We start from the raw sequence: 72,089 nt of genomic DNA on the forward strand, positions 1-72,089 counted from the left end.
GCAAGAGCCCTACGATGAGGAAGAGACCTAAGATGAGCAAGAGCCCTACGATGAGGAAGAGACCTAAGATGAGCAAGAGCCCTACAATGAGGAAGAGACCTTAGATGAGCAAGAACCCTACAATGAGGAAGAGACCTAAGATGAGCAAGAGCCCTACAATGAGGAAGAGACCTTAGATGAGCAAGAGGCCTACAATGAGGAAGAGACCTTAGATGAGCAAGAGGCCTACGATGAGGAAGATACCTACAATGATGAGGAGACCTTAGAGTTCATGGCAACACCTCAACATTTTTTTGAAAAAAAAACAAACAAACAACAAACTAAAAATATGTAGGTTTATTTTCAACTTCAGAGTGTGGTTCATTTCAACAAATTGTATATAAAGTTCAAAACGTAACGTGCATTTATAAAAATGAAGGTGTATACAAATGTTTTACAAAACATGGAGAACTACATAATGACCTGTATAATCGAACTAAAGCATACAACCCATCCCAGGAAGGCAAACTTAGGAAATTCTTTAGGTTTGGACTGATGCTCTTTGTTTTTGTTGTAGAAAAATAATTATCTAGAGGGAGAATCTTGTTTTGTGGGAAAACAACTGAAACAAACTTCTTAATGGAGACAGTAAAACCTGAAAGAGCCTTCCTGGGGTGTGGTGTATGTTTAAATGATATGACTCTTAATTTGGTATAAAATCTATTTCATTAGACAGTATTCTGTTAGCACTAACTAGTTTCACGATCAAGTTTTGACATTGCACATGATTTTTATCAGCATATAAATGTTTTCTACAATACTTAATAAAAACAAAAGTCATAACTTTAATCACACATATTTTTACACATTATCATACATAACTTTTTCTTAATATCATACAGAACTTTGCCTTATTACCATTCACAACTTTGTTTCATTATTATACAAACCCTTGCCTATTTATCATACAAAACTTTGTCACATCATATTCAAATAATGCCGATTTAACCTATCAAGAAAACACTCTACAAATACATCCACACTAAAATGGCTACATGTGTTATAATCATATCAAAAATTGAATAAAAAAGGTGCTAAAAATCACATTTTGGCGTAATATTGTAAATCAACAAAATCAATTAGGTATTTTTTTCTTAAACACTACATGTACCTCATTAATGTTTAATATGTACATTTATATCAGTTATAACAAAAAGGCAACATTCACAGTCATGGTATTTACATAAACTAGCACAACAATTTGTTTCATTAAAAAGTCTCAGACATTGTCTACAGCACATGAATGAGATTTTTGTGCTCACTTACTTAAATGATTTTCTATTTTCACACACTAAAAAACACACACATATTAATACTTTTCTTTTATTTTGACATTGACAAAAAAATATTCACCGTGGCGTCCTGGGACCATATTCCATATTAAATAATCAACTTAGATCCTACTTAAGTTTAAGGGTTGAATTTGAGTGTTTTAGTTGGAATGTAAAACTGGCCGACATACAGAATGGAATCACCGAGGCAAAGCTAATGATAAGGGTAAGAATTAAATTAAATACTGCCTCTGGCGGCATTTCATGAAGAAATCTAGGAATAAGTTCGTACCTAGAAGAGCTTTTCAACAGTGGTACTTGGGATGATATCTTACCTAGGAAGGATTCTCAAACAGCAGTACTGCACTCTTAAAAATCTCTCCTAGATATGAATTCGCTCCTAGAAGTCTTGATAAAAAGAACCCAATCACTATTGAAAATCTCTTCTAGACTTGAGACCATTCTTAAGATTCTAGAAACAACTAGGTGGAAAAGCCTCCTGTTGCTTAAAAAACCCCAGAATACTCTTAAGTCACACAATCATTTTTCAACTTCTGTATAAAAACACTCTTTCATTTTAAGGTAAGCCAGCCTTCATTAGTACAAAAATACTACTAGTAAAATTTCATTTTAAAGGTACAAAATATAAAGTGAAGATATTTTTAAAGTGTTCACAGAGGGATTTTGAAAATATTATGTTATTTAAGATAAAAATTAATAAATTTCTATATAATCATAGTTTTGTTTTCTTACCTCCCTTTAATATATCATATCATTATAGAAACATCATTATGGTTGTATTCATAAATGTAATCAATGCAAAATTAATATAATGGATAATCTATATAAATTAAACATGGAAATAATCTTGATGTTAATATCTAAAATCCTCCAACACATCTTTGCATCCCTACGATGGATGGCTTACCTTAATGCGCTAACACATCTTTGCATCCGAATAATGGATGACTTATCTTAATGCACATATATGCATCCTAAAGATGGATTGCTTACCTAAGTTCCACTCACATAAAGGTCTTACATTTTTTTTTAATTTTCATGTAATTCAATTTAGGCAAACATAAATTTTATCGCTGATTACGTGCTCAGCTGTTTTAACTATTATGCCATTAAGTTAAAGCAGAATTTATAAAAACACAATCAACAGTCTACAAATTGTTAAAAAATGTTAAAATGACTAAAAAATAGACCTGATCTATATAAAAAACATAAATGTAGCTTTATTCAACTGACTTATAATGCTTGCTTAATAAAACATGAGATGTCGTTACAATGTATAAAAGAGTTTATCATTTTAGACTCAAAGTATGTCTCTACAATATCAATTTGTCCAAAATTTATAATGGTGCAAGAAGAGATTTACAAGGTCTATTCTAAAATGTGACTGAAATTGATAACTATGATCTTGTGCCCTTTGGTACATTATAAGTTATTAAAAAACCAAGAGCTGTCACAGAGCAGCACCTTGACTATTCTGCCACTTTTGGCAGTAATATAACTTGATTATTCGAGTAAGTTGGGTTGTTGAGTACCGTTGTATCAAGTTTCAATGCAATACATCAAGTAGTTGCTGAGATATAAATCTATGTCTGCTTAAATGCAAAATCCAGAATTTAAAAAGGAAGTAATTTCGATAGTTTGGAATACATATATCTAAATTTTCAATGCAATACATGATGTTTTTGCTGAGATCAGTGGTCGAAATTAGCACAAGCCCGCAAGCCCTGCACTGGTAAAATGTCTTTCGGGCTTGCTCAAATTCTGAATTTTATATAGCAGGGCTTTTACAAAATTTGATGCCAAGCATTAGTATAAGCATTCAGGCTTGTTCAAAAGTCTAATTTCGATGACTGTGAGATGACTTAAAAGTGCTTACATGCAAAACCTTAAGGTGTAACGCTGACACCAACTCTATTGTGAGTAGAATAGCTCTCATTATTCATTGAATAATCAAGCTAAAAATACATTAGTGCCACCTAAAACTAACTGAATAATAATCTTGTTTATATTGAAATTGACATCACCATCACGAAATAACGTCATTATACATTTTTTATATAAAACTAGTTTTATAATTCTTGACATGATGTCACAAATAAATAGCACTGAAAAATTTGGTTAAAATTCTTTGAGGCCTTAGTAACATTCTGTACCATGGCTTATCAGCCAATACAAGTTTTTCTTAATGCCACACCAACACAGGTGCCTGGAGTCTCGTTCATGACTCTGGTTTGTCGGACACGTCCTCCTGGTTCGATACAGAGTCTATTTCACTATCTCGCCGCGCACTGTCCAACAAAGGAACATCTGCAAAAACACCAACATGTAATGAATACAAACTTTTTAAGGGGCACAATATTGTAAGTTACGGGGTAAGAAGGTGACCTGATATGGGATATACGGGGCAAAGGAAACAATATGGAATGAGAGCTAAGCTCCAACCCGAATATGGCACTTTTTTAATTGGGGAATCAGTAAAATATGTTGCATGCGCTGGTAAAATGTACATAATTTTCTACGTCAATTTTTTCACATTTAAGATATGCAAAAAAAACCCATGTGTTTTAGGTTTGGATCATAAAATATGGCCCTCGGGTATGCTACCAGCTTACGCATGTGTCCTTGGTAATGATTCTCCTCTATAATACTACATTTTCATATATGGAGCTAGTAACATCTATCTGACACCAGTTTCAAAACTTCTCAAGTAGATACTCAAAATATACTTAATATCTGTTAGAATTGATGTACAATGATGGTGAAAATTCATCATGTTTAAGAGACCTTTACTTCCATGTTTGGGATAAAAACTTCCAAAAGTGATGGTGAAGATGGTCAAAATTCCGCTTGCAAATTCTAAATGTTTATTTAATTATCATCAAAATCTCTAACATGAGATTGTTTTCCTCAGTATAATCTTTTTTAGGACGTATTCTTACCTTCAGTGACGAGACTGCCGTTTGATGAGTTTATGCTGCCAGCGTTGGCCCTGCGCGACATATTGGAATGGTGTGATCCTGTGCTATCCATTGTCTCCACGGTAACAGCCGTACTAGCATCACTCATGCTCACATTCACCGTATCAATAGACCCGAACACTTCCCGATCTGATATGCCATCCCTATTCATTGTACTCGTAGTTAATATCGAATGTCTACTTGTCCCCTCCCCATGGGGTAACTGAGTTGATCGGAAAGTATTAGGAATGCTTGGTAAAGGTCGATATTCCCCGACCTGACCCAGATCGTCATTTCCGACACTATGATGATGACCTTGACCTCTATTATTTCGGTTATTTTCTCTTCTCGTTGCCTCTTCATATGACGGTAAAGCAGCTTGAGCATTATCATACCCGATTAGCAACATACGATCATGTTCATCGAGAGGAGCGCTACGAACGCGGGAGTAAGGGGGCGGCACAGCTGACGTGCGACATAACCGAGGTGGGTGGGGTTTGCGACGACGGAAAACCATAATGACCATGACAAGCACAAGGACACCAAGAACACTGCACGCGGTGGCTAGGACGACTGCCAAGGTGCTCATGTGGTATGTGGATCCGGATGAATTCATGCCTTGGTCCCCGTCTATTTCTGGTTCTGTAAAAGATAAAAATCACTGGTTATTGCTAAGGCCTAAAAGTACTTCTTGTTTGGGCAGTCTGACCGAAACCTACTTGTTTGGGTAATGTGACCAAACCTTCCTTATTAAGTAGGTGAACCTGACATTTTTATATTGAATCATTTTTTGCAGATTCATTTTTCTGTGTGTTTTAATATGCCATTTTTGATCCTACATTGCAGGACCGGACCAGTTTTTGCAGGACCAAACATTTTTTGTATACCGTAAATGACTGGGTATAAGACGATAGGGGGTATTAGACGCAGGGAAAAAAATCTGTGAAAAATCCGAGAAAAAAACTTTTAATCTATGTTTTTGGTTAAAAGACGCATAGAAAAAATGTCAAAATCGTCCGGCATTTTCAGCCACCATGTTTGTTGACAGTGACAAAAAAATTTTTTTTCGTGAAAATGGCGATGGTTATCTTTAAAACCATACTGTCGAGAATGAAAAGTTATGTTAAGCAAAAAATATTTTGACAGTGCCCAACTTTGCTTTTTTATATGTACGTTTGATTATTGTTTAATTCAATTTATTATTCAAAATGATATTGAATACCGTAATTCACAAGAGTTCGGACACCATTAATTAATTATTTTTTTCGCTCTCCGAATACATAGAAAATTATCATTTTTACATTTTATTTACATGTTTGTTTAACCTGCCTTTTTTCTTCATGTTTGCTTTTTACCACTTATTAATTTATCCGTAGTAATCAATGGTCATAAACTTATTTATTACGCCTATAAGTGTAAATCCTTCATGAAGTTAATTAAAACACCATTTTATACATGCACTGAACTGAATAAACACATTCTATCGGCTTCAGTTCAAAGAGTCACACTGTGTGACGTCACATAACTTACAGTTATGCCCACGAGGATCTTATTTATTAAAAGTCAGCGCTTCCAACATTGTCTAAAACACAAGAGTAAATGACTCTTGAGATCTGATTTTCAAGAGTCAAAATCAGATCTTCAAGTGTCATTGTCTGTGTTTTTCTAAGTACTTGGTCTTTCTTTATAAATTATAGTTCTCATCTGTCATAAGATGGCAAGGTACATGATTATCTATACTTCCAAATCTTTAATTAAAAAATATTACAATTCCAGTGTTTTATTAGGATCAGCTGTATTAATTCACTTTTTATTCAAGAAAAATCTCAAGAAAGAGAAAAAAAATATCAATATAACTTAATAGTATACCCGTGCTCCAGTCAGTATTTGAAAAGGGTAGGGTGCTAGGCTATTAAAAGGCAATTTTGATGTACATTGAATGACCCTTCATGAAGCATTATTGCAAGGGCCAATGATAAATTCTTATTGTGTATGTGTAGTAACTACTTTCATGCTATGGACACCTTAGCTGTTATCTTTACTTTAATGAGTGTCAAAATTAGGTATATTTTTTATACTTTTAATTTCTGAAATACTGCTCTGTCAAACAAAAGGGCACTGAAGGGTGTGGTAAAAAGGCAGCAGAAGGCTGGAAAAGACCAGCAGGTTACCACACCCTGCTATTTAGGTCTACATGTAGCCTGAGCACTGGACTATACCTTGTTGTCTCATTTCCTGCTCTTAGGTGGTTAAAAAAAATCCCAGGGTCAAAACTTGGACATTTATGTTTTGACTTGTATGAACATATTATTTATTTACTGCATGTTCAGTGAAACAGGAATTATGCATGTACTATTCTTTATGTAACCCTATGCATCCTTGCCAGAATCCTACATGCAACAGCGATTGTTGAGTTGCACCGACATCTCTCATTTCTACTTTCAGTTTCACTTTCATGTTTTTCATTTTCAAGTAAACAAAAACATTCAACGTTCCTATTGTCAATATTGCAACACTGGTTTTATTTTTTCATAAATGGCATAACAATTAAACTATTATATTATATAACAATACTCTACACTGGCAACGTTTTACGCAGTAATCTCCTTTCACTTTCATTAAAATTGACAGAAGGTAAGCGCGCACCTGTTTCCCGCGCTTTTTAGACCATGTGCTACGAAAAATGTTTATCTTTATCTGTTACACATTAAAATCTAATACAAATATATTTTTAAATTGATATAGACATGGTATAAAAAACTTAAACAAAATATATTTAAGCATTGTTGTTTTTTAAACCATCGTACTAAGCGAAGAAGCTGAAGGTATCCGTTATTTTGCATAATGGGCGGAGTTATCACGTCATTGAGTTAAAGTGCTGCTAATTGACATGGAAACCGTAGTTTCCAGATCGATAATAAGTTGTCACTTTGGGTGTTAATTGCTCTTGACTTTAATTGATTAAAAAGGCATTTAGAGCATGCCTTGCGGCTCCTTTAAAATGATAATAATACAAATTTACAATAATATTACAAATTTATTATGCATCATTTTCGGGTCATTTACTATTTCTATTCGTCAAAACCCGAGGAGCTCGGGTCGATAAATGCCCTGATTAAGTTGGTTTGATCAAGTAAACATAGGTTAGTTAATAAAATTAACAAGTTATACGTTTGACACATATTTATTAAATCATTTTGCCCCAAAAATTATTGCCGGACATGCGGGCCTACAATATAGCTGTGATTATTGGACCTCGCCATTTATTATCGGCGGGAGCCAAGGTCTGGCGAACTTTCATACAGACTGCAAACATGCTATTTTATAGGGCTGAAAAAAAATACCTACTCTACCTGTTCAACACTAAACAGCAATTATTTCTAAGTGATATCTTTTCTACAGCTGATGCTTATATATCAGGGGTGAGAATGGCTTCAAACAAACATCCCTGAATTTCTCGCCAGGGGTCCAGGGTGTCGAGTTACGTCCCATGGCAGGACAAGTGCAGTCCCTTATAGCTCCTGGGCTTGAAGCATTTTGAGAGCCTAAGACTGCATTTAAACATATCTGCACTACCATACAATTTTGAAACTTAAAATATTGATTAACGTTTTTTTTGTTCTTTTCTGTTTATTCTGATCAATTTTCCACTGCCTATATAACTAAAATCCTCGATAGATGTGAGTAGCGTCCCAAGTGTTTAAAGTGAAATATAAACAAACACCTTTTGTTCAATTTAATTCTCTATTATGCAAATTTATGCCAGAAATGGACTTTGAAAAAAACACGCCAAAAGCCTACTACTAAAGATAAAACCCAGACATCTTTTTGGAGTGAATTTGGGGGAAAAAGAGCTTCCAATACACAGTGATTTACAGAGTTGTTAACTGAAAAATAAGGAGACTAAAATTCAGGTCTGCAAATTCCGAAAGATTCTCAACTCTGATAAAATCATTGAAGTGTATGCAAATGAAGTAAAATCTATCTAAGCAAAGAAAATAATCGAAAGTTCATAATATCATTTTGGGATACATTTTTTATACAAAGAATGATAATTATCATTTCAATGGTTTCACATGGAGTCAGGTAGTGTGATATAGTTACGCTTTTTGGAACAGTCACTAAATTTCAATCAACTTGTTCTGTCTTTGAAAACTAAATAAATGAACAACAACAACAAATCACTTACATCATAATTGCACATCAGATGCAAAATAATGCACACCGCATCAAGTGCATATATAAGTTTACAAGTTATTACCGGAAGTAACATTAGTGACATCGACATCCACTATCAATGGCCAACATTACAATGACAGCGACTATTTATCGCGTGTACTCAATAATCGTTTTATCACTACTTCTTACAAGAGTATTTAAATGCAAAATTCCAGCAAAAAATAACTTAACAAATATATGGTAGCATGTCAAATAACTTTACCTCTGATACAGCTAGGCATTTCATAGTCCCAATGCCCATTAGCGCTGCATGTGACAATGGACTGTCCCAGCATGCTGAATCCGTGGTCACACACACACTCTATGTGCAGGCCCTGGTAGAACGGCTCGCAAAACTGCAGGTTTGATTTCGACTCACAATAACACCGACCGTTACTTACAGTGGTGACTGTTGGGCAGTAATGTGCTGACTCTGCAAAACATTATATACTTGATAATTTGAGGTTGTCCGGTTAGCGCAGTGGTTAGCACACTCGCTTCTCACCAAGGCGACCCGGGTTCGATTCCAGGCCCGGGCGCATGTGAGTTTGGTTAGTGGTCACCAAGCGGGGCAAGTTGGTTTTCTCTGGGTTCTCCGTTTTCCCCAACAACACAAGACCTCACTCTCGCGCAACATCGTGCCAACGAGAGTGACTTAGTATAAGCTATCATAGCTTACTTCACAATCGTTGTAAAATATATAATGGTTAAAGTAATATACTTGATTTCGAGCCATGATGTAAAAAGTGAGATTTTATTATGATTACTAGCATTCTCAATACGAGTCACTCAAAAAGATCAAAGTGTCAAAAAGGCAATCTTTAATATATATGTACATTGTAGTTCCTCATCACTAAATCGTTTTTTAAAATCTTATAAGTTTACCAAATTTTAATTGTCCATTTTTATTTAAATTTTAACATTTTCAAACTTTATGCACCAATTTTAATCATTAATTTTATTTAAATCTTAGCATAGATGACAGAGTTTCACATTTATCAACCGCTGGAATTGTACATGTGGTCATTCTGGTTCATGTATAAATCTTCACGATGATGTTCAATTGGATAATTGAGACCATATAACCATGAAATGGATGATCTTAAAGTTTGAAAGTCCGGGCGCTCTTCAAATGGATCCCCCCCCCCCAAAAAAACACACTAAAAGTTTAGACACTACTTCATCGGACACTGTCACATGCATAATTATTTCAGAAATAATTAAAAATTAATGTTGCTTCCTTATTTTCATACATCCAATGGTTCATTAATATTTGTGGAAATCCAAGATTTCAGCCATGATTTGAAGGTTCTCAGATCACATTAATTGATTATCAATTTCCGATTGTATGCTTATATATATGCATGAATATTTTACATATATGTATACAAACCATCTTTCGGAATGCACTGTGGTGGGTTATGCGACCATTTGGAATTCTGCTCACAAAACAGAGTGGCGTCCCCTATCAACTTGTAGCCCGGGTAGCAGTAATACTTCACGTGGGAACCTATGCTGAACTCATTCCTGCTTTTCGGCGCTGTTTCAGGGTTTGAGTAGTGACCGTTGGGGACGTCCCTGGGGAGACCACACTTCTGTATGACCACTGGAATGGGAATGGTCAGTCGTCATGTATATAACAGCGTAAACAAGAGCTGTCACAGAGACAGCGTGCTCGAGGATTGAAAAGTTTTGGCAAAACATGCATGGATCACTGTTAGATTAGATTTCAATGCAATACATGATGTGCTGAGATATTAATATAAATGTATTTACATGGAACATTTTAACCAGAATTTTTAGTGTAATAATAAAGGGCCATTTGATTATTTGCAAAATACAGTTATCTAACTTGGTTTTTAAATTACGTTGGGTGGTTGAGTACCATTGTATAAAGTCTCAATGCAATACATCAAGTAATTGCTGAGATATTATCCTATGTATGCTAACATGCAAGACCTTAACAAGAATTAAGTCGCATAATAAAGGGGCAAAAATTTATAAAAAATAAAAGATAGAGTTATCTTACTTGATTAAAGAAGAAGGTTAAATGGTTGGGAGCATGTGTAAAAAGTTTCAATGCAATACATGATGTATTCGCTGAGGTATTGACTTAAAAGTGGTAACAAGCAAAACCTTAACCAGAATTACTATGTCTAAGAAGGGGCCATTTTTTTAATATAATGCAAACTAGATTTATCTTAACTGCTTAATTAAATAGGTTGGATGGTTGAGTACCATTGTATAAATGCTCAATGCAATACCTCAAGTAGTTGCTGAGATATTAATATATGTGTGCTTGCATGCAAAACATTAATCAAGGTGTGACGCCAACGCCTACGCCGACGCCGACGCTTGGGTGAGTAGTATAGCTCTCCATATTCTTCGAATAGTCGAGCAAAAAGGGACAAGTAATAATAAACAAGTATTGACATGACGATAACCCCCTCTAATTGAATATTCATAACTGTTACTCAAATGACGAAAGAGGAAACCATTAAACTCTTGGCGGTCCATCAGACAAACGTAAGAACAAACCGGAGCTAATTGTACAGGTAAGCGCCATAATGGGATTCAATAATGGATTTTAGTCTTACTTAAATTTTCTTAAATCTGAAAAAAGAATGAAAGAATTTATTTGTTCTCGTCTGCTGATGCTAACCGTACCCAACATTCCACTGCCAATATGTAACTAAATCCATCAATCGATGTGAATAACACCCCTTTGAAGTGTAATGTAAACTAACACCTTCCATGTGTTCAGTAAACGTATTTGCAGCGAACGTTTGCTGTTTGGTTCCCCGCTTGCAGTGTATGCGCTGCGTTGAAACAGGGATACCAAACAAAATGTTTTTTAGCGTTTTGGAAATGCTCCCCTTACTGAACACACTGCTTTTATTGCATTTAATTCTCTATATTAAAGTAATTAATTACGTGGGTAAAAAGTGCGTCCTATGTATATATACACACATTAATGTATGACATGTTGATTAGAATTAAACAAAATATTAGAACACATACGACAAGCCGGCAAACTGCCAGTCCACTCTCCGTTACGACATGTGAGGTTGTTGGTGCTGGGGTCGACCAGCATGTAGCCCTCAATACACGTGTAGAACGCAACCTCCCCATCCATGAGGGTGGGAGAGAGCTCACTCAGATCTATATGGCTGTATGGCACCTCTGGCGGAGGCCCACACAGAGTGACTGAGGAAAAGAAAGATATTAAGTATATGAGGATGTTTATAAGTTAAAAGAATGCATATATACTGGTATCTATTCCAATACATAAAAGAAATGGTATTGCAAAAACAGGGCCAGGGCTTTTTGAAATGTGAATAAAGCAACAAAATGCCTTATTGTTAATAAACAGTGCTTCCGTTAAAGAAATTTTGTAGAATATTATAATGACTTTAAATAAAAAATTACTCTTCAAAAAAGAAAGTTCAAAATCAACTTGGCAAGGAAGTTCATACATCTTATTTCAAATTCTTAATGCAAGCTCTTACTTAACCATGGTATATTTCAAACACAGGATAATATATATTATATATAATATTATTTTTAGTCCACTGCTAGGTAACTCTGAGGGCTTTAACAGTTGTTTGTTAAAGAGTAAAATAAAAAATAATTTACTTTTTTGGATTGTGGAATGAGGCATTTAAATCTTTGCAGGCAGGATGGTATAATTTCTTGTCTCCATGACAAGAGGGCAGAATGGTGCATCCTAAAAAGGACAGGGTGCAGCATCCTCCCTTAAACCCTCTAGCTAAAATCCCAATCCATACTGTATGCCGATCTATTCAGGAATGTGATTGACCTGGCAGCTGGAGGGCTGAAACCATTTCGGCCATGAATTCTTGGGGCACTTTTAGGGTCAAAAGCACACTGCCGTAGAAGAAAAACTGGCTTTTTAGTAGCTCTTTTGAAGGTTCTTCTGACTTTAAATTGGAAGCAAACTGGGATATCAACTCTAACAACCAAAAGCACAACAGCATCTTTTTTAATCAGCTAAAAAAAAATATTTTTTTATTTTTGGTGGTTGGGGGGGTGGGGGGGTCCCTGGGGCCATTAGATCCGCGGAATTCCGCGAATCCACGGAAAAATCACATCCCTGTCTATTAGTATTTACCTGTAACCCACAAAGCTACATCAAAAAGACAATTTATATTATATGATTTACAAATACACAATTTTAGCAGTACTTACTGGAGCAGTCGGGTTTCACCTTGAATCCATCAACAGTGATCCAGCTACCATCCTGACCACACACAAGCTGCAGCTCCTGGATGATTGTGTCGCTCACCTGTAGGGCGTGGTTATCGCTACACTTCACAGTTATCATGTCTCCCACCAGGAACTCCGAACCAGCCATATATTCCAGGTGTCCCTGACGGAGGTAGGGCCTGTCACACTTCACTGAATCTGAAAACAGAAATCAAGATGTGGGACTGTTTTGATCTCTACATAGGAATGAAGTGTGGCATGCCTCATAAAGTATAAAAGACTATTGTTTGCTTCAGTGGAAGATCATAATATATTTCACTCTATGAATATCAAAAGCTGTATTTCATGAGTGGCGTAGTCAGGAGTGATATATTCACTTTTGGTATACAAAAAGGAGAAATATATTGTGATCTTACACTCAAATGACATCATTGAAATTTGGTCCCATTTCCAGCGCGATAAAAGTTTGGTTTCAATTATGTGGGCTAAATTTCCATAAGAGTGGAAAAAAACAAAATTTTATTTTACTGTCATTGAAGTTGGGTGCCAGTCCCAACACAATAAAATTTTATTTCAACAATGTGGGCTAAAATGTCATAAGAGTGAAAAATATCAAACTTTTATTACACAAGGAAAGGTTCTGGATTACATTTTGACTATCAAAGTACCAGTATGTCAGAAAGAATCTTACAAATTGTCATAAAAGGTACTTTTTAGTGCCATCCAACAACAAATTGTCACACTAGGTACTTTTTAGTGCCATCATGGGGAAAGTGCGTACATCGTACACAGCACGAGAAAAGCTAGCTGTTATCAGCTATGCTGAAGAGCACGGCAATCGTGCAGCGGGTCGCCAGTACACCATGAATGAGGTCAACGTACGCAAATGGCGAAAACAGAAGCACGAATTAATGGCCATGACGAAAACGAGAAAAGCCAACCGGGGCATGGGGGCGCTCTATCCCGCTATTGAGACGGCTATTCTACAATACGTCAAAGAGCGAAGAGAGGGGGGTGTTGCCGTATCAACGATTGATATCCATCTCGAGGCTATGAAGTTGGCAAAGACACATCAAGTTCAATCAACCTTCAAGGCATCAACAACATGGGTCCGCGCCTTCATGAAACGTCAACAGCTGTCCATCCGAAGACGTACTCACATCAGCCAGAAGCTACCAGATGATTTTGAGACTAAAATCACAGACTTTCAGCGATTTATTATCCGCCAAAGAAAAGCCACCGACTTCCCACTTAGCCAAATAGGCAATGCTGACCAGACTCCACTGACATACGACATGCCTGTGTCAACAACGTTGAATGCTCTTGGTTCTAAGTCTGTAACCATACATACAACAGGAAACGAGAAAAACAGATTCACCGTGATGTTGGCTTGTACAGCTGACGGAGGCAAGCTCCCGCCATACGTTATATTTAAGAGAAAAACTATGCCGAAGAATATCGAATGGCCAGCAGGGATCCACGTTCGTGTGCAGGAAAAGGGCTGGATGGACCAGGCTCTTTGCTACGACTGGGTTAAAACCGTGTGGAACGAACGACCAGGAGCAGACCTGCATCGCTCTCTACTCGTCCTGGATGCTTTCAGGGCTCACACAACCCCCGGAATGAAAGAGTTGATGAAAGAATCAAGGACAACTCCAGCTGTCATTCCCGGAGGGATGACATCCATTCTACAGCCTCTAGACGTCTCCATTAACAAACCGATGAAAGTGGCACTGAGAAATAAATGGAATAATTGGATGGCCGGTGAAACGCACTCTTACACAAAGACTGGGCGAAGAAGGAAGCCAGAACTTGATCAAATCTGCGCTTGGATCGTAGACGCATGGAAAGAGCTAGATCCGAAGATCATTGTTTATGCGTTCAAGAAGTGCTCCATATCAAACGCTATGGACGGGACCGAAGATGACACCATATGGGAGGAGTTTGTCAAAAACCCAGGGCACAAACAGACAGATGAGGCAGCCGACGAAGAAGAAGACGATGATGGATGCGGTTACTACACGGACAAGACGACCAAACACATGACGGAGGATGAAATGGAGCGTTTCTTCGAGAGTGACGACGATGACGAGGAATTTGAGGGCTTTGAGGAAAGCGATTTAAGGATTAGTGAATGACAATTTGTGTGTTTCTTTGTGCAATATGTGCTGGTTGAATGTATTTATTTGAAATAATCTGTTATGTTTTATATCACATGAAACGAATAAAAATGAAACCTATTTTGCTTTGTGTTATCATTGTATGGTTTTAAAGATAACCATTGCCATTTTCACGAAAAAATTTTTTTTGTCACTGTCAACAAACACGGTGGCCGAAAATGCCCGACGATTTTGACATTTTTTCTATGCGTCTTTTAACCCAAAACATAAATTAAAAGTTTTTTTCCCGGATTTGGCACATATTTTTTTCCCTGCGTCTAATACCCCCTATCGTCTTATAACCAGTCATTTACGGTATGTATCCTGTGTGCATCTTACCAAATTTCTGTATAATTCCGCCATTTTCATTTGCCTTCCTCTCAGACATCGATAATGCATCTACACAAACGGGCAGGCCCGGGGGATTCCAACCGCCATCCTCGCCACATATCTGAACCGTTGGTCCCACCAGTATAAAGCCCAGGTGACAGGTGTATTCTATCTTGTAAGGGCTACCAACACTCTCTATATATTGGCCGTTGTCAAAGCTTTTTGGTGGTTCACAATTTTTTACTTCTGAAATGGATAAACACAATAGTTTTTATACATTTTCAATAATTTAAAGAGTCCTCACACAGCCTTATATATAAACGCGGCTGCTGAAATATTGAAAAATCAAATAATATCGCTGAAAGTCAATTTATATTACTGAAATAATGAGAGTCCAGTAACATTACTGTATTTAATCCTTCAGTTCAATTGTTTGTTAGTGTAGAAAAAACAATTTAGCTGCAATTATGTTTAAGTTTCAACTTTTTTGCCTTTCATGTCTTTGAATCATGCTTATCAAATTAAATAATTTTAATTGTTGCTTAAAAATTTAAGCAAAAGCCAAAGATTGTACCTGGTATATATATTTTTTTATAAAAAGGGACATTATTGGCTTACTATCTTTAAGCCAGAGTTATTAACCTTGCTTTATAAGTGCATATTGTTGCTAGCAACATGTATACCAAGTTACATTTGCATAAATTTGAACAGTTCTTCACCTATTGCTTTGGTTAATGTTTTTACACAATGATGCCACCCTTAAAGCTGCACTCTCACAGATTGAACGTTTTTACAACTTTTTTATTTTTTGTCTTGGAACGAGCCATTTTTTTGCGAGTAATCCATGGAAACCAGTAAAATAAGACTGCTTACAAAAAATTAGATCGCTTATTTTTATATTTTAGTTTAAATATGATGTTTTATGCATTTTTCTTAAATTGTTAGTAACGGTTTAAGCCATAAAACATTTATTTTTTAACAGAAATGTGAAAATCTACGATCTGATTTTTGGTCAGCGAACTTATATCATTGATTTGCAGATATTTATGCAAAAATTAGCTCTTTCCAAGACAAAAAATAAAAAAGTTGTAAAAATGGTATATCTGTGAGAGTGCAGCTTTAACGACACCTAGGCCACCACTATACCTAGATGTTTATTCTTTGAAAGACAGGCAGAATGCATTTGAAGATTAAAACTTTCATGATAATCTTCCAATCTTGCTCTGAACAGATCCAGATGTTATTAAAATTAATTTGTTTCTATAGCTATTGTTCCCATGGCAGTACAAAGCTTGGCTTAAAAATTTAAATGTGAATTCCTTACTGATGATTATAGGGCTTTCATTAAAGGAAGTTTGGAAATATATTACTCCCTAGAAATGTGTTAAAACTTTTTACACTTTAACATGTACATTAAAAATTTGATTCCTCGGAAGTACAAAAACTTTCATAATTTTGAGGAAAACTTCATAAGTCGAAAGCTTGGAAGTTTACAATATCAAAACCTTTTCTCAATATTTCTTTTATGGTAACAATTGTAATCAGTCTTTAAGTAAAATGAATTATTATGATAGAAGTCTTGAATTTTGCAAGTTAAAGTTGCAAAAAACTTGATTTTAAACATACTAGTTGACAAATAGTGGAGAAAAAAATATTGTAATCAGGAGACTAAAACTTCCACATTTCAGTGAAAAACTTCCAAAATTGATGGACAGGACGTTCATACTTTAAGTTTCAAATTCTTAATGGAAGACCTGTGAATAGGCTGATGACATGAAAAATAGTAAAATTTAAGTAATCCAGAAAAAAAATGAATGACCAGTACCTTCAGTATCATTGGATGCTGGGGTGGTGAGAACTGCGGCTTCTGTGTAGAATACAGCTACCAGGCTCAGCAGTAAGACCCCAGACCATCCATATTGACCCATAATCCTTGCATCTGTCTGAACTGAAAAAAGGATTGACATTAGTACAATAGTGATGTTTTTCAATGTAACCATACGGAGCGAATAGTATCTGTGCCTTTACGAAAGCATATATAAGGAAGCCAATTATTGGTGGATTTTGAGCTCTATAACTGATATAATTGAAGTGTTGACAGCAGCTAGTTGAATCAGTCTGATACAGATCCACAACCACTTATCACTTATCAGGGGGTAATCGGTTTAGATGTCCTGATACCGTTAATTGCACTTGTGTATTGATATTTTAATTGAATAAAGCTATTATTATCAAAACAATCAAGTGTTTAAGGTCCAATATGATGCCAGACTGTTCATCCCATTTCCCAATGCTTTAAGATGCACTCTTAATCCCACATAAGATTTACCACAATTAAAACAATTGTTTTAATTGACCAAAAAGGATTAATGAATGTCGTAAACAATGGTTCTTATGAAGAATACCGAGTTTAATTTGAAAGAAAACACGGTATTTCTGACTTATGACACAATAGAAGATCACAGTGCATTTTTTAGCATTGACCAATCATTTAATATTTTTACGTTTTCAGCAATTAAATTTACGGTTACAATTGTGTTATCACAGGGCTTTTTTTCTAAAAGAGGGGACGGGGCCTGGGGCCTTTGAGAAGGGGGAAAATTTGCAGCGTTTTAGTACAAAAGGGGAAAATGTGCATGTTAATTTTTTATTTTTATTTTACTATCATACCCCTTATAATATTTGATTGTTAGATTACAAGTCCATAGTCATAGATCTCTTTTTTTCCTGTTCTTAAACTCCTCCACTAAATTAGCCTCAGCACTACTTATAGTTTTTTTTTATTTGGTGGGGAGATTACATACATGTAATCAGGCTCGCTATTACGTCGTGAAAATGCCAAAATTTTACAGCTAAAAGAAAAGACTGTCTAGTCTCCTGCGAATTAGGAAATGATTTAATATAAGTTTATTTTCACAAAAAATATCAATCCTTTGGGTGGAAATATCTATTGCAATAATTCATGACAAATAACATTTCATACACTATTCTCTGAATGTGATAAAAATCAATGATTTCTGAGTTCAATCATCAAAGAAACTTTACATCACATTAATTATTAGGATGTCGAAAATGAACCTGTACAGGTAAAAAGATTTTCTAAAAAAAAAAAAAAAAAAAAAAATTTTTTTTTATTTTATTTTATCGGAGGGGAATTTTCATTTTTAGGGGAAATTAGGCTTATTTTCCGAGGGGAAGGGGCCGTTACGGCCCCTTTTATATCAGGTAAAAAAAACCTGTATCAGTAATTAATATTTTCCATAAGACCATAAATGCATTAAATTACTTAGTAAGAAGAGTATGGTTTATCAAAAGTGTACATGTCATTAGTCTCCTTTTTTGCAATGTTACAGTTCTATCCTAAAAAAGACCTAAAATGAAGAAAACTACAAATACAGCTAAACATTTTAAAAAATCAGAGTGGCCTAAATACATGTACTGCCAAAGGCTACCACTCATGATTTTGGACCAACGATTAGTTTTCCCGATAATCATTATAATTAAATGCATGTGAAAACATTTATTTCATCATCATTTTTCTCCTTGATAACGAAATTGCAGCAAAAATGCAATAACAGTATGAAAAAAGGCTTTTATCAGCATATTCTATGATAGAAGTCTTTAGATAAAACAACCCTCCAAAATGATCACTTAATAAGCGTTCCTAGTTCTTTATTTTCAGCAACAAACAAACTAGAGATTGCTTTTTTGAAAAAGCGCATGTCTCCCCCATTGTGTGGTCGTAGGTGAGAAATAATCAATGATGGACATGAAATTTGTACTTTTGGACTGGAGACGAACAAACATAGGGGTCATCTACTGGTCATGACCAACCTGCATACAAAGTATGAAGTTCCTGGGTCCAAGTATGAAGTTCCTGGGTCCAAGCTTTCATAAGTTATTGAGCCAAAAGAAGTGTGACGTACGTACTGGTGACAAAGAAATTGACCTTGACCTACTGACCTCAAAATCAATAGTGGTCATCTTATAATCAAGACCAACTAGCAAACCAAGTATGAAGTTCCTGGGCCGAAGTTGTGTTTAGTAAATCAGCGGAAACTGTTATTTTACCTCAAGGTCACCTTCACCTTTGACCTACTGACCTGAAAATCAATACGGGTCATCTACTAGTCATGATCAACTGGCATACCAGGTATTAAGTTCAGGGGTGGAAGCATTCTTTAGTTATTGAGCGGAAACCATTTTTTACCTCACAGTATTGTGACCTTCATCTTTGACCTTCTGATCCCAAAATCAATAGGGGCCATCAACTAGTCATGACTAACTGGCATACCAAGTATGAAGTTCCTGGGTGTAAACGTTCTTGAGTTATTGAGCAGAAACCGGTTCTTCACCTCAAGGTCAGTGACCTTGACCTTTGACCAACTGATCGCAAAATCAATTGGACATCATGACCAACCTCACTTCAAAGTTTGGTGAACCTAGATCAAAGCATTCTCCTGATATTGCACGGAAATATTTTTTTACATTAGAGCTCACAGCGACGTTGACCTTTGACCTTGTGACCCCCCAAAATATAGGAGTTTTCTAAACCTCATGATCAACCTCCCTACCAAGTTTGGTGAACCTAGGTCAAACCATTCTCAAGATATTGAGCGGAAATGTTTTTTACATTGGGGGTCGCCGCGACCTTGACCTTTGACCTAGTGACCCCAAAAACAATAGGGATCTTCTACACCTCATGACCAACCTCCCTACCAAGTTTGGTGAACCTAGGTCAAACCGTTCTCAAGATTTTGAGCAGAAATGTTTTTTATATTGGGGGTCGCCGCGACCTTGACCTTTGACCTAGTGACCCCAAAAACAATAGGGATCCTCTACACCTCACGACCAACCTCCCTACCAAGTTTGGTGAACCTAGGTCAAACCGTTCTCAAGATTTTGAGCGGAAATGTTTTTTACATTGGGGGTCGCCGCGACCTTGACCTTTGACCTAGTGACCCCAAAAACAATAGGGATCTTCTACACCTCATGACCAACCTCCCTACCAAGTTTGGTGAACCTAGGTCAAACCGTTCTCAAGATTTTGAGCAGAAATGTTTTTTATATTGGGGGTCGCCGCGACCTTGACCTTTGACCTAGTGACCCCAAAAACAATAGGGATCCTCTACACCTCACGACCAACCTCCCTACCAAGTTTGGTGAACCTAGGTCAAACCGTTCTCAAGATTTTGAGCAGAAATGTTTTTTATATTGGGGGTCGCCGCGACCTTGACCTTTGACCTAGTGACCCCAAAAACAATAGGGATCCTCTACACCTCACGACCAACCTCCCTACCAAGTTTGGTGATCCTAGGTCATGCGGTTTTCCAGTTATCGATCGGAAACGAAGTGTGACGTACGGACGGACTACCGGACTGACGGACAGGGCAAAAACAATATGTCTCCCCCAGAGAGGGGGAGACATAATTAATGGTGCAATCAATTTTCTTTTCACAAGTTTGATTATTGTTTGATTATCGCGCGGCGCAATCATCATTATCGATTATCGAGTTAACACAATATCACAGGTGCAATATTTAACGACGCACCGGCTGTCAAAACAAAGTGACACACGATTCGCGAATTCATAATACACAAAAACATTTTGACATGTTTGGACAAATATACGTCCAGTTTTGGGAAGTAAAATTACGTTGATAACAAACAAATTTTCTCGATTTTTTGTCCGGTATCCGGAATTCCGAGGTTCCGGTTTTGTAGGGATTATTTTACATTGAAAATAGAAGGGGGAAATCGGGACTCTGAAAAAAGTCCGGTATCCCGAGGATTCCGGTTTTGTGGAGATCCGGTTTAGTGAGTTTCCACTGTATATCTAGGGGACATCTGAGAGCGATAACCATCTGCGTTATTTGACTTCAGTGTTCATTACATGAAAGTGATGTCAAATTCGCAGTCTTTTACTCATGAAAACAATTGTCCCACTTTTTCTAGGAAAATCCATTATCATTGTATTACAGTGCTCCAGCCAGGATTTGAAAAGGGCAGGGTGGAGTTTTGAAAAGGCCAAGCTACATGAGTCTCGAAAGGGCGATTGGGGGTGGTTGTGGGAGGGGTCCGCCACTGTCACAAAGGGGTTTTTGGGGGGTCTCCCCCTAGAATTTGTTTTGTGTTCATACTCAATTTAAATCATTTTCCATGATATCCAGACTTGAACAAAATGTGTTTTTTTTTCTCAAAATTTAGAAGGGTGTGTTTGAATTAAAATTTGTCTTTTTGTCTGTGGTTGTATGTTGTACTTGTCTGGAGTCTTCTTAATTGCAATGTCACATATTTCCCCTACAAATCATGTATAATGAAGAAAAAACAATGACAGTTAAACATTTAAAGCAATCAAATAAATAAATACACAAAAAAAAACAAATATGTAGGGGACGAATCTTAGTTTGGTACAATCGGAATTGGGTACGAATGTAACATTCAGCCTGGCTGTTATTTAATTGTCTTTGGTAAAACAATGTTTAATATGCTGATGTTTTAGAATAAATTGACAATAAAAATCACTGCCCTTGCTTAAAAAATCACTTTTAGAACATAGAACATTGATAAAATAACCCTGAAATCTGTTCTGAAAAATGGCGGTTTCGGCGAATTTTGGCATGATCGTAGACATGATAAGTAAACACTACATAAAGCATCAACATACTTTTTTTGGTTATCATCATGAATATTTTACAAATAAACTTTCAAAACATTTACTGAAAAAGTGATGTATTTGACTGTGTTAGCGCCACCTTTCTTATGATTACAAATCGGTGACTGCTGCTTCAAGTCAACAATGTTTAAATTGGCTATTCACGTCTGTACAATACACTTAACAATTATTTAAAAGATTTAATTGTGCTTGACAACATTATTCACCATCCCTTCGCATTTGCTATCGCATTTTACGAACTTTCATCATTGAATGAACGAGTTCTCAATGTATATTCTGATTGGCTGACATTCAATAGTCCCGCCTCCTGGCGATGTTTCTCTATTTGGCGGTTCCTAATTATCAGATAAGAAGATGACCGATTATGAATACACAGGTCGTCTGCTTATCACACAAATACACAATTAGCTGTCATATGACTTGGACAAGGCACATGGGAAGATGAAAGGGCAGTAAGGCATATTTTAAGCAGTCAATGGAGGCATTGTGACACCTAGCGGGAGCACTATTATCATAAGTATTACGTAATTTGTCTCAATTAAGACAGCGGATTAAGAGCTATTCTTTCATTATGATTTCAATATTAAAAAGAGCACTAACGGAATAACTGGCGCTAATAGAGCACTTGTGAAAAGGGCACTACTCAAAAAAGGGGCAGGGCGGTAAGAAAAGGGGCACGGGCGCTGCGCCATTGAAAAACGGGCTAGCTGGAGCACTGTATTATAAATAAAATTGTCATTGTTAATCCATGAAAGTATTAAAATTAAGAACTTAAAAACCTAGCCTTGCCCTAATTCTAAAGGATATCAACAGCGACACGCTTGATTAACTACAGGGTTTGACAGCTGAGAGTGCCGCATACATGTACGCCATTTTGAGAAAATGTAATGAAAAATTTGTTGCTGATATAAAACTTTTAGAAGACCTGATTAAACATATAGATCTGATTTGATTTTCAGATGAATGCTGATCCACTGTAGAAGCATTAATCAAATAAATAACAACACTGTATCAGTGTTTCACTTTTTGTCATACACATGTATGTCTGCTTTCACAGAATTCAATGAGAATCTCATTTAAAATTAATTTTGTATCAATTACTATCTAAATCAGCTGATATGGCTCTAAAGCACAGCTTACGAATTGCCATGTCGCAAAAAAATATTGACAGAATACACATTGCAAAAAAGTGTGACACAATTCTTGGGACATTTCTGTAATCAGACTTTTCCAATAAAACGAAAGTTGACTGACACAGACAACAATTATGCGAAGGGGAACAACTGGATACAATCGTAATAACTTGGCCTCCTCCGACAAAGATTTGAGATGGACCTCGTTATACAATCGAAACAACTCGGCCATGGCGATTTAAAACTGTGCCCTGAAGCCCTTCATGTACAGTACACTCAACGAGTGAAGACCCACTTTCCGTTTCCCTAGGCGGATTTTTGCTACCGCGGCCAACACAATGATTTTATCGACTGTCCGCGTTCCTTGGAGTTTGAATTTAAGGCCCTCGGAGGGGTTAACTCCGCGAAATTCTGCAGACACTAGATAAGAATCTACGCTAAAGTTATATTTATTTTATTAAAATTTTCAACAGATTACGACGGCTCCAGTAAATTGCTATTATTCTTTTTCCTCTGCCCGTTTTGCATGAAGTTAGCTTACCACAAGAATGCAGTCGTATTTCACTAGTTGCACATGCATCTTATAAACGTGTTTTTGCTAATGACTGATGAACACATTTCTTCCGAGAAACTCTAGGTTACACATTTTCGGAAAATCAGGAGGTCAAACACGCGTTCAAAGTTCACAGCGCATGGTTTTGGAGGCCTTCTTGCCTCGTTTTCTGTGGAAAATTCCATGAAACGTCATAGCTAATTTTAACCACCAATAATAAATAGTATATTCTACATGGTATTGATCACGCGCTTGACGTCAGAGGTCATGGTTCAGAAACGTGTAAATAGTCGGCTGCTTTATGATGCAATAACTTAGTGGATATACTTTAATGATTCAATGTTTATAATTCAAGACAATATTCAATTGGCGTTTACGGACATAAATACAAATTAAACATTGGTACATGTAAGTATCTTTTACGCTTAACAATGTGCATAAGCATAAAAATAAATAACTTCTAAACAAGAATGATTTCTTGCTTATCTGATTAGACTCGGAGTTCCGCCACAGGATCATAAAATCGGACAATTCTCAGCGCTATTGTTCATATTAAACTCGGCAGTAAGCCAGCCACTCGGAGAAACTCGGGGGGATTTTAGCGAGGGCAACAGTTTTACCGTCGGAGGAAACCCGCGATCATCGACTTTATCCCTCGGAGTGAGCGAGGAAAGTGGGTCTAACTCGTTGAGTGTACTGTATATTTATCGTTATGTTTTGACGGAATGAAATGAAGAAAAGCCGTCAAACTCATAATTATAAGTTGGAATATTTATTTTTTGTGTACAGAACTAATATAAAATAACATTATCTGGTAATATTTCTTGTTTTTATGATATTTTATAGACGCTATATGCTTTAACCCGGAATCCTGATCAGAACAACTACCCACTTTTGATACTAAACAATTCGTACATGAAGGATTTGCCATATCAAAAATCTAAAAAAAATCCGTCAACGTACAATTATTTGGACTAGGCTGTCAATATGGCAAAATAATGTCATTGTTTCTGCCAATAATGCCGATCGAAAAAACTGACAGAACTAACAGCTGACTGCCAGGATTCAGTATAAATACAATACTAAAAACAATAAGCGGATTGTAGAAATTTCGACAATAGGTATGATAACAGCATAAACCTGTTATCCAGGTCATACAAAGTATTAGTTTTCCAAATTACATCATACATGTATCAAATTTCGTGGATTTTCCAATTATTCTTGAGTGTATATTTTTAGTATATTTCTTTTTAACGAATTCAGATGCTTCAATAACAAATACTCGTTATCAAAAACATTCTATATAAATATGTAGTATTAGATTCTTGAATAATAAATATAGAAGAACTTACAAGTTAATGTTTTGGTTGTTTTTGTTAGTAGGATGTACTGCGCATGTCAAGGCCTTTTTCCGGTTTTAAGACAAAACGTCCTGGTTTTAGAAAAACGGAGAAAAATAACAATACTTCTACCAGGTAACATTTAAGCTTTTAAGTGACATTGAAAGTAAAAAATGTGTATAAATAAAAACTAAAAAAAATCTTACCAAATTACATAGAAACATTCTGCATGTTCAGTAGATTTGGTTCGGCATTTTGATTTTAGCGAGTTAACCCCTTCAGGTAGTTCATTCAAAAGTAAGCGTTTGCTCCTACATATTTTTTTTAAACTAGCACAGCTTACAAAAGAGATAAAAGGTTCAATAGATATGTTTAAGTATTGCATAATAAGGAATATTGAGCTAAAGATTAAAATCGTGTTTTTTTTTAATCGCTACAAAACAGATTGAAATTCAGACACACAAAACCTATTCTAGGCTATTCTAGGCTTGATATACAGTATCGTGAAATGGTATACGAGAGAAAAAGGGGTGCTCATACATTTACTTTCAAACAGATCCTTGCTTTGAAGAAATTGTGAATAAAATGTTTGGTTCCTAATCTGATTTCTAAGTTTCCGGTTTTCCCTCCTTGACTTTTTCATAACATGTTTTGTAATAGGTTTCAAAAATTATATTTATTCCTAAAGTCTTATATGCCTCAATCTTAACCAACCAAACTTTGACACAAGTAAATTTGGCATAGGTAAAGCATCATTTCGTCACCCTAGTGCAATAACTCAATACCTGCATATAGAAACAGAAGCAGATATTGAGTTCTTGCACTAAGGTGATTTATTTTAGGCTAACCTTGAAGTCAGAAATCCTGAAAAACAAGGAACGGTGTGTGGAGTTTACGAGGATAACTATAAATAGATAACTGCAAAATCCTGACGAACAAATGACAAGAATATAATTGTTAAGGCATAGATGACACAACGGTCATAATGAACTGACTGAAAAGTTGAAGAGCGTTTTTAATTTTGGACGTTTTGACTGTTGCTTGCCGTTTTGAAAGTGGACGTTTTGAACAATAAAAAAGATGACAGGTAACCAAACTTTTTATTTCTTTAAAATATGACCTATTTTCAAGTGTTTTCACTTACCTGTAACAGAGTTTATAACTTATTTCAATAACCTACACATGGACAAATTGATTGAATCGGAAAGCTTGTCATGACATCTATCATTTGTCGTAATTATTTAGTCCTTCAATATTGCTAGCTCTAATTTTAAAAATAAGGTACATGTATGCATGTATGTATTTCTTTAGACCTTGGGGTCAAGGATAATGCGTGAAAGTACAAGCACTTATTTCCAATGGGGTCCTTTGTTTTTGCTGAAGGGACAGCACACTGAAGTGACAGTAGTGGGATACAAGGAAGTCCGGGTGCGATACCCTAGCTCTTTTTCGAAGAGACCCCTTGGTTCTTTCACGTGCGCGGTGTAAAGCACCGATACACGGGGTACAACTTTCCTGGGTTAACCAATACTGAGTACACCACTTTTCCAAGCTATGCAAGGGAGCTAATTGTACCAACTTTTAATGTCTTTTGGTATGATGCGGCCAGGGATCAAACCAACCACCACCCGCTCTGTAGGCGGGTGCTTAACCACTAGGCCACGGAGACGGTTAAAATTACTGCCTTAACAATTTATCTTATCGTCATTGGACGGTACTTACTACTACTGGTTGTAATCCCAAATATGACTGTTTCCAAATCCCGAGCACATGTTAAAACACTCCGTTGCTTACCATAAAAGATAATTAATTGCTCTCGGTCAATAAAGATGCTTGCATAGGCAAAGCTTATGAGTTTCCTCTTGTTTTGGTGAGTTGTTTTCTAAAACAACAACATTGTTCTAACCTGCTTAAATGTCAAAATGTAACACACAAGAGAATTTCGTCACAGTGCATATGAGCATCTTTAGGCCCATCTTTTGTGTTAATTAATAACTTTCATATTACTTGTAGATACATCTGGGTTATTATGTTTCATAAATATCTTATTTCCCCTTCCTGCGAATGCCAGTGATTGGTCAGGGCTTTTTCTATCCATTTTTGGAAATAGACCTTCGACAATTTGGGAAAATTTGTGATGTAAATTTTACAGATTTGGTTAGAAATTTCAGGCCTTTTTGTCAACTTGGGACAAAGTACTTACAAAAAGTTGTTTTCAAGTTGTGTAATTATTTGCAATATTGGGAATAAAAATACTCCATAAAATTATCATTTTGGGCAACATTTCTCTGTGAAATTAATGTACTGGGCAGTTGCCTAATTCCGGATCAATTTTTCTTAAAATACTGTCAGAATTACTAAACATAGGTGCATGAAATTTTGACAGAAAAATGTTGGGTCCTAAATTAACCAAAATGGAAAGAGCATTTAAGAAAAAAACAATTAGTTTTTGTATAATTATTAGGAAGAAATGAGGACATAAACAATGTACGAATTCATGCATTTAGTGCCTAAATATTCGGCTTTTTTTAAAGAACAACGTAAACATCATCAAGTCAATATACAAATATTTAAATGCTATTTAACTGAAAAGCATGCATTCAATATTCCGATGTATTCTTATGTGTATTTTTGTATTTTGTGAGTGATGATTTGTCACAAACTTCGTATAGTAGGTCTCTTATTCAAAGATACCTCTACAGAATCTCAATATAAAAACTCGCGCTGTATGACGTCATCCCCCACTTGACTTAATATTGACAATTGGAAAAGCGATATTTAAGAGGTATTTATTTTGTGATTATACTCACATAGTTGCACTTTTATTTTGTTTCTGTTGCTATTGAGGTCAGTTGCGTACACTGTGATCATTCTATACTAATCACGGTCATTGAAACGTTTTTTTTAACGATTTCTGATTTTTCAGGCAAATCTGGAATAAGGCAACTGCCCAGTATAGTACGTTCCATGAATGTTGCCCAAAAGTGCTGATAAATGCATTTATAATTGTAAATGAGCAATTGTTCCGAATGAATTATTCCTGGCTAAATAGCAAAGTGTAAGTCGAGAAATTAGGCTTTTTGTGACAGTGATTTCATCTCATTTGAGATTTTTTTTTCTTAAAATTTTGAAAAAATAAACATATTTGGTATTGGGAATGGGTCAGACATTCTGACCCATGATATGGCCTGTTTGTACAAAAATCCTGTTTTTGACATCTACATCTACTTTGTTTAGTTGACGATAAAATCCATAAATAAGAAAATGTTGATCTTAGTCAGAGCAAAATGTTGAATGAAACCTATTCTCAAAAGCAAGGGAGGTAGCTTTTCATTGTTACTGAACTGATTATGATTAAGTTGCTTCCCTTGTATTGTAAGTTATTTAAAAGATAATTTTAATAATAAATAATTTTAAATCATGTTTTAAGTGTAAGGGGTATGGGTTTTCCGTGGAATAAAACAGAAGGTAGATTTACTGGTCACACAATAACGGTTTTTACCATAAAATTAAAAAGAATGTGAACCAGTACTTTGACAGATGTTTCCTATAAAACTTATAACAACTTCATCAAAATCTCTGTAGTCTATGTCAGACGAAAAACACCTTCGAAAGTGTTTGAATTTGGTATCACAAATTTGTTTGCTGTTGGAACCAATTTAGGGTAGGATCATAGCGGCTTTGAATGAGTAAACTAGACTATATAATATGACAACAATGCCACATTTTCAGATGTAAGAGTTGAAAAGCAGCGCAAAAGGAGGTCTTCAAGTTTTCACAGTTCAAGAAGTGAAGAATATAATGACCGTGGTAATAAACCATTTTGTTTCCTTGTCTTTTTTATGTTTTTGCGACTCAAATAGATTAATGGTGAGGCCCCCCCAAAAAATACATTTGGTTCGGGTTACCCGGCCCTACCTATGGAATAGGCGCGGACCTTACTGTTTTTATTTTCAGTTTGAAAAAAAAAAGAGAAAAAATAAAGCAAAATATTTCTTTTTAGCTCGACTATTCGAAGAATAGATGGGCTATACTACTCGCCCCAGCGTCGGCTTCGGCATCCGGTTAAAGTTTTAGGGCAAGTTGGGATTTTCACTTATAAGTCCAATACCTTTCATTCAATTGAGTTAATACTTCACACAGTTGTTCAGGGCCATCACATGATGACATTAGATAACTCCATATTATTCTTTACACAGATTATGGCCCCTGATTGACTATGAAACTTAGGTTAAAGTTTTAGGGCAGGTTGGGATATTTATAAATAACTTCTATACCCTTTGTTCAATTGACATAATACTTCACACAGTTGTTCAGGACCATCACAAAATGAGGTTACATAACTCCATATTATCCTAAATACAAGGTATGGCCCCTGATTGACTTAGGTTAAAGTTTTAGGGCAGGTTAAAGTTTTAGGGCAAGTTGGGATTTTCACTTAAAACTCCAATACCATTCATTCAATTGACTTAATACTTCACACAGTTGTTCAGAGCCATCACATAATGAGGTTAGATAACTCCATATTATCTTTTATACAAATTATGGCCCCTGATTGACTATGGAACTTAGGTTAAAGTTTGAGGGCAGGTTGGGATATTTATTAATAACTTCTATACCCTTCATTCAATTGACTTAATACTTCACACAATTGTTCAGGACCATCACCCAATGAGGTTACATAACTCCATATCCTTAATACAAGTTATGGCCCCTGATTGACTTAAGTTAAAGTTTTAGGCAAGTAAAAGTTAAGGGCAAGTTGGGATTTAAATAAAAAAACTTCTATACCTTTCATTCAATGCACTTAATAAAATTCAAAATTATTTATGACCATCTTACAACAAGAAACATAACTCCATTTTAACCCTAAATACAAATAATGTCCCTTCAATATATATATATATTTTTTTTTAATTTCTTTTGACAGGCACATTTTTACATTCTTAACCAGTTTTTTACCAAGGGAAAACAAGGAGGGCTATACTATATGGCCCTTGAATTTTTTTTATTATTTTTTTTATTATTTCTTTTGAAAGGCATATTTGTATATTCTTTACCACATTTTCATAATGGGAAATCAAGTTATTTGAATGACTTGCGTCATTTTTCGTCTGATGGGAGGGGAGCATCAAAGTCACCGTATGTATTGAATAATTTTAGTTAGGTTTGACATAAATAGACCAAACTTGGTAATATTACATTGTTATTGTATTCACTTCTAAGTCAAAGCGGCGAAGTCGAGCGCGCTTTCTTACGACAGCTCTTGTTTTAATTGCTTTTCAATATGTAGTTTAAAACCTTTAATGCTTAACAGAAGATAACCATAACACCATTCCGCTTTGATGAAAATGACGTTCTTATATAAACCTAATAAAAAAAGAAAAGAAAAAGCCTACCTACCCTACCTATTTTTGAAATGGATGTAACCCTAACCAAACAATATATTTCTTTTAAGGCCTGACTGTTTGTAGTTGTCGTTTATTTCATGGAACAGCCTTTGAAAATTATGGTTAAGATTAAGAGTGTATTTTACTTTCTTCTGTAACATTTGTACAATGGTTTGGTATAGGTGGTTTATGGCTTGGCATAGAATCAAGCTTTATAACTTTTATGAAAAAGTATTTTTGTATTGAGGTAAATGTTGTATAAATTATATGCTCAAGTTTTGGTTTTCATATTAAAATACCATGTAAAATTGTACATGTTGTGTATAATATTTTTTAAATTCCAATTCAGAACCAAGAAAGAAGAGAAGACATTCCCACAAATCCAGAGAAGAGTCATCCAGTTCTTCATCATCATCATCCTCGTCTTCCTCCTCCTCATCCTCCTCCTCCTTGTCATCATCCTCCTCTTCCTCTTCCAGTGAATCAGATTCATCATCTTCAGGTTTTACTTTTTGTTTAATAAAAGTTATCCCCGCTCTTCATATCGTGTTATTACATGTAGCTTAGCGAGTCTTTAGTTTAAACTCTTATCTTTTTACTAATGAGGAAAGTTACATTAAATGATACTAAGTCAATAATACTTACTGCGGTGTCAGTTTGGTCTTGTGTTTTGGTGGAACCTGGTAAAACCCACCGGTCCTGTTTGGCTACCACCAATCAAACTTAATGAGACTTTGCTGGGTGGCAAGGTCTAAGGAATTCTGTTTGACACAATGCATGTAATGCGTGTGTGGGAGGGGGGCATTAACCAGTACATATGGCCCTTAAAATAGCAATAAATGACATTTCTAAACTTGAGTCACTGAAAACTCAAAAACTGTTTCAACTCAAGTCAAGAAACCTTGGTGGAATTTTATTTAGCTTATTAAGTTTTGCACCTGGGGTTTCGTTTACCACTGCACTTAGTAAAAGCAGAGTGATTGAAAAAACATAAATTTGCATTTCTCGCCTTGATGTACAAATGTCCAAAACTTTTCCACTTAAGAGTCAACAAACTTGGCAAATGTTATAGATGACTGGTTTTTAAATTACCTGATATTTTAAGGAAATATAGTGCTAGTCAGAAAGTCAAGTTAAAAATACCTTAATAACATGTTTAAAACTACGTTTATTATCTGGAACCAAAATCCAACTCCAAGATTTTATTTAAAGGTACTTTTATTGGGTTTTAGAGGAATGACAAACCAGGGTTGTGTATTACAATTTTTACTGACTAATCCATTTTGGACCAAAAATATAAAAAAATTTTACAAATTTCAGACCAAATTTTAACCCTTTTCGGCTACTGAGATCAGTCCGGCAGTGTCAAAATTGGTCCAGACCGGCAAATTGTTGTTTTTTAGAAGCCCTGGTACATATACATACATACTTTATAATTGGGGTGTTTATTTTTATTCAATATTTCCAGATGAGGAATATCGAAAGAGAAAGAGACGCAAACACTCTGGGAAACACCAGGTAACATTGATTGAAGCTTTCACATAATCGGCCGATTGTTCAGAATTTTGTTGAAGTTAACAACATGATTTATACCATCGTTGTCAACTTTTAAACAATTTGTCAGCATATTTAAATATAATTAATACAAGTACAGCTGAAACTGTTTTCTCAAGTTTTGTTAGAAATACTTTAGATCAAAAGTGTACCGTAAATGACTGCGTATAAGACGATTGGGGGTATAAGAAGCTGACAAAAAAATCCGTGAATAATCTGTAAACGATAGCCTGTCTAGAATGAAAAGTTAAGTTATGCATAAACCTTACATTGTACAGGTTTGTTCTCAAAATGTCAAGCTTGATTGTGACAAAAGATGGTAGCTCATAGCAGATAACTTCATGGGTAGAAACCAGTGTTAATGTCAATTTTGAGAGGCCATGAAAACGCTTTAAAGAGTAAACCCACAACCACTTGGATAAGAGGCAGACACCCATGTCACTAGACCATTCAACCCCACTTTTGATCATATTGAAGATGGTATAGATCTAATCTAAAAGCTTGTTTAACCCTTAGGCTGCTGATGGCGATTTTAAAGGCTTTGCAAACAGCTTGGAACCAGACCAGACACCGAGTAACTTGGCGCCTGGTCAGGTTCCAAGCTGTTTGCCACTCAGTCAATATATCCCAAAAGTAAATTGAAAGAAATTTAGAATAAAACAGACGACATTTTTGAGCAGACGACAATTTACCCAGCATGCAAAGGGTTAAGCTGACATCCTAACATTATTTTTTTCCGACACATTACAGTGCTGCTAGTGTTATGTGATATCCTTATAAACATTTTATATATACATTGCTAATTTCTTCATCTATGTTATGCCGACTCATGAGAATTGTTAATAGGAATTGTGTCACATTACAGTTTTTTGGCATATTTTATTATAATAGCTGTTAATTTCTTTTGGTCTGAAAAAGAAAATCATAGTAACTGAAATACTATTCAAGTAATTGATATGAAACTTGGTACACATGTAGCAGTGAACATTGAGCATATATTTAAGCCAAAAACTCTGGCTAATAATTTTTGAGTTATGCCCCTTTTTGATGAAGAAAAACAGAGCGTTGGCAAATACTCATAAACGCTGTAGTTTTAAATTGGGGCTTCTGACTTTGAACCCAATTTCCTGTAATGTGACACATTTATGATTTAAGCACACATTTATGATTTAAGCCATTTTGTTCCTTGTTACTCACTGTCTGTCTTTTCCATGAATGGGTTTTCCACAACCTGGTGATTTACTGACGATCTATGATGTTTCTGGCTTCGTGAACATATGCAAAAATAAACGACGGCTTTTGGTACTGTCATGGGCGATGTGCATTTGTGGGCTTGGTAGAAGGAAAAGCATAGACGACGAAAAAGTAGCGACAAGGCAGGACCCGTGCAGCTTTCACAGGTTGGTACAGGGTCTAAGTTGTCATTTTTAATGCTTTAGAGCTGCACTCTCACAAATTGATGGTTTTTATGGGTTTTTTAGTTTTTGTCTCAGAATCAGCAGATATTGGGCATAACTGCCATCAATTCAGTCATATAAGATAACTCGCAATAGAACAGATCTCATTTTCTTAAAAAAAAAAAATTCTGAAAATTGCAATTTTCTTTAAGCTTTAGAAAAGCTTTTAGCCATAAATCATCAATTATCAACCATTTATTATGAAAAAAATGTGATCTTATCTGTAGTCAGCCATCTTGTATCACTGGTTTCCAAATGCAAAAGTGGCTCATTCCAAAACAAAAAATGAAAAAAATATGTCAATCTGTGATAGCGCAGCTTTTAATGTAATATCTACAAGTTGTAAGCAGAAACATTTCTTTCCTATTGGACGCATGTATGTATGTTAATATAATTGTGCTAATAGTTGTATAAGCAGTCATCGAAATAAGACTTTTGGATGAACAAGCCTAAATTCTTATACTATTGCTTGGCATCCAATTTTTTAACAAGCCCTGCTTTATTATGTTCAGAATTTGAGCAAGTCCAAAAGTCATTTTACCAGTGCAGGGCTTGCGGGCTTGTGTTAATTTCAACCACTGTGTTAGTACACAGTGATGTGTCAATGATCAATTATAATCGAAAACTGATTGGTTGGTCCTGAAATCAGTGACAATCGATTGTAGTTGGTCATAATCGATCATTGATTCAAGCGGCAGTTGTTTTAATTATTTTCTCTCTTTATTTGCGTTAGTTTTATTTCCCCCAATTTTCTTCTTTGAGTTCATTTGTACAATTGGAGGTGTTCAGTTCTTATCATTAACAATATGGCCGAAAGCAACAACAGCACTTTATTACATCAAACATAAACATAACATAAGCATAGTTAAGGATGACAATTTATTTTACAAGATTAAAACTACAATTAAGGTATTTCAAAAACCGATTGTACTGTCGATAATCGGTCACTTGAGTGGAACGAATTATCAATAGTCAAACTGGAAACGATTCCCAACACTAGTTCATTATAATTCTGTAGTTGATATTTGCTGAAGATGGAGGCATGTCTGTTTTTTATGCCCCCACAAAGTGGCGGCATATAGGGTTGCCCTTGTCCGTACGTACGTACGTACGTACGTACATACGTACGTCCCGAAGATTGTTTCCGATCTAATTGTTGAAAACCGTTTGTCCAATCCTCACCAAACTTTAAACACATGTTTGTGACCATAATATCTTGATCAAGTTCGATAGTCATGGAAATCGCTTTAGTCATTTAGGAGTTACGGCCCTTTTTTGCCAAAAATTCCCGAAGATTGTTTCCGATCTAATTCTTGAAAACCGTTTGTCCAATCCTCACCAAACTTTAAACACATGTTTGTGACCATAATATCTTGATCAAGTTCGATAGTCATGGAAATCGCTTTAGTCATTTAGGAGTTACGGCCCTTTTTTGCCAAAAATACTTCAAAAATATATGTTTCCAATCTAATTCTTGAAAAGTATGTGTCCAATCCTCACCAAACTTTACATACATGATTGTGACCATAATATCTTGATCAAGTTCGATAGCCATGGAAATCGCTTTTGTCATTTAGGAGTTATGGCCCTTTATTTGCAAAAAAAGACTTGAAAAATACGTCCCGAAGATTGTTTCCGATCTAATTCTTGAAAACTGTTTGTCCAATCCTCACCAAACTTTTAACACATGTTTGTGACCATAATATCTTGATCAAGTTCGATAGTCATGGAAATCGCTTTAGTCATTTAGGAGTTACGGCCCTTTTTTGCCAAAAATACTTCAAAAATATATGTTTCCAATCTAATTCTTGAAAAGTATGTGTCCAATCCTCACCAAACTTTACATACATGATTGTGACCATAATATCTTGATCAAGATCAATAGCCATGGAAATCGCTTTTGTCATTTAGGAGTTACGGCCCTTTATTTGCAAAAAAAGACTTGAAAAATACGTCCCGAAGATTGTTTCCGATCTAATTCTTGAAAACTGTTTGTCCAATCCTCACCAAACTTTTAACACATGTTTGTGACCATAATATCTTGATCAAGTTCGATAGCCATGGAAATCGCTTTAATCATTTAGGAGTTAGGGCCCTCAGATTATCCTGAATAATCATTATGGCTTATTTTCTGTGACAAAAAATCGAAGTGGGGGCATCCGTGTCCTATGGACACATTTCTAGTTTAAAGAAATATTGTAGGTATTGACATAATTATTTTATTATTGTTGGCATTGGCCTTTGTTGTCAGAGTACAAAAACTTGAACCGCAGTCTTACCTTAAAAAATATTAATATCAAACTTGGTACTCCTGTTACCAGAAACAATAAAAATTATGCAAATGTATTGCAATACCCATAAATCTGGCTTTAATAAGAGAATATAATGCCCCTTGTTAACCGGGAAAAAAACAACAGACTAACATTGGCGTTCAGTTCGCGGTGCTCCTGTTATTCTGGCAAATCCATAACTGAGTTTTGCACAAAATTACTTGAAGTTATGCTGATTGTTCAATAAATGCATTTATTTAATGAAAAAAGTTAAAACTGTTCTTTCCTTTCACTTAATGTCTCAGTTTTTTGATCATGCAAAATACCATGTTGTTTCAGTTTATGAAAGGGAAGGGTAAAAAGAAGAAACAGAAGAAAAGCAAGGAGGAACGAAGTGCCTTGTCGGGGCGGAAAATTCACCGCAAGTTGAAAAAGACCAAAATGGATAAAGAGGTATCATCATTATTGTTTTATTTTTAGAAAAAGTGTTATTTTTGCTGAAAGAACTTAATTAAAACCTACTACTGTTTGTCTATCACTTATTTGGTCGGCCACTTAAATAATTATATGTTTTCTTAAGTCTGAGCTCAGACATGAGACTGTTCATAATAATGGCCCGAGAATAATGAAGCTCTAGTTTTAGCCAAGGTTACCATTGTGTTTGTTTTCATTTCAGGGGGACAAAAATAGGGAGGAAGTGCTCAAGTTTCTCAATGCGACCATGTAGCTGAGATAATACCCAGGGGTTACTACTCTGCATGCAGTATTTACATTCGGTAGAAAGTAGTTTCCCTTGATCCATTTCATTGATTTTAATATCCACATTTCTGTTATGGGAGTTATTTCCCTTGATCCAGTTCATTGATTTCTGTTATGGGAGTTATTTCCCTTGATCCAGTTCATTGATTTCTGTTATGGGAGTTGCATATTTTGAAGAAAATCAAAATAACTTGCATAACATTTTCAAATTCAACATAGCTATTAATTATGTTGAATGCTTTTTAAAGTGACTCATTTCTTGTTATATGGGTCAGAAAATGAAACAATTTCTTTTTTTCTTATTTTCATCATAAATTATCATCAAAAGTTCAAAATTGACCTCTGTTGTAAGCAGTTATTTAACAATGCTCGTGAAAATGCATAATCTTTTTAAAAGTCATTAAACGATATTGAAAGTTGAATTATTTTATGCTTTGATTTACAAAATTCTGTTGAATTGCGTATCTGCTTGTTGCTTTTTGTCAATTGTTCATAAAAATAATTAAAATAACTCTGTTTCAACTCAGCACACTTCTCCCAGGTTTAAACATGTGAATTTTAGATAACTGCTGAGGATGTATTATTTTGGTGTTATTTGTAAGGATTTTGGGTGCAGGAAATGAAAATGTAACTTTTATACAGAAAAATAATTATATAAAACTAGTTTGTTTTTATAATGATTGTAAATATATCAAATGTAATAACTTGATTTTTTATTTTCTATACAGCTGTTAATAATAATAATAATAATAATAATGATAATATTAATAAAACGATAATATTTATTATTTCTATTCAGTTGTTAATAATGATGAAATAGTAATATTATTATTTTATGTTTTCAATTATCAGCTGTTAATGATAATGAAATATAATCATTATATTATCAAAAAGATAATTACTTAAATTGCTATGATAATGGCTGTTTTGTAAATGCTTGTGCGTTTATAATTCTTATTTCATGTTATTTGTTAAGAATTGTTTTCCCTTTAACATTGTTAAAAACTTAAGTACCGGTATCATGTTTTTTTATCACAACTTTATGTTAAAGTTGAACTTAAATGGAGGGAATATTGTTGTTAAAAGTAATATCAGATACTTTTAGCCAAGGCACATATAAATTATGCATCTATTCAATTTGAAATGGCCATACTTAAAGTGGCGCCATTTGATTCGTTGCATGTGATTATGTGTATATTGAAGCGCTTCCGATTTTGCTGGCATATAACCCGGTGACTTTACGTTGACCCGGAATATTCATATTATCTCATATCATATAATTGTTCTCTTTCAAAGATAAGATGAGTTCATCATAGAAGTGATATTGTTGTTCTCTGAGAGACCTTACAATGTTATACATGTTCAGGTCAGAGACCACTAAAAAAAATCCTATATATTCTATAGTCAATTGAGAATTATATATGGAAATTAGTGCTGATTACTTGAGTTTTCAAAACCGTTAACACCAAATATGGGAAGAAAGTAGCCAATGGTATGAGATGGTATGTCCATGCTTCGATTCACTGTCATGTGTTAATATTAAGAAAAAAGAACTGAAACATGGAGAGGTCACTTCCAAATTGGTCTTATATGCTCTTCTGGCTTGTGAATTTAGTTTAAAACAAGGTAACTTTATTGTAAATTAAGATTCAGCCAAGTAAATTCCTTGTGAAGTAAGTTTCTGCTTAGTAAAGTGAACTTGTAAATGAATTTTCATGGCAATCCACTGTCCTGGACATTTTTTGTTCATCAAAAATGATACTCGAAGTACATTTATCACATTTTTATAGTCTCTCAGCCTATGTTAAGACTTGAAAGTGAACCAGTGTTTTAGTATTGCTATCTGACAGAAGTATTCTATCCATTATGCACTGTGGTATTGTTAAAATAATATGCATTGTACATATTATATTACTTTTTTGTAGTTAAAGTTATGATAATAAATGATAATAGTATTAAGAAAACAAATAATTTTTATAAGATCATGTATGATACTATAACAAGTTGTATAGTGGTTGTATGTACAACCTTAGTAATTGAAATAATACATGAGGGCAATGTGTGAGTGTATAATTTGAATCACAGTGGAAGTGTGTACATTGTATCTGATTTAAACATTATGTCAAGGACAACTTTCAATAACTACTTTATTAGCGTGGGTATGCAGGCCTGTAGCTTGGGCCAATTTGGGATTTCGCAGATCAATAGACCGTGCAGCATATTAACACCTTCACCCCCTTTGGTTTTTATTTCGAATTCAGGGTTTTTGGAATGACAAAAAATTCGACCTGTAAAAAGTTCATGATACAACTGCATATTCTCATAACAGTCAGCTACGCGCCTGGTATGAGTGAATTTTGAGTGTAACGTGTGTTATTTATCCAAACGGTAGTTATTGAACGTTTTTTACGTATAACTGTTTACTTGGTACTGTTTAGATATTCGGAACACTCTAAAATATGGTTCAAAAAGTTGTTGACTTTTCGTGTTTAATATATTGAATAAAATATACGATGAAATATTGTACATTATAGATTTGTTGACGTGTTTAAATGAATGTGATTGTTCACGTATTAATACTTTTAGACAACAAAATCAAATATGAAAAAAATGATTCAAACGAACAGCACACTTTGTGCCACTGAAAATATTATGAAGACAGTTTTACTCCAAATAGATGTTCCGTGTGACCGTCATGTTTACTGATATATGTAAAGAATCAGGAAATCGCAGAACTATGAGACCAAAATGTGTGCTGTAATGACTGTCTGCTGGAAAATTCGTCCATTCTAATAGTCATAATAATGTGCTATCAAGTAGTCAAGTTATACTGGAAAATGCATCATTTCATACAAAAAGGTCAAAATAGTCTTCGAACGGGAGGGCCCCTCCCGAGCCAAACCCTAGTACCCCCCCCCCCCCCCAAACAATGACTTGTCTGGATCTAGCCCTGACGGACGGATTTCGTTTAAACATTTTTATTTCATGAACATATACAAGTGACAGCATAATGAAATTTCATTCTAAATATTTAATAATTTGATCGAAGATACTGAAAGCGAATAAAGATCATCTTCTTGGCGGATTTACCACACCTATCTTCCAACAAATACGCCGACCATCTCTATTTTTCACCAAATTTAAAAAAAAAAAGTCAGCGAGACTTATAATGTTCTTAATTGCAAAAGTAAAACCACAGCTTTCTTGTAAAGCAATGTTGCATCAAATCGCACAAAAATGTTTTCTGGACTATCAATTCCGAACAACGTTAAGTTTTGAACTGCACTCAAAGGGCATATTAATTCAACATTTCCATACGGTTCCAAGTGTAAATGATATGGGTTAAAGTATGTTTGCTTTTACACGCTTCTGTTCTCTCCTAAATGAGAAAAATGTTTATTGAGTTCGCCCTCATGTCGCATTATATAATAGTTCAACATTTCCAAACGTTTTCAAGTACAAATAACATGGGTTAAAGTATGTGCTTTTACACGCTTCTGTTCTCTCCTAAATGAGAAAAATGTATATTGAGTTCGCCCTCATGTCGCTTTATATAATAGTTTCAACATTTCCAAACGTTTTCAAGTACAAATAATATGGGTTAAAGTATGTTTGCTTTTACACGCTTCTGTTCTCTCCTAAATGAGAAAAATGTATATTGAGTTCGCCCTCATGTCGCATTATATAATAGTTTCAACATTTCCAAACGTTTTCAAGTACAAATAATATGGGTTAAAGTATGTTTGCTTTTACACGCTTCTGTTCTCTCCTAAATGAGAAAAATGTATATTGAGTTCGCCCTCATGTCGCTTTATATAATAGTTTCAACATTTCCAAACGTTTTCAAGTACAAATAATATGGGTTAAAGTATGTTTGCTTTTACACGCTTCTGTTCTCTCCTAAATGAGAAAAATGTATATTGAGTTCGCCCTCATGTCGCTTTATATAATAGTTCAACATTTCCATACGGTTCCAAGTACAAATAATATGGGTTAAAGTATGTTTGCTTTTACACGCTTCTGTTCTCTCATAGATGAGAAAAAATGTATATTGAGTTCGCCCTCATGTCGCATTATATAATAGTTTAACATTTCCAAACGTTTTCAAGTACAAATAACATGGGTTAAAGTACGTGCTTTTGCACGCTTTTGTTCTCTCATAGATGAGAAAAATGTATATTGAGTTCGCCCTCATGTCGCATTATATAATAGTTTAACATTTCCAAACGTTTTCAAGTACAAATAATATGGGTTAAAGTATGTTTGCTTTTACACGCTTCTGTTCTCTCCTAAATGAGAAAAATGTATATTGAGTTCGCCCTCATGTCGCATTATATAATAGTTCAACATTTCCAAACGGTTCCAAGTATAAATGATGTGGGTTAAAGTATGTGCTTTTACACGCTTCTGTTCTCTCCTAAATGAGAAAAATGTATTTATTTCGCCCTCCCGTCGCATCTTTTTGCTTAGATACATATAACATACAACAAATAAACAAGGAATGATGTGGCCAACAGTATGACTCTAGATCAGTTAGCCATAATTATGTCATAGTTGGCAGGTACATCGCTAGACCTGGTAAATAAATCCACTGGCTTAATTAACCCTGATGTAACCTGTGCTAATACATAATCATATGTATCTACCTCGACATGCACATCTCATCTGGAAGGAGATATCTACATTACTGTGAAATTGGTTAGTAGTACTTGTACTTGCATAAGACTTGAGAATAATGAGAGTTCTACTCTTGTATGTGGGTTAACTTTAGAATGTTGTTATAAGGTGGAGATTTCATGTACGTGATGTTAGCGGCCTAGCGGCGTGAAGTTTGATAAAAAAAATTGAAAAAAAAAATGTTGAAAATCGCTTGAAATTGATATTTCGTGCACAAAAACATTTAATTTATCATTGTTTAGAAGAAAAAGCATATATTCATACTTTGAAATAAGATACCATATTAGGCCGCTTGGCCGCTAACTTCAACGCCGCTAGGCCGCTAACTTCACGCCGCTAGGCCGCTAACTTCACGCCGCTAGGCCGCTAACTTCACGTACATGGAGATTTCTGCCATTTATTGGCGAAAGGAGCTTTTTTCGCCTTGGGCCGGCATTCATAAAACACCCTTGGTCATTTCTTATCTTGAGACGAATGCCTTTGGGTTTTTTATAGTCAATTTTAAAGCTGCACTCTCACAGATTTACCGATTTTACAACTTTTCTACTTTTTGTCTTGGAATGAGCAAATTTTTGCGTAATTATCTGCAAATCAGTGATATAAGATTGCTGACAAAAGATCAGATCGCTGATTTTCATATTTCTGTTCGAAAATTAATGTTTTATGGCTTAAACCTAACGGTTTTAAGAAAAATGCATTAAACATCAATTTTTGAACTTAAATATAAAAATCTGTGATCTAATTTTTTGTCAGCATTATTAGTTTACTGGATTCAATGGATTTTCACAAAAATTGGCTCGTTCAAAGACAATAAATAAATAAGTTGTCAAAACGTTCAATCTGTGAGATTGCAGCTTTAACACACTATTTGTATAATACATAAAATTCATGAGAAAAAAGTATTTTAGATATAATTGAGTTATTATACTATATGACCAGCGAGATACTTATCTTCAAATGTTTTGACTTAAAGGGACTGTAATCCGTATGATAAAATAGCGGGGGGAACAAGGAAATTGTCAAAAATTGTAATAAACTTGGCATCGATGTGTACAATGCATTGAAACTTACTAACTGAAGTACCACATACTTTACAATTTATTTAAGTTCAGCAGTTATTTCGTATTTTCCATTAAAACAGATTACTGGGTATGTCTACCAGGTAGAATTCATTCCTTAAGCTCAGTCGATACGACGCTTGACTGCAATTTTGGCGACACGGGTCGGTGACGAACCCGGTCTCCGACACATTTTTTTTTTACATTTTGGTACCTTTTTTACAATTATGATATCAAAGCGTAACACATTCTATGAGATAATTGTCCTGAGATTCGTTACAGAAAAAACAACTTGTGTTGGTGCCAATCTGGTGTACAGTCCCTTTAAGCTATGAAATGACGTCATCTGTTTTATGAATACCGCTCAGCTACTTTAAGTTGGTGCATTTTTGCGGAGAAAATATGACACACGAATAGGCAGAAATCAGCCACCAGGGGTCAAATTCATATAGTTTTTCAATACCAAAAAACTTACCGGTAAGGAAAAAAAAAATGTTTTTTTTTCGGAGTTGAGTTGAAAGAAAACAATGTTTTTACACCAAAATCAGGAAGAAAAACAAGAAAAGGGTTCAAACTCATACTAGTGTATGAATTAATTTCATTGAAAAATAGGGTTTAAAAAATAATCATTTTTAAAAATTCGAAAAAAGAGTGAAAAAATGCTAAAAAGCTTTAATGTATGATTTTGTACACATAATTATTCTTGTTTTCGTTCAATGGAAATTAAAAATGAAAATAAAAAAAATATTAACAAAAACGCTCGTTCTTGTTTGTTTTATTTTGACACTATGTTTTGACATAGAATAAAAATGCAGATCTATACGTCATTCTTATGAAAGTTCATCAACTTGAACATAGTTTTCAATACTACTTGTAAAGCTGATTTTTCACAGATTGACAGTTTTGACAATTTTTAAAAACATATGTCCCAGAATCCGCTAATTTTGGCATTAATGTCTGCAATTCAGTCATGTTAGATACTTCACATCAAAAGAGATCTAAATTGTTTGAAAATTACGAAAGTTTTTCATTTTTCTGAAAGCGTTAGTAACGCTTTTAAACACACACAAAAACATCCTTTTCTAACTTCAATATGTAAAAAAAGATCTTTTGTCAGCAGTCTTATATCACTGATTGCCACACATATATGCAAAGAACGGCTCATTCCAGGACATTTTTTAAAACGTCGAAACGGCCAATCCGTGAGAATGCAGTTTTAATGTTCAAAGAACTGACCCCAATATCACGAAAATACTTAAGTCAAATCTCAAACTCAGTCTCAACTCATTTCACCATATATAAGCATATAATATTCTTCAAAATCTTGCATGTTTATATTTTTTGAAAATGTATTTTCTCATATAATATGTTGATAAAAGAGTTTGTCATTATTTCAAAGAAAACTAATTCTAGAGCAAAAAGTATACTTGAGTTTACTCAAGTAAAGAATACAGAATTGTTACTCAAAGACATTTTCGGCTGTAGAATATGTTTGCCTTTGAATTCAACCAAAGGCTTTTATCAGCATATTCTATGATAGAATGCACTTATAAAACTGTAAAAAACATATATGATTTTTAATAAATATTAATGCTATGTGATAAAATGTGTTAAGACGGAGTTTGAGATTTGACTTAAGTATTTTCGTGATATTTAAGCCTGGTGTTGAAGTTTGAAGTTACTCTTATATGACAGCGGAAAACGGTGAGTAAACAAGCTACCTTTACAATACAATGTGTCGAAACAAGTCGTGTTTAAATTGTTTGACTAAAGTTAATTTGAATTTCAAGTAAAGCCACGTAACAGCTTGCTATCTTCAGTAAGTAATTCTTCATATTGAGAGAATCGTAAATTTCGACTTCAAAATTGAGAAATTATAATACCTTCATAAAACCTCTTCGGCCATAAACGGGCAGTACCGGGTCAACGACCATTAAATGACCATAACTTATGGTCAAGAACAATTCCGTGCCTCAATATGACGTGAAGTTATCAGCTGTGACCGCACGTTACATAGGGTCAAGAAGCAGTAAACCCTAGCTTTAGAACTTTTAATATATAATCTCACCCAGTGGTCAGTTCGACCCGTGGTACTAAATCCAGGTGTAGATAGCCTAACGGCTTTTCCATGTTATGTAAACAATATGTACGGAATATTATGAAAAATCAACGGAAGCTGGAAAAAGGCCAATTAATTATGTAAATATTATCGTGGTCTGCTGTTTCGCACATCATCCTTTAAATGTGTGAGATGTTTTAACAGTGACCAGTTTGGCCTTTGAAATATGTCTTAGGTCTAAGGAAAAAAAGTATTGTTTGTAGTCCTACCTTACATGTGCTGTTTCCCCTTTCTGGCTCCTTCCGTCGTCCGGCAATAACGTAGAGTATCTGATATATCTACAATGTACTTATGTGTTAGTTATGTTTAGTTCAAGTTAACATAACCATAACGAACTGCACTGCACGACGTTGGCTTTCTGATCTATATTTTGAACGCAATGCATACCATAAAAAGCATTGGTAATAATATGCTTCTAGCAGACCTACATTACCTACTTCAGTGGTTGCAGACCTACATTACCGACTGCAGTGGTTGCAAACCTACATTTTCCATAACAGTGGTTGCAGACCTACATTTCCCATAACAGTGGTTGCAGACCTACATGTCCCATAACAATGGTTACATTTCCCATAACAATGGTTGCAGGCCTACATTTCCCATAACAATGGTGGCAGACCTACATTACCGAGAAGAATGGTTGCAGACCTACATTTCCCATAACAATTGTTGCAGACCTACATGTCCCATAACAATGGTTGCAGACCTACATTTCCCATAACAATGGTTGCAGACCTACATTTTCCATAACAATGGTTGCAGACTTACATTACCGAGAACAATGGCTGCAGACCTACATTTCACACAATATTGGTTGCAGACCTTCATTTCCCAAAACAACGGTTGCAGACCTATATTTCCCAAAACAATGTTTGTAGACCTTCATTACCGAGAACAATGATTGCAGACTTAACATTTCCCAAAACAATGGTTGCAGACCTACATCTTCCACAACAATGGTTGCAGACCTACATCTTCCACAACAACAGACTTACATTTACCAAAACAATGGTTGCAGACCTACATTTCCAATAACAATGGTGACAGACCTACATTACCGAGAAGAATGGTTGCAGACCTACATTTCCCATAACAATTGTTGCAGACCTACATGTCCCATAAAAATGGTTGCAGACCTACATTTCCCATAAGAATGGTGGCAGACCTACATTGCCGAGAACAATGGCTGCCGACCTACATTTCCCACAATATTGGTTGCAGACCTACATTTCCCAAAACAATGGTTGCAGACCTACATCTTCCACAACAATGGTTGCAGACCTATATTACCGAGAACAATGGTTGCACACCTACATCTTCCACAACAATGGTTGCAGACCTACATTACCGAGAACAATGGTTGCAGACCTACATTACCGAGAACAATGGTGGCAGACCTACAATACCGAGAACAATGACTGAAGACCTACATTACCGAGAACAATGGTTGCAGACCTACATTACCGAGAACAATGGTTGCAGACTTACATTACCGAGAACAATGGTTGCAGACTTACATTACCGAGAACAATGGTTGCAGACTTACATTACCGAGAACAATGGTTGCAGACTTACATTACCGAGAACAATGGTTGCAAACCTACATTACCGAAAACAATGGTTGCAGACCTACATTACCGAGAACAATGGTTGCAGACCTCCATTACCGAGAACAATGATTGCAGACCTACAATACAGATAACAATGATTGCAGACCTACATTACCGAGAACAATGATTGCAGACCTACATGACCGAGAACAATGATTGCAGACCTACAATACAGATAACAATGATTGCAGACCTCCATTACCGAGAACAATGATTGCAGACCTACATTTTGAGAACAATGATTGCAGACCTACATTACCGAGAACAATGATTGCAGACCTCCATTACCGAGAACAATGATTGCAGACCTACATTACCGAGAACAATGATTGCAGACCTACATTACCGAGAACAATGATTGCATGCCTCCATTACCGAGAACAATGATTGCAGACCTACATTACCGAGAACAATGATTGCAGACCTACATTACCGAGAACAATGATTGCAGACCTACATTACCGAGAACAATGATTGCAGACCTACATTACCGAGAACAATGATTGCAGACCTACATTACCGAGAACAATGATTGCAGACCAACTTTTCTCACCAAAATTTGTTGGAGACCTAAATTTCTCACTAAAATATGTTGCAGAGCTATATTTCCCATTAGAAATGAATGTGGACCTAAATTTCCCTCTACAGTGGTTGCAGAACTAAACGTCCCATAAAATTTCACAGAACGGTGCTTTTTGTAGGCATACAATGTATGTCCCATAATTTTGTAAACCTCTTGACCAGGAACCCAATACAGCATTGCTAATCCCTTGACACAGCCTGCTTCTTACCACCGACGGCAGATGGAACATATCCTGGCACTGATCTGGTAATTTGTTAAAACTAGCTCCTATATTTGTAAAGGTTTTCGGACAATAAATGCTGACCAGCATATATTGCTTTTTATTAGTACATGTATATATACGTAACGTAAACGTATATCCCAAAGCTTCTACGTATTGCTAACTAGCACACATTTTTCACTTTATCTTTAACATGTTTTAAACGTATATCCTGGAAAAAATATATAACAAAAACACGTGCACTAAGTAATGAGTAAGCATTCGAGTATCGCAGACATGTGGAACTCAGACATTTTGCAACACCAAAATGTTGCCATTTACTCGGTATCATGTTGCCATACGTAATTTAAGGCCATATTTTTTAATACATTATCATGTGTAACTTATTTGAATTCAATGATCAAAACAACAAAAACATACGTTTAGGTACAATTTAAAACAGCGATATGTCGGTGCTTTTTAACTGGGGTTGTATTATTGTAGTTCTCCTCAACTCAAATGTTAAATTTTGTACTTATATAACTTGATTTTTGGATGACCATTGACTATGAAATATATGAAATAAGTAACAAATTGATAACACATTCATTATTTGCTGCTTGTGAATGCAAGCGCATAATTTATTGTCTAATGTATTAACTCTACAACATCTTGAATCTTCGAAGAATTAGGAGAGCTATACTCATGAACTACTCATCCTAGAATCGACGTCGACGTCACACCTTGGTCAAGGTTTTGCATGTAGGCACATTCGAGTTATTATGTTAGCAGACACCATGTATTGCATTGAAACTTTTAGCTAAGTATTACCAACAATTTAAGCTACTTAAGTATTAAATGAAGTAAGATAACATAATTTGAATGTAATGAAAATAATGGCCCTTTATTTTTCCACTTCGGAGATCTGGTTAAGATTTTGTATTAATACGTACATATAGTTGAATATCTCAGCAACTATTTGATGTATTGCATTGAGACTTTATACTGTGACCATCAACCATCCAACCTAAATAATCATGTTATAACTACGTTTATCGAATAGTTCATGTTTTAGAGAAACAACATCACAATGGAGCATTAAACAGTTTGAACACGTTTAAAGAAAGGCCTTTATTTTGCAATTTTTACCACAAGATGTTCCATATTGTGATTATTATGGGGTGATAAGTTGATAAAAGGCAATTTACGTTTCATACTTGTGAATTTATAGCTGCTACTCTGCGGTATAAACGCCTCAATTATTTTCTTCATTCTTTGAAAACGTCTCAATTTCGCCTCGTAATTTTATTTACAAAAGCATCTCGCACCTAAATTAACACCCGGCTATTCTGTGCAATTTTCTCCTTTTCAGGCTCTCTCTTAATATATCGCGCGGCGAAAGTTGTCGGAAAGGGCTATTTTAGGGTCACTCGGGGGACGATTAGCCTAGCTTCTTAGTTTATGGACAGATTGAGTGTGCGCTACTCTGCATTTGGCCATATGTCACTCTGTGCAATACGGGGGTAATGTTCGGTCCATTGTTCACGACACTTCACATCATATCGCCCAACAAACACGGACCGCTAATTGAAACACTTGAGAGCTTGATTTGTCCGACTGCTGAGGCCCCGACGGTCAGCGTGCAGAAATATGCAGTCTCTATAGAACCGTGGTCCATGTTGGAGTGTTCCTTTTCCCCTTCTATACATTAACTTCCATATCGGAACGGTGATAAGCAATCTGAACACCTCGGTAACTATCTAAAAGAATTGACTCGAAGCTTGCCGGAGATGGCCGACCGTTAGGATCTGGTGACAAGTAGGCGGAGCCTGAATATACTGACGTCTTTCGATAAATGAAAAATAGTTGCCTATATTTTAAACGACGAACTGGATAACTTCTCTGGGTTGGTTTTCAATATTGGTTTTAATATGATCTAGAACGATGTAGCTAATCGGATTACTTATTATTTATAACTGACCAATAGAGCGAATAAAGTCAAAGATGTATGATTTACTTAAGTTAAATATTAAATATAACACCGAGAACAACGGTTGGTCCAATTGGAGTGAAACATTGCATGTCGTGTGTCAACTAATTAAAATGCATGTTTTATGTAGTCATTAACATCTGGTCCAAATTTCTCGAAACTTCTTAAGCCCCTCATAGCAGCATTAAACTAAGCTCACTATTTTGTGTTCCTATAATGTGCGTAATATTTATTTCTTTAATAGTTTTTAGACGTTGAGTGGGATTTATCTGTATGATATTCACAATAAACCATTTTACAGTTATCACAATTAATTTTGAGTATATTTCAGGCCCCAATTTCTCGAAACTTCTTAAGTCCCTTATAACAAGATTAAGCTTAGCTCGCTATATTTGCTTTTCAATAATTAGCTTAATATTTACTTCTTTAAAAGTTTTTTTTTATATTTTAGATAGGAATTATCTTTATGATAATCACAATTAACCTTTTTTTAATTTATGAAAATCTATTTTAACTATGTATTTTTATATATTGAAATAAGCTACTTAAGCCATTTAAGCTTAGGAAGTTTTGAGAAATTGGGGCCGGACGATTGCTTATATGAGAAAAATAATTGATCCTGATTATAGCATTGCAAAGACCGAATAGTAATGTATCAAAGTGAAATTGATGTACATTGAACATGGTAATACCTTGTTTTCATAAACTAAATACTTTAAGAGTTCGGAAAAGGGAAATTTTGTTGATGTTGTTTCGAAGCAAAATAGCATACTTCTTTCAACCGACAAATTATGCATATAACGTACATGCAAAGAACGAAGGTATCAAATTGTTCGTTCAACGGCAAGATTTCTATTCAGTTGGTCTTAAATATTATGTCGTGAAAAAGACTTTCGAGCGTCGATCGACACAGCACAGGGCCTCTCATGAGAAAATTAAAATGTCCAGAGGAATAGCGAATTATTCTCGTCTTAGACAGCTGCATGTTGACACATCGTAATTTCTATAATTAAACCTTTATAATGTGACCAATTCGTTTGGGCCGAGTTGACCTGATATTGCACCGGTAATGACGTAATTATGCGCAGGTGCAGTGCGCATATCCGGGCACTTGAAGATGTCAAGAAATTGTCGTCTGCGATGCAACTCAGCGGTTTCTTAAAATGTTTCTAATCTTAATCTCATATCTTTATTTATGAAACATCATCAGTCATTGACAAGACAGAATTAAACGCGAATTACCACTGAATTGTTGACCGCCATCAGCATATTTTAGAGGTAATTGCAAAAGGCATTTTAACCTGATCTAATTTATTTCTGTCCAGTTTTCATAATGCGTGGATGATAAGACGGCGAGATAGGCCAAAGGTCCCCGGTCCACTCTGTGTTCGCATCACATTGCTCAACTTGGATATAATTGTTTTGACACGACCGGTCAACAACAGCAGATCTTAAGCTTTGTGTTGTAAAGGTTGTTGTCCAAGATTGTTTCAGTGATATTTTCCTGCCATACAACTACAGTCGGTGCATGCTAGGTTGATTATGCAAACAGGGACGTAGATAGAGCCGATTTGCTGCGCAAGCGCAAAAGTAGAGGGGTCTGGGGGAGTGCCCCCCCCCCCCGGAAAATTTTGAAAGCGTAGCTTGCAAATGGTGCGTTTTGGCGTGTATCAAGAGGGAAAATAGACAAATCGAAGACTAAGACAGTCTTTCTAGTAGTTTATCAAAATCAAATTAAAAAATTTACATTTCTTATTAGCTATTTGCCCTGGTGACCCTTGCTAAATCATATCACCTTATGACGACGACGAAAATCCACAACGCAACTCAGATAACATTCGATAAAGCCCCTTTAATGCCCGTTTGAAACAGGGTGACCTTAAGATTGACTTCAGCTTGTTGGTATTATGTCTTTGCCACAAGATTTGATAACAATTCGCCAACCGCATTGTTATACTGTGGGAAAGTTCATCGTTTGTGGACATTCTACGTAACTAGGTGATTTTTCAAATTAATTGCGCCACTTATCCGCACCAGTTTGGGTCATACTGAAGGATGTTGGTTGCGAGATATGACACAGGGTCTTCTCCAGCTCTAACAGGCCGTGAACGTCAACAATCAACACCATCACTCTAAATGATGAACGACAAATCTTGATTTTAGTTGAAAAAAAATTAGTTTTGCACCTACTATAGGTTTCTTTGAATTATTGTTCTATCCTACTATTGGCCATGATATATTTTGTTCATCATTCTATCGACCATGATGTTGTGTTATTAATCCGAGTAAAATTTACCATGGTATTGTTTTTTCAACCTACTTTTGAACATGGTGTTGTTGTTTTTTCAACCTACTATTGAACATGGTGTTGTTGTTTTTTCATCCTTCTAGTTGAACATGGTGTTGTTGTTTTTTTCATCCTTCTAGTTGAACATGGTGTTGTTGTTTTTCATATTACTATTGAACATGGTGTTGTTGTTTTTCATATTACTATTGAACATGTTGTTGTTGTTTTTCATATTACTATTGAACATGGTGTTGTTGTTTTTCATATTACTATTGAACATGGTGTTGTTGTTTTTCATATTACTATTGAACATGGTGTTGTTGTTTTTCATATTACTATTGAACATGGTGTTGTTGTTTTTTTCATCCTTCTAGTTGAACATGGTGTTGTTGTTTTTCATTCTATTATTGAACATGGTGTTGTTTTTCAATATACTATACGTTTTTTTTGCTTTTCATCTTACTATTGACCATCAGGTGTCGTTGTTTTTCGTGACGCAAGAGTCTAAGGCACTGTTGACATTGCCGATTCCAACACTCTTCCAACATTCTCGGTTTATTTTTAAAAGATTAAGTGTAAAAAAATTAAACTGATAAATATTTTGGAACAAATTGAATTCAAATATTATAAAAGAAAATTTTAACGATAGTATAACTTCTACAAAATTGAAAAGTGTGCAAAACAATTGGTTTATTCTTAGTCTCTCTTCTAGATTTTGGCTTTTGGCGTGTTTGTCTCCCTCAAATATGTACAAAAAAGCCGGGCATTGACTGAAAGACTAATAGGTCAATGCATTTGCCATGTTTGGCGGAATGTGAAAATTGCAGCTTATAACTCCTTTGTTACACCCAAGTTTAGTTGCAGTACAACATTCTTTGCCGTGAATTTTGGTGACCCCACCAAAACCCTGTCTCAGGTCATAGTACCCATTTTATAGCTTCAATAATTTGATTTTAAATTGATGTAAGAAAGTTTAAACGGAGTTTAACTTCTTACCAAAGTAACAATTACACTTTTACCCCGACTGTTGGGGGCATGGGCGCGAAGCAGACCATAAGGAATGGCAATATCCATTCTTCGCACGTATAAACCATGTGATCCTTTGATAACGCCGTTGACGGAATGCCATAAAAGGTGATGATTTTGCACCAAGATTCTTTTATGAAGTTAACTACTTCAGTCTTATAGAGTCTTCCGGTACTTCATTTCTATGACTCCAACTTGCAGTGCACTTCATAAAATTATGTTAATTCTCTCAAACATTTGCTACCTTTTCAACCATAAATTTAGACCGTTAGAAGTACCATTTATTGCTCTGCCATAAGTACCATTCCGTGGAGCCATCTAGATTACATGATAATAACACTACAAGAAACTATTCTGAAAACAAAGTTTCAATGTTCTCCCAACCCTTTTAAGTGAAGTGTGCTCTTCCGCATTTCCGAGTTTCCTTTATTATAATTGACAAGATCAATGCAAATATGACATATTTCGTTAGATGTACTCAATTTCCCAAAGACAGCTCACTATGATGTTTGAATTGAAGCAAATGCAACTATATATGCCTTTTCAGAAAACAAGGATGAAGCCATGTATAAACAATAAAGCCATGTGTACAAATACTATTAAATTCATTATATGAAGCTTTAGTTTAAATCCACTGTACGAATGTCTTATAATTCTATAACGTAATTACGTAATGCATCTAACATCGACTTCGATGAAGCCATTTTGTATGGCCAATGTTGTTTTTATTCTGCGTTTTCTTTTATCGCCAATTTTTTTTTAAGCTTAACTATAAAAGGCAAACTTTTGATGCCAATGATATGGTAAACTGAGTAGTGCAAAACGAACAAAAACATGTTTATAACGCTCTATAATACTTGCACTGTTTCATAAATAACTATTGTAATAAAACTGATTACAATGGTCAATTTCATCTGCCGTTATTTGCATTGTCCTTACATTGCAATCAACTTTTCTGGGTCGCCGGGGTCAAAGTCACGTAATAAAATCTTAACAGTCTCTAAAAGTTACGATGTTCAAATACACTATATTGCTTTGTACCCTGAATATACTAAATTGGAACTCATTTCAAAGATATTGGACTGGATACAATATCCTTGGAGTCATGTACATACATCAGAGGTACTTATGAACCATAGTCCAATATTATAAAATGTATAAAATTATGATAATGTTTGTGTCTGGCCAAAGACATGTATTTGCTGACAATGCCAATAAACTGAAACACCAGTAAAATGCATCAAGTTCGTCTTGAACTCCATGACCAAAGTTAACGACTGTCCTCTATAATTAACAGAAAGTAATGCGCCTGTGATATATGCAACTCCCAGAACATTTTGACTAATAGATTTTCAGATTTCACAAGAGGTAAATGTGACCGGTTTTTATTTTAACATTTGAATTGTTTGCAAATATCACTATAAAATAGTTAGCTAAATGAAACCAATATTATCTAACAATATAAGTAATTTCTCTGTATGTTTTGCTAAAATGCAGTCTGTAACAGGATATTCAAATTCAGATGTGTGTATTTCATTTTGTCCGAAAAGTTTGTATTCATTTTTTTTTACAATATTAGTTTGGATTTATTTGGAACGCATGCATTAGTCATTATTGCTGTCCTCCGAACTATAATTTCCCAGGTCAAAGTTAATAATAAGCCAGATGCATTATCAATCACCAATAATTTCGGTGCAATACCATACCAGTAATTGCAACCTAGTCCTATCGCTGTGTGCTTTACAATGTAATGCTAGCTTTGTCTCGCGTCGTTTGCTATTTCAAAACTCAAAATTCCGTTTGAAGTGACAACGAGATTGGCACTATGGTTCGCGCTATGACGTAATAGTCCCTTTGATCACGTGGTACGCCAGCGTGGGGTCACGGGGTCCTTGACGCAACAGACATCAACAGCTAGTTGAATAGTTAGCTGCACAGACAGCTTTGGGTTTAAATTATTCTTTATGCATATTGGCACATGCATTGAACACTATGAACAGGTTATGTGTTTAAACTTTATTAAAATCTTGCACAATTGCGTGTTAATATTACGCATGTATCCCTGTATTTCCCTATGTTGTTGATATTAAACATGTATCCCTTTATCTCTCATATGTTGGCAATACATGTGATATGTAACGTTTGACATACAAGCCACTTGACATATGTCGTTTCATATCCCATATCAGACGGGGACTTGGAGTAAGCTTCGTGGCAATGACGTGTGTTCTTTTGATGGACATGGTCTTATGGCCCTCCTATGAAACCCCTAATCACAATATATCACCGGGAAAACCAGAAGCAGGTGCCCCTGTGACTTATGTGAGTGCCTGTTACCCGCTGTTGGCTTCAAAGGGACAGGGGACGCTGCCTGGCCTTGTTATGACCCTTCATGTTTGCGTGTTTGCAGAAATGACCCAATGCCAGTTTGTCTAACTCAGTGAGATCATTAGTCGAAAAATCATAAATGCTACTTTCGATCATATTCCTTGGTTTAATGGGTCTGCTGACTGTCTGTTCATTCCTGTCTACAGATCATGCCAAATGTTAAGCACCGATTTCTGATTGTGTTTTGTTGAAGCGTTTCTGTTGAATAGATGTGGATGGTGAGTTGCGAACCCGTGGATGTATTTATCCAAAGGGCTTTGAATGTAGTTATGTATGAAATATATTTTTTAATAAAACATCTTTGAGTTAGGAGTTTTGTCGTCATGTATGCGAAAAAATACTGTATTTTTCCGCATGACATTTTGAACAATGCCTCATGCATATCCGCATCAAATTTGCACGTCTTGAAACCACCTGTAAGAGGCTGGACGCCGTCCGATTTAATTTGAAATTATCGGCATAATGGTTGTCTAACAAGCATCATTTTACACACGCCAATATTTCACGTGAGCTTATCTTATCTCCGGTCCATGATTGGTCATCAGGAAAAGCCAGGATAGCTTATCAGTAGAGATTAGGCACGGTAATTTATTGGAGGCAAACAGACCATTCAAAGTTATGCTTCTGCAAAAGCTCTCTTTATCAAACCATTACCTTATTGCCTGATAATTGTAATTGCCTCATTATTACGTGATGGATATGGGCGATTTGGTTTGATATATTCATTAGATATTCATCTTTGAGTTTCAATGTGTATAAAGTGTAATTCATTTGAAAGTTATCTCAAGTTCACCACGAGGTTTAATCGGCGGTAGACCTTTTGCAACCTTTAAACTCTTGACACTTCTGAGACCGCAACAAAATCTCACAACTGTTTTGCATTTTAACTAACATTTTCATTTTATGACCTACAGTAAAAAGAAATTAATGCATCGCAGCCAACGATATTTCCTGTATCAGTTTGATTTTGAATGTTTCCATCAGTTTAATATCTTTCATTTGTGCCTTTTGAAGGTGTACTTGATCGCTTTCACCTCGTTTTGCCTCTAACTTGAATCATCTTTGTAATCATGTGATCTCAGAAACGTCTGTGTTTGCTTGACCCCGACAGGCTAATAAGTATTCGCTTAGATGTTGTGCTTTCCAAATTGCTTTTCAAACTGTCCATCAAGATTAAGAATATTTTTTTTGAGGAATAATATAATAATAAGATATAGGAGTCGTTTCGTCAAGAATCTAAGAAACAATTTTGTACATAAGAATGATAAAGAAACTTTTGATAACTGCGGTTGAAAATTACGATACGAAATCGCTTCCATGATTATTGATGAAAGGGCCCCATGGAGTTTATCATATCCGTAAGAATAGTTACATCGATTGAATACAGTTGTATTTCGCCCCGTTCATGGTATTAGTTCTAGTTTGTTGTCTTGTGTGCTTCTATTGTGTTTGTCCATTGAATGTGCCCTTTAAGGAACTCGTTCATGTTTTAAAGGACCAGACGTTGAAATAAGTAGTTTCGTGTGAAATGTAAAAAAAAATCTTGATTCAAAAATTCAATATCTATGTCAACAAAAGTTCGAATGAGAGCTGTATTGTTAATATGTATTAAAAAAGGTAACAGAAAATGCTCTGGCCCCACTATCCTGAAAGTACTTTGATCAAATCTAAATCTTATTCTAAACACAATTTACTACAAAGCATCAAGAGCATCATCGCGGCAAGATTTTGAATCATACTATGCTTTTATGTTGTAAATTTGACATGAGTATTTTTTGAGATATTGGGGCCCGTCAGAGTTTTTCAAAACTCAATTATTAAAGGCCTGGATTGACACTGTTGTTGAGTGTTCGTTCATAAAAAATAAGTAAGTAATAAAATAAAAATAGAGCACGGCTGCTAGCACAAAATCCGTGAGTCTCTGTAATGAAAGTGTATCATTAAAATAAGAACGTATTTATTTCACGAATCTTGCTCCAGAAAACTTGAGTGGTTTTCATAAATATAATGTTTGGTCTTTAACTAATGATATCATTCAAAAATATTTTTACGCTAAATTAGACAGGTAGTACACACAACTAGCTTCATAGCTTACGGTAGTTTATGCTTGAAATCTGGGATCAAGACAAGGGACAACTCTCGGTCATTAGTTTTTATGCATAATTGATGGTCATAACAAGAGTTAAGAGGATGTATTTCATCTGATGTGACCGTAACTGCGGATGACACATACAGGTTATGTGACTTAATAAATGATGCTTCATTACATCTTTAGCTGGACCAAGATTTCGAACGCTAGATAAACAAATAGTGGACATGTCCCTAGGTGATTTCTTGTTTAATACCTGAGTGTAACATGCTAAACATATGTATCGTTGGATTCATAAGCAAACGGTTATACCAAACTGATCTAACCTCTTCGCTGTTACAATATAGTCTGATTATAATGTCAAACAATTAAAAAACACCAAGTAGGGGCTGAAAGCAAGTATGTCTATTATCAACGAGTGTGTAAAGTATATTAACAGAAATATATTATGAATACAAGGGAGAAAAAATAATTGTTTACAAGAAATAATCTTGATAAAATGGTTTTCCAAATTTCGATTATAAATTGAGTACTTATGGTTCCTTGTAGTAACTAAAAGTATGTTTTTGCCTGCATAGTGACTTTATTCCGCAAGTATAATTAAAGTACAAGAAAAGGAACCACATCTTTTTTTCTTATGTATGAGTAATTGTAAATTAACTGAGGTGAATTATTCACTGCTGGATATGATGTCAAAGGTTTTGATAACAATTAGTTTTATGTTTCAAACAAATAATGGTGTGCTATGGTAATAGTCTTATATTTATTGATTTAAACCAAGGACTTTTGTGGCCTTGACTTTTTCTTTTGTCTATAATACTAATTTATAGGATATTTATGTCGTCCATTGTCAGTAGGTAAGGGTTACATATATGTAACTATATCTCTTTATTAACCATGCCAGTATACATAACTGCAACACATTACATTGCGTATGCATTGTAACTACTTTCGATACTAATAGTTTGCTATGAATACCTATGCTGATATTTTTACTTTAGTGTCAAAATAATGTATATTTGTTCTTTATATACTTAAAAACTGACTCTGTCAAACAAAAGGGAACAGCAGGGCGTTGTGAAAATGCAACAAAGTGCTTGGAAAGGGCAGCAGGGTACACTGCCCTGCTATTTAGGCCTAGCTGAAGGCAGTGAAGTAATTTAGTTATTCCATAATCACATTGTGCTTGGTGTGATATATATTCAGTTTTTATGCATATTGTATAGAAACTCCATACTTTGTAAAATTTGATCTCACATGTTTTCCCATATTTATAAATCATCACCAGGCTGATAGAAAGAGAGAAAAAAAGGTAAATGATACTTATGGCTATGTTATATGTTTTATCGTTACGTTACCAATAGTGACGTTGCGTGTATTGCATGTTTCAAAAGTTATATAATGTAATATACTTACAAAGGGTTTAAACTCAAGGGTAATGGAAGGGTGCTGCATCCTGTCCTTTTTTGTAGCACCCCTCTGCCCTCATAGAGACCAGACTGTAGCACCCCTCTGCCCTCATAGAGACCAGACTGTACATCCTTCTGCCCTCATAGAGACCAGACTGTACATCCTTCTGCCCTCATAGAGACCAGACTGTAGCACCCCTCTGCCCTCATAGAGACCAGACTGTACATCCTTCTGCCCTCATAGAGACCAGACTGTGGCACCCCTCTGGCCTCATAGAGACCAGACTGTACATCCTTCTGCCCTCATAGAGACCAGACTGTACATCCTTCTGCCCTCATAGAGACCAGACTGTACATCCTTCTGCCCTCATAGAGACCAGACTGTACATCCTTCTGCCCTCATAGAGACCAGACTGTACATCCTTCTGCCCTCATAGAGACCAGACTGTACATCCTTCTGCCCTCATAGAGACCAGACTGTACATCCTTCTGCCCTCATAGAGACCAGACTGTACATCCTTCTGCCCTCATGGATATCAGCATGTTTACCTCCCTACCTTCATAGAATAAAATGCTTAAGATAATCAAAAACTTTTTTTTTTTGTATTGACTAAAGCTTTAAATACTATTACTAATTCATACAATTCTTGACCTATTTGGCAGTTGAAACCTTCTTTTACTTCAGTAAAGCACGATTCCTACTGACTAGTTTTGTGAAATTCAAAATGTTCAAATTCTTCACTGCTAGACACATTGTATCATTTTCTCCCTTAGCACCTTATTCTGTTTTCTGCAGAACCACGTCCTTTTGAAAACCTTGCTAAAACCTTACATACATGTACATTTCCTATCAGTTAGTGTATTGGTAAGTAATACGTTTATCTCAATGTTTGATTGACCATTTAACCTTGTCTAATTCCAGAAAATCCTACAATCATTCCAGTGTCAAGATATTACATAGTAGATATGGTATTTCTTCGGTTTTCACGCAACTTCACCTGTGTTCAGCCGTACATACATACTCCATCTTAATTGGAATCTGGTTTGACCGATGTATTATTAGGCTGATCGAATGTTTCACTCAGATCAATTTAATGTTCCCCGCAGGCTGATTAGGCCATACGTAGAGAAAATTACATAAGAAACCTGGAAATTATGATCGAGAAAATTATTTTGACCTACAGCATGCAAAACCATGGAAACGTAGGAAATGTTATGCATTTAGACACAACCATCAGTTCCGCAATATATTTCACTCATTCGGAATACCTCGGACATTTTCGATCGAAAACAACTGGATGTTTGTCGGTACATCAGTAGAAGTATTTCGTATTTTTTTTAATTAATGTATCAATAAATTATTGAAGTGTGATCGTGTATTTTGTACAACTAAGATTGAATTGATTGCCAGTGAAGTAAATTTATACATAATTAACTCAGATTTCCATGAGTAAAGTCATTGAGTTTAACTGCTAAATTGAAATTACTACGTAATCTTCTTGCTGCGTTGTTAAATGTCAATATTTCTGACATTGTAAACCGTCCATATACATTCGATGATGTTCAGTTCGATGGAAAATGGCCGAGATGTTCCGAATGATATAACACAGTCATGCACATGGATTTTTTTCTACCAACTATTACTAAAAAGCCTTGACCACAAAAGTGACACTAGACAAAAGATAATATTCATCAAATCAACGATGCATGTTTCAAATGTTTAACAAATTGTTTTCTCCATTTGGTACCGGGGCATACGTTTGAACGGAATAAAAGATGCATAAATACATCAAACGCATATTAAACACTACTCAAAAGATAATTTTTGATTTATTGTAAAACGAAGCTTTATCCATCGTATCTTCGGGCAAATTTTGGCCACAGATCATATCTTAATTTCAAATTATTGTGATGACACGCGCTGATAAGTGTATGGGCGCACGCGCGCGCATGCGCTAAATGAGTGCATCACTTTCATTTGAATCGTAGACGCAAAATAAAATATAATTGATTGATTTTTACATTTTCATGACATTTATATCTTTTAAAAACAATGAAATGAGATACTTTGTCATTTCTAAAAATATAGTCGGTTTTATGTTTTAATGTGATTTTAGAAAATTAGTCACTGCAGTATTTCTGTAAACGCGCGAAAAAGCAATCAAATTGCATGGACGTTGGTTAAAAGGATGCAAATCGAGGCGTGACAAGTCAAAAGGGATCTAAATAACATTAGATAAAGCAGCCGATAGGTCCTTTTCACTGTCAAGTGTCATAACATTCCTTGGTGCTGTTTCCGTGGAGAGACTCGCTGTTACAAGTTGTCCCCTCTCTGGGCAAGCGACTGTTGACCGCTGAAAGCAATGTGCCTTACCAAAACTTTTCGAAATGGCTCTAGCTTGGTCTCAGACTTTTTATTGAAGCTGCTACTTAAATATACACGGCTTTTTCCCAACTGTTTAATAGTCGTTGTTTGGCTGTATTCACAATAAATTGTACCAAAAAGAAAGTATTTTCCCGATTTGAATGTATGAATACAAAACAACCACTAAACTAAGTCAAACATGAAAGAAAGAGATTTTTGCTCGCAGTTATTTGATAAGAAGTAGTTAAATATTACTGCAATCTATTTATTTCAGAGTTTATTCCAAAAGGTCATCATCCCAAAATAGCCAAAAGCATAACAAGAACTGGTTGGAACATTATGAAATATAATAATATATGTATCTAAACAAATGTTACCTATGTTCATCATCATATTATTTAATCCTTGATGTGTACACAAACATGCAATTGTACAAGAACTTACCTGTCAGACAATACAAATAAACGAAATATTGATCATGTAATAACTTTACAACAAAAGACATTAATACACATAATATTAAATCCATTTAATGCAAAAAAAATCCTAAGATGCAGTTTTTCATCTGCTTGTACATTTCAATATAAACAAATGATATGTCATAGTTGAAAAGCAGTTGTAGTTAATTAAGTCGTAAAAAGAAAAAAATATGACAACCGGAAGCCAATATTGTGTAGCAGAAAATTCAAACTTGACACAATATAGATTGATCATTAAAGTCAAATAAGTTAAACATAATAATGCATTAAAATAAATATATGACAACCGGAAACGAATATTGTGTAGAAGAAAAATCAGACGTTAAAGGGGCATAATGAAGGTTCATCAGTCACGTCAAATGAGTTAAACATAACAATGCAATAGAAACATTTTTTGTTTGCATCAACCTTACTGCGCCCCTTTGAAATATTTCGGATAATGAGCCAAGCTACAGCGGGCTCTGTCATTTCGCTGTAATCATGCGGAACCGAAGGTGCAACTAATGCGTGATGAATGAGCGTGCTTTACCGCATTCGGCAAGAAATAATTACAATTTCATATTCAAAGAGATGCCAGACCAGCACTCGGGTTATATAATTGAACAGATGCTCGGCCGTCTCGGGGAATGGGTTCGGTTCTCAGTAGGGTCCATAAGGGGATTGACAGTTTATGCCTCATTTTGTGTGTGTAATTAATTACTGAGAAGTATTTATATTAAAATTATTGCAGACATAAACATGGTCCCTTTTCATGTATCGTTTAATAGTGAATTATGGCCGATGCAATGAGAACGCTCGGTTTTGAAAAAGTGTATTAAAGTGAGCCTTATACTAAATTTCTAGAGTTAAAGTAATCGTCCAAGAGTGAATGAAAGTAACAAATAAATGTTAAACTGATGTATACATTTAGTATAATTTTAACTTGATAGGAATATTGACATTTACTTTGGGTATGATAAGAGTTATGCTTTTAGATGTTTTATGGTAATCAGATCTTAACTTGAACACAAGGTGTTCCTCATTGCATGATATATATACTTCATTCAATTAAACATATATACACCGATAACATGATAAGTTGGAAATGTCAGACATGAGAAAAGAACTGATAATATATATAATCAATATTTAAACATAAATCTTTGCATTAGATACTTTTACATAACACGTACATTTCACTTACACCTCACAGTGAGGATGGACTTACAACTTATTAATACATATTTATATCAAAATTTTAATAGTGATACACGTATTATCACGGACGTTACGGACAAACGTCCGTGACACCGGACAAAGGTCCGTGGTATTATCGTGTGAATAATGAAAAGGCTATTGTATCACAGCGGCAGTGTTATTTCGAGTCGGTCAATAAATCACTTATTGTTAAGCAATATTGCACGGTGTATATAGGCTCACATGATGTAACATTGCGGTGAACATTACGTTATGTTACCCACGGCGCAATATTACGCAATTGACCCACTGCCCTATAGTGCACTGTATTGAACCATCACAATGGTGTTTGGAGTATGAATTTATTTATGTGCTTTTGTTCAGCCTAAATTACTTAATTCTTTTCCGATAATAAACAAAATATTAGAGTACGAGAGAAACGCAATTAGTGTCCATTGTTTAAAGATGCACTCGTACTCCCAAATAAGATTTACCACAATTAATACATGTGTTAAAATACTAGTATACCTAAAATGATGACTACATGTCGAAAGCAATGGTTCCTTTGAAGGATACCGAGTTAAATTTGAAAGAAAGATGCAGAAAACACGGTATTTCTACCTTATGAGCCGATAGTAGAGCACTGTAAATATTTTAGCACTCACCAATCATTTAATATGTTTGCGGTTTCAGCTATAAAAAAAAACCCGGTTACAATCTTGTTATCAGTTATTATAATATTTTCCATAAATGAATTATTTATTTAGTAGTTAAAGATTTATCACTCAAAATGTTTGTTTGTTATACATGACGTGTATGTATTGATTTTGAATAAGAGTGTCACTTTAATCAGACAATCAACAACGTTGTTAACTTGAACAAAGTTCTGAACAATCGACCCACTATATTGTAAATACCAAAAAGTTGGCATAGAATTTGATTTCAGACTTTTCAGAAGGTATCAGATCGTTTAATTTAAAACTTCTTTTCACTGTAACTTTTGTTCCTGAATTTTACACTTCAAACCGTATTTTATATGGATAACTTGAATCAGCATCGCCCGAAGGAGATTATGCAGCTAGAATTAACTACGTATCGGGAGTTGATATGCGAGCTATTTAGGTTAATAATTTAACTTGTCACTTAACTAATTACGTTACGTAATGTTTGATTACAGTGTAACCTACGTTACATAATTTTATCATCGAGTGTTACGTACAATTTGATAGTATTAAGAGTCCGTTTTCATGATTAAATTATGAACATCACGAATTGTTGATATTATTCCAATCTTGCCGCGTTTTCTAATTCTAGCATATTTATTTTTTGTATTTTAAATCATGTTTACGCCAGGCCGTTTTAAGGGCTGTTATATTAAGTTATAAATACAACTACTTTTGATTACATGGTGCAAAAAGAAACTATTATGTAAGTCAATATTTTCTCCAGATATTTATGTCTTGTATTTAAAATCATGTTTATGGGCTGTAACCTTTATTTAGTTAAAAATGCCATTATATTTAATTACATTGTGCAATATTTAACAATTATGAAAGTCAATACTCTTTCCAGATTGCATTAATATTTAACCAGATATTTAACAATTGCTTTGTTAATTCAGTGCCCAATGTCCTTATATAATATTAAGGTATCCGATGTTACATGTTTAAGGTTTAGCTTGTTGTTGTAACGAGCCATTACAAACACCATTAATGTTCATACCTTGTGAAACCTTATCATTTTGGTATCATTTCAAATAGCACTTCTTTTTATTACAAATATATAATAAACATATTTACACAAGAGAACATACATTGTAAGGTAATATTAGAATCTCCTTTTACATTATCTTTCTATACTCATAGAATTTCCTAATATATCAACAGAATACGAGGTCACCAAACATCCAAAATATTCGGAGTACCGCGGCCATTTTCCCTTGAAAACAACCTCGGATGCACATGGATGGTTTACAATGTCAGAAATCCTTCCATTGAACTACGCTGCATGTAGATCGCATAGTGATTTCAATATAGCAATTAAACCTGGGGGCTTGACTCTTAGGAATCTTATTTATTTATGTATTAAAAACACCTATCGGCAATAAATTTGAACTTAGTCATACAAAATACACGTTAAACACTACAATTAATTCATAACATTTTTTTTTAAATTTTACGAACTTCTTCTATTGATGTACCGGCATACATCCGAGGTTGTTTTCGATGGAAAATGACCAATGTGTTCCGAATGGCATCCTAAATTAAAATAGTTGTGCCTCTGATACCTTTATAAAATACCTGCCTTTTATCGCCACAAATCCGTAAATGAAATTGTATTATGCAATTTTCTAAATGCCATTGAAAGTATGGACGAGAAACATTTGGTCAAAAGTTCACCTCATTTGTTATGTAAGATTTTGTAAAGTTTTCTTGCTGTCTCATCGATTAGGTTGTGTAATGGTGGCGCAACTATTAGCTAAGCTCGGTCGCGACCTCTTGGTCATCTTCATAATACCATTTGCCTTTATTGAAATGTTACGTATTTTAAGCAGAATTCTAAACAAAGAAAACAAAGGCATCCCGTAATCTCTGAGCTATTAATCTTATTAAAGTAACAAGAAAAGTCATTTTAATAATAGTTATGATATTAAACATAATGTTTTCATTTTACCCGTTTAACCTTTTTTTGATAATTTGTAGAGATATCATTCTAAATTGTTTGAAACCTAATTTCCTTTGTTGATATTTGATCATACACGGAGTAGCGCCTTTTGCGTATAACAATACATGAATATTTCCACGAATGAAATATAATGATTTGTGATAATTGGTAAGTATTGGTGTAAATTAATGAAAACACAAACAGTTTAATGTCGTTATTTCTTTAATTTCAAGTTTACAAAATTAACAAGAATACAAATAGATTTCTTAAAAGCTCTACTGGATTTAACATATATTACTACTTTCATCTTAAAAACGCATAAATTGATAGCATGCATACAGAACATAAACATAGACATGTAAACACACAAACACATTCAAAACGCACTGATATAGCACAGATTTGCAGTCGCACATAATCAAGCACTGACTCTCAAAACACGCACATAATTAAGCACAGATTTACATATTTAAGCACTGATTTTACAAACGCATATTTTAAGCACAAAATGTGAGATTCCCTGAAATATCAAAAGTTTTCAAAACAACAACACTTCTCCCTCATCAATATTTGAATGGACTCGCTCAGATTTACGATATATTTTGTTGTAATTTTTGAACAATAACAGCAACTGACATGTATCATTTGAATACAATTTTGTAAATCCAAACTTAAAATAGTTTACTTTTTTAAATAGCGTTACTTACACTTTCCAACATATCAGAAAATATTCTATAAAACTGTATCATTTTAATTATTACAGCATAGCAAGCATTCTGTTCACATTTCAAACGAACATATCAAATTCGATGCTGACCCCGTAAAAGAGTTCCGTTTAAAGGCCAAATCACACCAACATTTAAACGAATTCAAGTAAATGTTAGCATTCACAACACTAAGGTAGATGGATATATATGGAGTGTCCTGAGGAATTGTTACCTGAGAAATAACAATACCAAGTGATTCAAAATACGTATATAGTACTGCATAACACATATCTGTTGTTCATAAGTAAGTTAATGAAAGTTTCATTTCAAAATTATACAAAGATAGTAAAAAATCACTAAAATAATAAAATCCTGTATATTCAAAATTGCATTTTTGTTTTAAATGTTTAAGAAATAAAACGTTAGTCTAACAGATATATACTATCTACTGTACAACATACAAATGCACCAAGATAGGCCCTACATGAGGTTTTATCGGTCATATAGTACCCGGACGGGCCTCGCAAATAGTTCCAAAAATATTTATCCCAAATTGAGAAAGAAATATGTTTAGAATCAGTTACAAGTCGGTCGCAGGAATTTTACATATACTATTAGCCTCATAAATAATAAACACAATTTACAAGACAAACAATAAATTGATCTAACTTGTAACTTTAAAGGGAAAAAAGAAGTTTGTTAGCACGAATGAGGTATTTGTACATTTTAAATATTTTGTAAAATAATGATATTTACATATGTTAAAATTTACAGACAGCACACACATATATAAAACTATTTGTAAGTAAATCCACTGAACACACTTAAACAACAGATATAAAACATATTCCTGAGAAAGCACATTTAAATATCGTCCAGATCCAAAGCACTGAGGTAATTGTGAGTTTCATACCAAAGCAAACAAACTTAGGAACAAAAATCTCATATTCGGTTGTACAGCATGTAATGAAGTTTAGCAGTTTCGTTCTTTAAAATGGCCACTTGTGCTCTGAGTTTGAGGTTCTCTTGTTCCAAGAAAGCTGCTCTCATTGCTATCTCTTCCTCCTTATGCCGACGACTGTCCCGAGATCTTTTAGCTGCTTCATTGTTTTTTCTCCTCCTTTCCCAATACGATTCATCTTTGTTTTCATCCGGCACATGTTTAAGTTTTTTGCCTTCACCATCGCTGTTATCGTTTATGGAACTTACACTAGCTCGACTTTCTGCTCGGCGTTTCCTCTGCAAAAGATGAGATGTTAATGGAGTCACTGGGAATGCCGGGAACGCCGACGAACTGTCATATAGGGACGAAAGTCCCATCCCCATCGGCATTTGTGAATGGGATGCTGCGAGAAGTGATGATTGAGACGAAAACATTGATGCCATGGATTCCATAGCATACGAACTAAATGGTCTACTTATCGGCGTCGATGGCGACGATGGAAGAGAGTCTTGTTTTTCACCGTCGGCAACTGAACAAGGGGAGTCCCGAAGACTCGATGGCACTGGACCTAGAACTGCTTTTATGGCTGACGTTGGTGCCGACGACGAGTCACTTTCATTGTCGTCGGCGCCGGAGGTGTGTCTTAGGGGAGTTCTAGGCGAGGGTGGGGACTCAGGTGCATAGTTGAGACTGAATGAGTCCTTGTCGGACTTGGTGCTGCCCAGGGAGGATTTAGCAGAGAGGTCTAGCGCTGCTTCCGTCATCTTCTTGGCTGGAATAATTTATGTTAAATGTAAACACATTTCATATTTAAATGGTTGTGCGTTTATAAGTGCCCTTTGAAACATTTAAAGAGTGTTTAAAATAGTTAAGAAGATAAGAAGTGAATAATCTTAAAACAATCGAAACTTAACACGTATTACACTTCAATTAATTATAAAATTCTTTAAACTTTTTAAATTTAAATAAATTTATTAATATTTATATATAAATATCAAGCAAGCAATATATTACATACCCTTTTCATGAAACTATTTTCTATATTTCAAAACTAAAATCCTGTTAGATAAATACTTAAGAGTCCATCAATATATTCAATCTTCCGTGTACATCTGTAAGATGTTGTAAAATGTGGTTACTCTAACGAGAGAGTGAGCTAACGTACACTATGATCCACCCACTGGTCAAGCTTAACTGTACTGGTCAACCAATGACCACTGCTTATATGATTTCTCGTTACGGTGAACTTTGGATGACCCGCTTGCACAATGTCTGCATAAAGCGGTGCGCTCATGACGCGGTTTAGACATGGTAGTATGGGGAAAATATTTCAATTTCTCCACTTTCGATTCTGTTTCTATATCTATCAACAGCTCATTGAGTGAAGTTGCGTAATCTTTGATATTGGACTTGATATAAAAATCGGCGGAAATTATCGCGAAATCTTAGTTCGTTTCACGCAAGCGCTTCGTACTTTTTTGCACGCTACTCAACACGCAGTATTGGCAAAATGTTAACTCAATGTTGAAGGAGAGATCCGGGTCGAATTGACCGTCGGGGATATTTTAGTGTATTCGCGATATGATCTGAATGTTTAGACAGGAATAGGGGAAAGATGGGCATCTTTGATGAACTTGTAAGTTAGCGATTGTGGCAACAAGACACCTATCATTACGGGTGCTTGTCTGCTCTCATCATAATATACGTCAATCTGCACGCTTTTGAAATTCCGTATCAAGTTGCAGCCACTGATGCCAAGATAGGGGCCTTTAGAGCTGTTCATGATAATCATATCTTAAAATGAAATTTATGTGACTCAACCATGTGAATCCGAAAAGTTTAAAAAAAATATTTAAATTGAAGATAGAAAAAAAAACATTGCAAAAGTGTTCATAATAATCAGAACTTAGATTTAAAGAATAGTCAGCTTTAGATACTATTCCTGGTTATTTGATTATAATCAAAATCGAAGCAAATGTTGAAGAAACAAAATTAAGGATCCTTATAATCAGAATTGAGGTTGAAATACACGTCAATTTAAACTCAAATCATTAGAGTCTTTAATAAGGGAACTCGGGACTGGCGTAATTAAATAGTTTTGTGATAGATCTTTAAACGAAACAGCGACCATGATTATTTTAGGACCACTTGAGCTTTGTATATGCCTCATGTGAGCGTTATAAGTTTTCAAGATTAATATTGTCCATGTTCTCAGAAACCGACTTTATTAAGCACATTAACTATCCCCCTATATGCCAATATTTAAACATGTATTCATTAAATAAATCCATCATTAGCTACATTTACGGAACATTATTTGAGCAGGTTTTGAATTTTTGCGCAACGGGCTTTGAATAAACAGAAGCCCGTATTGACTTTGTCTAGAGTCCCGGGTTAGCGCCAGGGCGACAAAATATACTAGAGTTTGCCGTCAATATCTGGAACAAAAACGAACATTTAGCTTCGGTTAGAGGAGGCGACATTATCTAAATCCCAGGCCTCCACGTAACATTACGCCTCGGATATAAATGGCCATCTTTTGCAAACAGTCTGTTTGAACATTAAGGTCAACCTTGGTCAGTTGGCGAATTGAGCCAAAGATAAATAAACTAAGCAAACATATATGAAGTAATGTTGGCAGACGGTAACAACTTTCCCCTCGGAGTTGCGCAATCGTGAAGCGAGCGGTTTACTCACCTGAATGTCGCTATGGCAGAAAATGTTAATAGACTTAATATGAGTTGTGTTCAAAAAGAAGGTCAACTGAATTTACAACGCATAGAAGGTCGTAAAGAAATTATCCCGCGTACGCATATTGGAATGAACAAGTGTATTTGTAAGTCGTCTACTTATTCACGGTAAATTATGAAATAAAATTAACAATATAAAGACACTTTTATACACTTTTACTGATCAAATAAAAATAAAATAAAAACAGATGTTAATGAATTAATCAACTATATTAAACAGTGAAAGATAAAGAAGTAAATGCCTTTTCAACTATTGTAATTCTTCTCCTGGATGACGCAAGTTGTTGTATTTAACGTGAGATTTGCATTTATGGATGATGCTTTTATGTGGAAAAAGGTGTTGTTGCGAAATATTCATGAAATGTCGAAGGTAAAAGCCAACGTTTTATTAAATGTCACTTAAATCTCAATTTAGCATGCATTTTGCCGCTCGAAAATTGAGCTTTGATTACAACCATTGCCTCTTTCAAGCGTCTCTTACATGCCTTACAAAATAATTTCCTCAGATCTTGGACAAAACATGAAATTAAAAATATCATTTCGGTTAGATTACACCTGAAAATCAAACGGACCATTCTTTGCATAATCAAACTTTCAAAAAATATCACAGTCACAAAATCCAGCGAACCCAGGTATGACCTGATCCTCTATGACCTTCGGGTTTTATGCAAATTGCAACAGGGTTGCGCTGGTGGTTTGGGGGACCGTTATCTCTTACCTGTAATTGTAGGGCAATACACGGGCTTTTGTCTGGGTGGCTGGGCTTTTGTTTGGGCTGTCTTGACCTCGGTATCGCCGAGTTCAAAGACGCGGTCACCGTACCACTGAAGTCATCCTCCTTTTGGTAAAAAATACGGTCCTGATGTGTTTGTATTATTCGTTTCATTTTAATATTGTCATAATTTTGAATGACTTTTTCATGACACTGACCGTCGGTTCCGGATGTATTGTATTTAATAGATTTACGAAAGCCATTCGTCAGTCATTTCATATCCTTTTTTAATTTCTGTGTTTAAAATAGTACATGACAATTATTATATAACGGTTTGAGACGGGAAAACCTGCTTTTAAGAGACAATATAATTATTACACTTGTTTTCGAATATTTATGTATTATTATGTTTTACTCATTTGTCTTAAGTAATCAAAAAAGAAAAGCATATGATACGTGTACTGATAAAGAAAAAATAGCGATATTTGACGTGGAAATTTGTAGCCACGTAGATATAAAACGAAAACCCTTATTATAATGAAAATAATTATTAACTGAAATTTTTTATTTGCCCTTTGTGTTTTGATAATTAACGCCAAATGAGTGAAGCCGCGATAAAAATGCATACAAATTCTTTATTTGGCATATTTCAAACTGTAAACATATCTTGTGCAATAACAAGCGGATAAGGGGGGGGGGGGTATCCTGGATCCGCCCCTGTAAGTGACATATATACATCCTTCTTTGGAAAAAATGAAACCTGCATTTCAAAGGGTACATGCCATTTTATTGCCAGTTAATGAAGCTCTTGACGTCACTAATGGCAGTGGTGACTACCTTCTACCATTCTTAGTGTACGTCGATGAATTCGGAATTAATTTACTTTTCACATTCGCTTATAGTTATAAGATGTTAGATTGTGAAAATATTTGGGTATTATTAGAAATGATAAATATGATAACACTTTAACATAACATTATATCATTCATTGATAAATTCTGACCGAGATTACAACTACACATTGTGTTGGACATATCACATATTTGAATACATCATATATACAATATTATGTCCGCCCATATTTTTTTTTAGTTGCATATTTTGTATGTATTGAAATGTTTAAAGGAACTAGCTGATGTTTTTGCACCTAAATTATTGCGTCTTAGTATAAGAATATATATCATTAACATAGTTAACATTGGTTGTCCGGTTAGCGCAGTGGTTAGCGCACTCTCTTCTCACCAATTTGACACGGATTCGATTCCCGGCCTGTGCGCATGCGTTCGGTTAGTGGGCCCCAAGCCGGACAAGCGGGTTTTCTGCGGGAACTCCTCATCATACAAGACCAAACTCTCGCGCAACATCGTGCCAACGAGAGTTACTTAGTATAAAATAGTATAACTTTCTTCACAATCGTTGTAAAATATATAATGTTTAAACTAACAGTGAAAATGACACACGTCATTATCATAGAATTTGGAAAAATAATGAAGTAAAATAATAGTTTTTGATGAATCACATAGCTTAACCAATAGAGATTTCTATTTGAAAGGCTAATATTAGCTATATTTAACATTATTTAACATAGGTTACCTATGAACGAATTACTAAACACAAATACATGGGATATAAATTACATAGATTTCTCATTACATAGATTAGTCATGTTCACATACGAGTTTACTAGTAATAGCCACACTTACAAGTAATTTACAGGCCCACGCAACTGACCCTCGGGCCAGCTTGTCTTTTGCCAGGCGTTAACCGCGTATTATGTCAAAAGGCTTGTAGTTGACAAAACATTACACTGTGGCCACATGCTTTTACTGTGTTCTCTTTGTTAATTAATGTAATGCTCGTGTATAGCCGGGTTATACTGACCTATGATCTAAATGCGTGACAAAACGGCTGGGCAACGGAACTTACCACTAGCGGATCCAGTGGGGAGGGGGCGCGTGCCCCCTTAAATCGTCCCTTTTTATAAAAAATATATAAGAGTCATAGAATACGCCCAAAATGCACCCTTTCGGACTAAAGATTGTTAAACTTTTCATGAGGGACCCCCCGCCCCCGCCCTGCCAACACTATTAACCAAATAAATTTCAACGGTTCTGATGGAGGGGCGCAAGATAAAACCTTACGCCACTAAGTTTCACACCATCTAACGTCAACTCCTGGATTGGATCTGCCCCTGCTCGCCAATCTTTGTATACAATAAATAGTTATCTAAATCATTTGTGTACAATTAATAATTATCTAATTAGTTGGTTTAACTAATCATGATTCATTTCATTATAACGATCATACATAAAACATGGTTATGCAAATAAGTACAGTATGATAATAAAATATGACTAGAGAAAACAACATAAAAACAAACAAGGTGCAAAACGGGCGATACTATTTCCCGGTCCCGGTCTCATCCGGTCCCGGTCTCCTCCGGTCTCTGTTTTCCAAATTTTATAGTAGCTATCGGGCGTGATTGAGAAGGTGTGAATGACCGC

General features: G+C 35.1%; 3 protein-coding genes across 4 annotated transcripts; 1 reads left to right on the top strand and 2 right to left on the bottom strand.

Annotated features, from left to right (window-relative positions):
- Positions 1-321: 321 nt before the first annotated feature.
- On the bottom strand, positions 322-24,995 carry LOC128208873 (sushi, von Willebrand factor type A, EGF and pentraxin domain-containing protein 1-like). Its single transcript, XM_052912543.1, has 9 exons — positions 24,937-24,995; positions 17,048-17,170; positions 15,232-15,468; positions 12,716-12,931; positions 11,528-11,713; positions 9,900-10,112; positions 8,730-8,939; positions 4,271-4,930; positions 322-3,638 (listed from the first exon to the last, which is right to left on the bottom strand). The coding sequence occupies exons 2-9, from the start codon at positions 17,148-17,150 to the stop codon at positions 3,550-3,552; spliced, it is 1,914 nt and encodes a 637-aa protein (XP_052768503.1). The 5' UTR covers positions 17,151-17,170; positions 24,937-24,995; the 3' UTR covers positions 322-3,549.
- A 987-nt stretch (positions 24,996-25,982) lies between these two features.
- LOC128209608 (uncharacterized protein DDB_G0280579-like) lies at positions 25,983-38,880 on the top strand. Its single transcript, XM_052913706.1, has 7 exons — positions 25,983-26,011; positions 28,657-28,734; positions 30,664-30,816; positions 31,783-31,832; positions 33,209-33,268; positions 35,935-36,048; positions 36,272-38,880. Exons 1-7 carry the CDS (start codon positions 26,005-26,007, stop codon positions 36,320-36,322), a joined length of 513 nt encoding a protein of 170 aa, XP_052769666.1. The 5' UTR covers positions 25,983-26,004; the 3' UTR covers positions 36,323-38,880.
- A 27,009-nt stretch (positions 38,881-65,889) lies between these two features.
- On the bottom strand, positions 65,890-67,405 carry LOC128207238 (thyrotroph embryonic factor-like). Of its 2 annotated transcripts, none has more exons than XM_052910051.1 (2): positions 67,289-67,405; positions 65,890-66,895 (listed from the first exon to the last, which is right to left on the bottom strand). In XM_052910051.1, the coding sequence occupies exon 2, from the start codon at positions 66,885-66,887 to the stop codon at positions 66,123-66,125; it is 765 nt and encodes a 254-aa protein (XP_052766011.1). In that variant the 5' UTR covers positions 66,888-66,895; positions 67,289-67,405; the 3' UTR covers positions 65,890-66,122. The 2 variants fall into 2 exon arrangements, with proteins under 2 accessions (XP_052766011.1, XP_052766010.1); XM_052910050.1 differs by having other exon boundaries at positions 67,142-67,381.
- Between the last annotated feature and the right edge of the window lie 4,684 nt (positions 67,406-72,089).

This window comes from Mya arenaria, chromosome 11 (assembly GCF_026914265.1).
Source record: "Mya arenaria isolate MELC-2E11 chromosome 11, ASM2691426v1".
Lineage (NCBI taxonomy): Eukaryota > Metazoa > Mollusca > Bivalvia > Myida > Myidae > Mya > Mya arenaria.

Excerpts from the sequence above, each read along its gene's own strand:
- LOC128208873 (XM_052912543.1), bottom strand. The coding sequence starts at position 17,150 with ATGGGTCAATATGGATGGTCTGGGGTCTTACTGCTGAGCCTGGTAGCT. Across the intron at positions 11,714-12,715 it reads GGTGAAACCCGACTGCTCCA|TCACTCTGTGTGGGCCTCCG; the intron begins GTAAGTACTGCT and ends TCTTTTCCTCAG. Across the intron at positions 8,940-9,899 it reads ACAGTGCATTCCGAAAGATG|AGTCAGCACATTACTGCCCA; the intron begins GTTTGTATACAT and ends AATGTTTTGCAG.
- LOC128209608 (XM_052913706.1), top strand. Across the intron at positions 33,269-35,934 it reads GACCCGTGCAGCTTTCACAG|TTTATGAAAGGGAAGGGTAA; the intron begins GTTGGTACAGGG and ends ATGTTGTTTCAG. Across the intron at positions 36,049-36,271 it reads AGACCAAAATGGATAAAGAG|GGGGACAAAAATAGGGAGGA; the intron begins GTATCATCATTA and ends TTTTCATTTCAG.
- LOC128207238 (XM_052910051.1), bottom strand. The coding sequence starts at position 66,887 with ATGACGGAAGCAGCGCTAGACCTCTCTGCTAAATCCTCCCTGGGCAGC.